Below are 72,089 nucleotides of genomic sequence, written 5' to 3'. Positions count from 1 at the left end.
TTCCCCCCGTCGCGCTCTCTCTCTTCCCCTGTCGCGCTCTCTCTTCCCCCCCGTCGCGCTCTCTCTCTTCCCCCCGTCGCGCTCTCTTCCCCCCCGTCGCGCTCTCTCTCTTCCCCCCGTCGCGCTGTCTCTCTTCCCCCCGTCGCGCTCTCTCTCTTCCCCCCGTCGCGCTCTCTCTCTTCCCCCCGTCGCGCTCTCTCTCTTCCCCCCGTCGCGCTCTCTCTCTTCCCCCCGTCGCGCTCTCTCTCTTCCCCCCGTCGCGCTCTCTCTCTTCCCCCCGTCGCGCTCTCTTCCCCCCGTCGCGCTCTCTCTCTTCCCCCCGTCGCGCTCTCTCTTCCCCCCCGTCGCGCGCTCTCTTCCCCCCGTCGCGCTCTCTCTTCCCCCCGTCGCGCTCTCTCTTCCCCCCGTCGCGCTCTCTCTCTTCCCCCCCGTCGCGCTCTCCCTGTTCCTCCCGTCGCGCGCTCTCTCTTCCCCCCCCCGTCGCCCTCTCTCTTCCCCCTGTCGCGCTCTCTCTTCCCCCCGTCGCGCTCTCTCTCTTCCCCCTGTCGCGCTCTCTCTTCCCCCCGTCGCGCTCTCTCTCTTCCCCCCCGTCGCGCTCTCTCTTCCCCCCCGTCGCTCTCTCTCTTCCCCCCCGTCGCGCTCTCTCTTCCCCCCCGTCGCTCTCTCTTCCCCCCCCGTTGCTCTCTCTCTTCCCCCCCGTCGCTCTCTCTCTTCCCCCCCCGTCGCTCTCTCTCTTCCCACCCCCCCCGTCGCTCTCTCTCTCTTCCCCCCCCGTCGCTCTCTCTCTTCCCCGCCGTCGCGCTCTCTCTTCCCCCCCCGTCGCTCTCTCTCTTCCCCCCCCCCGGTCGCTCTCTCTCTTCCCCCCCGTCGCTCTCTCTCTTCCCCCCCGTCGCTCTCTCTCTTCCCCCCTGTCGCTCTCTCTCTTCCCCCCGTCGCTCTCTCTCTTCCCCCCCGTCACACTCTCTCTTCACTCTCTCTTCCCCCCCAGTCGCTCTCTCTCTTCCCCCCCTGTCGCGCTCTCTCTTCCCCCCCGTCGCTCTCTCTCTCTTCCCCCCCCCGTCGCTCTCTCTCTTCCCCCCCCGTCGCTCTCTCTCTTCCACCCCCGTCGCTCTCTCTCTTCCACCCCCGTCGCTCTCTCTCTTCCCCCCCCGTCGCTCTCTCTCTTCCCCCCCGTCGCTCTCTCTCTTCCCCCCCGTCGCTCTCTCTCTTCCCCCCCCCGTCGCTCTCTCTCTTCCCCCCCGTCGCTCTCTCTCTCTTCCCCCCCGTCGCTCTCTCTCTTCCCCCCCGTCGCGCTCTCTCTTCCCCCCGTCGCTCTCTCTCTTCCCCCCCCGTCGCTCTCTCTCTTCCCCCCCCGGTCGCTCTCTCTCTTCCCCCCCCCGGTCGCTCTCTTCCCCCCGTCGCTCTCTCTCTTCCCCCCCGTCGCTCTCTCTCTTCCCCCCGTCGCTCTCTCTCTTCCCCCCGTCGCTCTCTCTCTTCCCCCCCGTCGCTCTCTCTCTTCCCCCCCGTCGCTCTCTCTCTTCCCCCCGTCGCTCTCTCTCTTCCCCCCCGTCGCTCTCTCTCTTCCCCCCCGTCGCTCTCTCTCTTCCCCCCCGTCGCTCTCTCTCTTCCCCCCCAGTCGCTCTCTCTCTTCCCCCCCAGTCGCTCTCTCTCTTCCCCCCAGTCGCTCTCTCTCTTCCCCCCAGTCGCTCTCTCTCTCCCCCCAGTCGCTCTCTCGCTTCCCCCGCAGTCGTTCTTTCGCTTCCCCCCCCCAGTCGTTCTCTCTCTTCCCCCCCCAGTCGCTCCCTCTCTCTCTTCCAACAACAACATGCCCTCAAAAAAGCCTCTGCACCGCCCCCCCCACTCGCTCTCTCTCTCTCTCTCTTCCCCCCCCCACTCGCTCTCTCTCTTCCAACAACATGCCCTCGAAAAAGTCTCTCTCCCCGTCTCTCTCTCTCTCTTTCTCTCCCCCATCTCTCTCTCTCCCCCAGTCTCCCTCTCTCTCTCCCTCAGTCGCTCTGTCTCTCCCCCTCAGTCTCTCTCTCTCTCCCCCCTCAGTCTCTCTCTCTATCTCCCCAGTCTCTCCCTCTCTCTCTCTCCACATCTCTCTCTCACCCATCAGTCGCTCTCTCTCTCCCCCTCAGTCGCTCTCTCTCTCTATCTCCCCATTCTCTCTCTCCCCAGTCTCTCTCTCTCACACTCCCAATCTCTCTCTCTCACACTCCCAGTCTCTCTCTCTCACACTCCCAATCTCTCTCTCTCACACTCCCAATCTCTCCCTCTCACTCCCAATCTCTCTCTCTCTATCTCCCCATTCTCTCTCTCTCTCCCCAGTCTCTCTCACACTCCCAATCTCTCTATCTCCCATTCTCTCTCTCTCTCACTCCCAATCTCTCTCTCTCTCTCTCTATCTCCCCATTCTCTCTCTCTCCCCAGTCTCTCTCCCTCACACTCCCAATCTCTCTCTCTCTCACACTCCCAATCTCTCTCTCTCTCACTCCCAATCTCTCTCTCTCTCACACTCCCAATCTCTCTCTCACACACTCCCAATCTCTCTCTCTGACACTCCCAATCTCTCTCTCTCTCACATTCCCAATCTCTCTCTCTCTCACTCCCAGTCTCTCTCTCTCTCACTCCCAATCTCTCTCTCTCACACTCCCAGTCTCTCTCTCTCACACTCCCAATCTCTCTCTCTCACACTCCCAATCTCTCTCTCTCTCACACTCCCAATCTCTCTCTCTCACACTCCCAATCTCTCTCTCTCTCTCTCACACTCCCAATCTCTCTCTTTCTCACACTCCCAATCTCTCTCTCTCTCACACTCCCAATCTCTCTCTCTCTCACACTCCCAATCTCTCTCTCTCTCACACTCCTAATCTCTCTCTCTCTCACACTCCCAATCTCTCTCTCTCACACATTCCCAGTCTCTCTCTCTCTCACTCCCAATCTCTCCCTCTCACACTCCCAATCTCTCCCTCTCACTCCCAATCTCTCTCTCTCTATCTCCCCATTCTCTCTCTCTCTCCCCAGTCTCTCTCTCTCACACTCCCAATCTCTCTCTCTCTCTCTATCTCCCCATTCTCTCTCTCTCTCACTCCCAATCTCTCTCTCTCTCTCTCCCCATTCTCTCTCTCTCCCCAGTCTCTCTCTCTCACACTCCCAATCTCTCTCTCTCTCACACTCCCAATCTCTCTCTCCCTCACTCCCAATCTCTCTCTCTCTCACACTCCCAATCTCTCTCTCACACACTCCCAATCTCTCTCTCTGACACTCCCAATCTCTCTCTCTCTCACATTCCCAATCTCTCTCTCACTCCCAGTCTCTCTCTCTCTCACTCCCAATCTCTCTCTCTCACACTCCCAGTCTCTCTCTCTCACACTCCCAATCTCTCTCTCTCTCACACTCCCAATCTCTCTCTCTCACACTCCCAATCTCTCTCTCTCACACTCCCAATCTCTCTCTCTCTCACACTCCCAATCTCTCTCTCTCACACTCCCAATCTCTCTCTCTCTCTCACACTCCCAATCTCTCTCTCTCTCACACTCCCAATCTCTCTCTCTCTCACACTCCCAATCTCTCTCTCTCTCACACTCCCAATCTCTCTCTCTCACACTCCCAATCTCTCTCTCTCACACTCCCAATCTCTCTCTCTCTCACACTCCCAATCTCTCTCTCTCACACTCCCAATCTCTCTCTCTCACACTCCCAATCTCTCTCTCACACTCCCAATCTCTCTCTCTCACACATTCCCAGTCTCTCTCTCTCTCACTCCCAATCTCTCTCTCTCACACTCCCAGTCTCTCTCTCTCTCACTCCCAATCTCTCTCTCACTCCCAATCTCTCTCTCTCTCACTCCCAATCTCTCTCTCTCACACTCCCAATCTCTCTCTCTCACACTCCCAATCTCTCTCTCTCTCACACACCCAATCTCTCTCTCTCACACGCCCAGTCTCTCTCTCTCTCTCAGTCTCTCTCTCTCTCTCACACTCCCAATCTCTCTCTCTCTCTCACACTCCCAATCTCTCTCTCACTCCCAATCTCTCTCTCTCTCACTCCCAATCTCTCTCACACTCCCAATCTCTCTCTCTCTCACTCCCAATCTCTCTCACACTCCCAATCTCTCTCTCACCACTCCAATCTCTCTCTCCTTCCCTCTCTCTCTCTCTCTCTCCTTCCCTCTCTCTCTCTGTCTCTCTCTCTCTCCTTCCCTCTCTTTCTCCTTCCCTCTCTCTCCTCCGTCTCTCTCTCTCCTTCCATCTCTCTCTCTCTTTCCTTCCATCTCTCTCTCTCTCCTTCCCCCTCTCTCTCTCTCTCTCCTTCCCCCCTTCTCTCTCTCTCTCCTTCCCTCTCTCTCTCTCCTTCCCTCTCTCTCATTCCCTCTCTCTCTCCTTCCCTCTCTCTCTTCCCCCCAGTCACTCCCTCTCTCTCTTCCAACAACAACATGCCCTCGAGAAAGCCTCGGCACCGCGGGCTCCCCCAGCTAGTATAGATGTAGTTGTGTATAGCGGTACAAACACAACAACATGAATTTCAGTTAGAATCCACGTGGAATAAGTCTGAGCCAGAAACAGTTGCTGAGGAAAGAGATGTGACTGTGAAAGCAAGTTTTGGTAGATACATGATTAAAAACGAGAAGGGAAACCGAAAGCAATGAAGATGAACAAGGTGAAAGAGACAAACAGAAATCCTGCCTGAGAGAAGAGCAGAACTTCTTCAAGGTGGGCATTCCTGGAAGAGAAGTGGCCGTGAATTAAACACTAACACAAAAGCAAAATACTGTGGAGTGGCGGTACCACCGGTTGTCCCTTACATTGAGATACATAATTCCCTTTAACTTACCTTACTGTATGTCTGTTACTATACTCAGGCTTCTCTCCTGTACTCTGACATCATGACGTCAGGGCTCGGAACCTTCCAACAGTTGAGCTCGGAACCTGCTGGCAGTTGAGCTGGGAAACTTCTAGTCAGTCCTCGTGGCATCCCTGCACCACGGTGCTCCTGCAGTCAGCCATCTTACCTGCTACCTTACCTGTTGTATTTAACCTGTTCCTGTAAATAAACAACTTATTTATAGTTCGTCGAACTCGATTATTTAGTGGTGATGCACACGAATCGCTACAGTGGATGCTTTTAATGATTTGTGAATGTGTTCTCCGAGATCCCTTTGCGTTCTCTATCTCATTTAGACTTGTACATGACCTCATAATGCCCCCGACCAAAATGCACCACCTCACAAGTATGTATATTGAAATTAATTTGCTGTTTGCACACCCATTCTGCAAGTTTATTAACATCTTGTTGTATTAGAACATAAGAACATAAGAATTAGGAGCAGGAGAAGGCCAGACAGTCCCTCGCATCTTCTCCGCCATTCAATAAGATCATGGTTGATCTTCGACCTCAACTCCACCTTCCTGCCCAATCCCCCTGGAGTCCAAAAATCTATCGATCTCAGCCTTGAATATACTCCAAGACTCAGCATTCACAGCCCTCTGGGGCAGAGAATTCCAAAGATTCACAACCCTCTGAGTTACGAAATTCCTCCTCATCTCAGTCTTAAATGGCCAACCCCCCCTCGTTCTGGACTCTCCAGCCAGGGGAAACAACCTCTCAGCATCTACCCTGTCAACCCCCCTCAGAATTTTATGGGGGAAAAATTCGGTATCGCCCCATATGGGGTGCCATTACTGGCGGTGCGCAAAGTTTAGCGCATGGTGCTAATTATCGCCTCCGACAGCAAACATGGCTTTTATCACCCCTAAAGGTGATTGGAGCACTAAATCAAGTGCTACACACCTCTCCTAAGGCGCTAAGGCCGAGGAGCGAGGCGCTACCTCAGAGGGCGGGCGCAGCACAGGTGCTGTCAATTAGCGATTGAACACAGACACACTGGCGCCGGTCAGTTCTTAAAGGGGAGGGTCGATCTTGCTCTGCAGCCACACCCTGCTCACTGGAGCATTGAATCTCGGCCTGGGCAGACCTGTGGCTAAATCTAGCAGCCAAACACTATGGGGGGGGGGCCAGGGAGCGAGCACAGCGCTTCTGCGAGCGGGCTTTGGAGGCTCTGGTTCGCGGGGTGGAGCGCAGAGGATACATTCTGTACCCAGAGTGGCAGGAGGCCTTTGCCACGCGAGTACAGAAGAGTGTGGAGGGAGGTGGCTCAAAGCGTGTCCTCAAGCAGCACGGTGCCTAGGACCCATGTGCAATGTAGGAAAAAGTTCAACGACCTCACTCGGGTCGTCAGGGTGAGTGCCTTTTTTTCAAAACCTCTTCATCCCTCCATCTCAACCTCACTTTATGGCCAGAGGGTCTTGAAAGCCCCAATGCCCAACACTCATCCAACACCTATGGCCCTTTCATCAAACACACACGCACATTCCACACTTTGCATATAGTAAGGGCTATTCAACTATGGGAGGCACATCAGGCAAGACCATGGCTGTATATTTACTCAGACGCCGTCCTTTTTCTTGCAGGCCAAGCTGTCTCATAATAGGAGACAGCAGCAACGAACTGGTGGAGGGCGGCCTCAGCTTCAACCCCTCAGCGATCTTGAGCAGCGCGTCCACAGGATTGTGGCAAGCTGGGTGATTGGTCCCATCGCCACTGGAGACGCCGACCCCGTTCTGGACAGCAATGGTAAGGTCATCACCTTTTTGTCCTCTCTCCTTCCACTTGTTCCTCACAACAGCAGCCTTTGACACTTTCAATCCAAATCACTAAATCGCTGCACTCATGCCTCCCTTGCTGCCACCCTGTCCTCACGCTAAAGCCAATCTTGTACCTCCCTGCTTTCAGATGGTAATTCATCAGGTGAGGAGACGGGCCCTCAAGCTGCCAGGGAGAGTGAAGCTGAAGGCGAGGAGGAAGAAGAAGCCGGACCATCAGCGCCACCCTCTGCCGAGGCAGCCCATGGCCATACTGGGAACACGCCTTCCCTGGAGGGGAGCAGTGGGGAATAGTCTGATGAGGGTGAAGCTCCAGGACCCAGCGGACTGCAGCAACGCGATGGGGGTAGGGAAGCTCGGGGGCCTTCTCCCCGGAGGGAGAGTATGGCCTCGAGTCCTGCTACATTGGACGCAGACGAGGAGCGGGTCCTCGCTGAAATGAGCGCCCAGGCGGAGCAAAGGCACACTGAGATCATGGCTGCAGTGGCAAGGATGCTCGAATCCATTGAATCACTGGCAAGGAGTGTGGAGCACTTCGCTGTAGCACAGGCGGCTGCCACGCAAATGCTAAGTGCTGCAATGCAGTCAGTGGCTGGTCTCATGCAGACGCAGGTTGAGGCCACGCGAGCACTGACTGCTGCCACCCTCGCTGGATCGGGCACATTTCCCCGGGGCCCTCACCGCGCCACAGCAGGCCAGCAATCTGTGCTCCATCAGATTGCTCCGGATGCTGAAGTGCTGACCCGTGGGAGTGCCAGTGTGTCGGTCGAGCAGGGAGTTGCTGTCCTCTCTCAAGGTGACAGCATTCCTGCTGCCACCACTGGCACTTCTCCACTGCAGTTGCCACCACCTGTAGGACAGACTGCTGCCACCCATGCAGAGTTGGTGCAGTCAGCAGCCGGGCCCTCCAGGCCCAGAGCTGGTCCAGGCCGTCCCTCAAGGGCATCTGCAGTCTCAGTTTCTGACACTCAGCAGCCTTCCCCCAGCCTTGCTGCAGCCACTGGGGTCCCATTGCGGAGGAGCTGCAGGGTGGGAAGGGGGGAATTTCGCAAGGGAAGCAGATCACCCTCGAAGGGCAAAAAGTAGGAGGTGTGGCAAAATGTTTTTCATTGTTTTATTGAAGGCTGAGATTCGTGGTCAAATTTTTGTAACTGTTTTGGACATTGTCTCCAGGTTGTGAGAGCCAGTTATGTGAATGACTTTTTTTTTGTGTTTCTTTCTATTACTTTGTCATGTGGAAATGAGACACACAGAGTTTGTGAAATAAAGAAGTGTCTGTATTCAAAATGTACATGTTTGGTCTTTGCACTCATTGTTGCCTTGACCGGCTTAGGGGTTGCGGGATGGTTTCATTCAGGTTGTTTGAATGGCAGAAGCCATTCCCTCAGAGGGGGCCTAGAAGTGACTTGCTATGAGCCTTTGACGGACGGCCCTTCCACTTTGTGCCTCCCTCCCGCCTTGGTGCTGCTGATGCTCATCCTCCTCATCTTCCTCCTCCTCCTCCTCCTCCTCCTCATCTGCTGGTGCTCCAATGCCTGGTGGCTTTGGCTGGGTCCTGAGGATTGCAAGGTTATGCAGCATGCAGCACACAACAACGAAGTGGGAGACTCACTCAGGCGAGTACTGCAGGGCTTCTCCAGAATGGTCCAGACAGCGGAACCGTTGCTTGAGCACGCCGATTGTGTGCTCAACGATGTTCTCTCGTTGTATCGTAGCTCAGCAGGGGTGCTGGGCGAACGGAGCGGTGTCGTCAGCCAGGTGCACAGAGGATATCCCTTGTCCCCGAGAAGCCAACCTCCTGGGTGATGCGGTGCCTGGAAAAGGTCTGCCACAGAAATCTGGTGCAGGATGAAGGCATCGTGGCTGCTGCCTGGAAAGTGGGCATTGACAGCGAGTATCAGCTGTCTGTGGTCACAGACCAACTGGACGTTTAAGGAATGGAAGCCCTTTCGGTTGCAGAAATCCTCAGCATTCTCTTATGGCGCCCGCAAAGCCACATGCGTGCAGTCAATGGCGCCCTGCACAATGGGGAAGCCCACTATCATCGCAAAGCCCGTTGCGCGTTCTTGCTGCTTGTCTGGGGTCATGGGGAAAGAGATGTACTCTTGTCTCCTTTTAAAGAGGGCATTTGTTACCTGACGGATGCAACAATGCACCGCGAACTGGGAGATATTGGCGATGTCCCCAGTAGCTGATTGAAATGAGCTGGTGGCATAAAGGTTGAGAGCCACTGTTATCTTCACTGCCACTGACAGAGACGTCCTGCTCCTCAGTTGAGGCTGCAGATCTGGCTGAAGCAGGTGGCAGAGCTCAGTGACCACCTCCTTGCTGAATCTCAGCCTTCGCAAACACTGCTCCTCAGACATATTAATGCAGGAGAACTGTTGGCGAAAAACTCTGGGAGGGTAAGGTCTCCTGTACTGAGGCCTGTTGGCCCTCCTCCGTCTGGCCATGATTGCCACTCTCTCTCTGCGTCTCTGTTCCCTCCGAATGTGATGGAGAAGGACGATGTTCCCATCCATTGCAGCCCCCATAGTATCTGGGCAATCAAAGTTATGAAGGTCAAAAAGCAAAGTACCTGGAAAGTTGTGGTCAGAAGCCAAAACTACCTCAGACAGCGTTGACTCAATGCAGAAGTCTCTCTTTCTCTCTTTGTCTCTCTCCAAATCTCTCTCTCTCTCTCAGAACGAGTGGTGCAAAAATGGCTACCACACAAAAGCCAGGAAGAGGCCCCCTTTAAATAGCACCCCCCCTCCAGCCCCACAGCGACTGGGATGCGTTCCAGTCAACCTGTCATTGGTAGCGCCAGGCGGAAAGGAGGGGGGCGCCACTCAATTTCTGGTCCGGGGCGCCCCAAGGGCGTTGTACTCTCGAATGACGTCAAGATCTGTGTGCGCAGGAGATCATGCGGTATTGTTTAGCGCCGCTGCAAAATGTGCGGTCAATTTCGCGAGAGGCGCAGATATCGCCACACCCGGGCGCTAGTTGGTTTGTGCCTCACTTAGCGCCCTCTTAAGGCGCTAACGTGTGGCGCTACCAACTGAATTTTCCCCCCTATATGTTTCAATGAGATCACCTCTCATCCTTCTAAATTCCAGATAGTATAGGCCCAATCTACTCAATCTCTCCTGAGAGGACAACCCACTCATTCCAGGAATCAATCTGGTGAACCTTCATTGCACCGCCTCTAAGGCAAGTATATCATTCCTCAGATAAGGAGACCAAAATGGTGTGGTCTCATCAAAGCCCTGTACAACTGAAGCAAGAGTTCCTTACTTTTTACTCCAATCCCCTTGCAATAAAGGTCAACATGCCATTTGCCTTCCTAATTGCTTGCAGTACCCGAATGCTAGCTTTTTGTGTTTCCTGTACGAGGACACCCAAATCTCTCTCAACACCAACATTTAATACTTTCTTATCATTTAAAAATATTCTGGTTTTCCTACCAAAGTGAATAACCTCACATTTCCCCACATTAAACTCCAACTGCCACCTTACTGCCCACTCACTTAGCCTGTCTATAGAAAGTCGTGGCAGCCACAAAAGCTGCTGGTGCCAACGTGGCCGGGGGTTAACGGCTGCTGAAAATGGTGGCACTAGCAGGACTGAAAAATTGGCACTGGGGACTAATTATTGTTAGCCCAGCGCTAAACTCATAGTGCAATGCCGTCCTGGTGATATTGGTCCCGGCAGCAGACCGCAATGTGGCATGCCCAAGCAGCATTGCTATTTCAACAGCCTCTGAAAGCGAGGCTGTGATTTCACAACGCATTGTGGCATCTTAAAAGGGCAATACCTTCTGAAATGATAAAAATAAAAATGATGTAAAAATATGCAGTTTTTAGCCCTTACAGCTCAACTGCCTTCTGAAAAAAATGAACATTAGCAAAAGAATTCTCAAATGGGAGTCTTCAGCTTTTAAAGCTGCCTTCCGCACCTAAAAAGATGGGAAAAGTGCTTCAGCACTAACACAAATAGCTCAACAGGCCAGAGAGGGGGCACCCAGGGTCTTGCATGCAGCACTCCAGCTTTGTCATAGAGTCATAGAGTTATACAGCACAGAAAGAGGCCCTTCGGCCCATCGTGTCTGTGCCGTCCATCAAGCCCTGTCCAATCTAATCCCATTTTCCAACATTTGGTCCATAGCCTTGTATGCAATGGTATTTCAAGTGCTCATCCAAATGCTTCTTGAATGTTGTGAGGGTTCCTGCCTCTACCACCCTTTCAGGCAGTGAGTTCCAGACTCCAACCACCCTCTGGGTGAAAAAGTTCCTCCTCAAATCCCCTCTAAACCTCCTGCCCCTTACCTTGAATCGATGCCCCCTTGTTATTGACCCCCCTACTAAGGGGAAAAGTTCCTCTTTATCTACCCTCTCTATGCCCCTCATCATTTTGTACACCTCAATCAGGTCCCCCCTCAGCCTTCTTTGCTCCAAGGTAAACAACCCCAGCCTGTTTAGTCTTTCTTCATAGCTGAGGCGCTCCATCAGCCATGATCTCATCGAATGGCGGAGCAGGCACGAAGGGCCGAATGGCCTACTCCTGCTCCTATCTTCTATGTATCTATGTATCCCAGGTAACACCCTGGTGAATCTTCTCTGCACCCTCTCCAAAGCAATCACATCCTTCCTATAGACCAGAACTGCACACAGTACTCCAGCTGTGGCCTTACCAGCGTTTTGTACAGCTCCATCATAACCTCCCTGCTCTTATATTCTATGCCTCGGCTAATGAAGGCAAGTATCCCATATGCCTTTTTAACCACCTTATCTACCTGTTCCGCTGCCTTCAGAGATCTATGTACATGTACACCAAGGTCCCTCTGACCCTCTGTACTTCCTAGGGTCCTACCACTCATTGTATATTCCCTTGCCTTATTTGTCCATCCAAAATGCATCACCTCGCACTTTTCAGGGTTAAGCTCCATTTGCCACTTTTCCGCCCATCTGACCAACCCGTTTATATCGTCCTGTAGCCTGAGGCTTTCCTCCTTGCAATTTACCACCCCACCAATTTTCGTGTCATCTGCGAACTTCCTGATCATACCTTTTACATTCTCATCCAAATCATTTATGTAGATCACAAACAGCAAGGGACCCAGCACCGATCCCTGAGGTACCCCACTGGACACAGGCTTCCAGTCACAAAAGCAACCTTCAACCATCACCCTCTGCCTCCTGCCACTCAGCCAGTTTAGGATCCAACGTGCCAAGGCACCCTGGATCCCATGGGCTCTTACCTTCTTGACCAGTCTCCTATGCGGGACTTTGTCAAAAGCCTTACTGAAGTCCATGTATACCACATCCACAGCATTTCCCTCATCCACACACCTAGTCACCCCCTCGAAAAATTCAATCAGATTGGTCAGACATGATTTACCCTTGACAAAGCCATGCTGACTATCCCCGATTAATCCTTGCCTCTCCAAGTGGAGACTAATTTTGTCCCTCAGAATTTATTCCAATAATTTCCGTACCACAGATGTTAGGCTCACTGGCCTTCAATTCCCTGGTTTATCCCTGCTACCCTTCTTGAATAATGGTACTACGTTAGCTGTTCTCCAGTCCTCTGGTACATCCCCTGTGGCCAGGGAGGTTCTGAAAATTTGTGTCAGAGCCCCTGCAATCTCCTCCTTTGCCTCACACAGCAGCCTGGGATACATCTCGTCCGGGCCTGGGGATTTATCCACTTTTTCACCTGCTAAAACCGCTAGCACCTCCTCCCTCTCGATGCTAATATGTTCAAGTATATCACAGTCCCCTTGCCCGATTTCTATGTCTACATCGTCTTTCTCCATAGTGAACACAGATGCAAAAAATTCATTTAAAACCCCGCCTACATCATCTGGCTCTACACACAGATTGCCACTTTGGTCCCTAATGGGCCCTACCCTTTCCCTGGTTATCCTCTTGCCCTTAATATACTTATAAAGCATCTTAGGATTTTCCTTTATTTTGCTCGCCAGTGTTATTTCATGGCCCCTCCTCGCCCTCCTAATTTCTTTTTTAAGTATGCCCCTGCACTTTTTATACTCCTCTAGGGCTTCCTCCGTCTTTAGTCTTTTGTAACTGCCAAAAGCCCCCCTTTTTTCCCTAATGCATTTTTGTATATCCCTTGTCATCCAAGGTTCCCTTTGCTTGTTGGTCCCACCCTTGACCTTTACGGGAACATGTTGGCGTTGTACTCTCTCTATTTCCCTTCTGAAAGTCTCCCACTGCTTTGATGTGGATTTTCCTATAAGTAGCTGCTCCCAGTCCACTTTGGCCAGATCCTGCCTTATCATATTAAAATCGGCCTTCCCCCAATTTAGAACCCTTATTTCCGGGCCGTCTTTGTCTTTTTCCATGACCACCTTAAATCTCACCGAATTATGGTCACTGTCGCCAAAATGCTCTCCTATTGACACTTCCACCACTTGCCCGGCTACATTCCCTAGAATTAGGTCCAGTACCACCCCCTCTCTTGTAGGACTTTCTACATGTTGGCTCAAAAAGCTCTCCTGGATGCACTTTAAGAATTCTGCACCCTCTAAGCCTTTCACACTCTGACTATCCCAATTAATATTGGGGAAGTTGAAATCCCCCACTATTATTACCCTATTATTTTCGCACTTCTCTGAGATTTGCCTACATATCTGTTCCTCTATCTCCCCCTGACTGTTTGGGGGCCTATAGTACACTCCCAGCAAAGTGCTTGCCCCCTTTTTGTTTTTAAGTTCTACCCATATGGCCTCATTAGAGGAACCCACTAATATATCATCCCTCCTTACAGCAGTAATTGACTCCTTAATTAATATTGCAACACCCCCTCCCCTTTTACACCCCCCTCTGTCTCGCCTGAAGATTCTATACCCCGGAATATTGAGCAGGGGGTCAACACTGCAAGAGAGGCCCTCTCCCCACAGGAGCCAGGAGGACCTCCAGAAAGAACGATGTGGGACCAGGTCACCGAGGCCGTCACTGCCAGCAGTGTCACCCCCACCCCCTGGCTCCAGTTCCCAAAGAAGCTTCATGACCTCAGACTAGTGGTCAAGGTCAGTGAATGCATCTTCAAAAGCCGTCTCCTACCAACAGCGCCACTAGCCTCACACACTGCTCAATGCACGACTCCCCCCTCCCCAATCACTCACCTACCAACAATCTACCAATCACAAGACACATTTCCCATTCCTAGTTTCACCTCACCCCCTTGGAGGAGATGGTGCTGGGCATTCTTGGCAGGGGCATGGCTGAGCCCTTGGCCTGTGGCAGAGCTGAAAGGATACAAGATTGGGTATCCACATACGTTATCCTCCTTCTCGCATGCACCTCTTGCTTTCCCGCCATCCCCTCACCACAATTCCACCCTGTGCCTTCCTCATTTTACACACCCAAGAAATGCAGCCTGCCCCGCCAGTGGTTGGCCAAGCAAAGGGAGAGAAGAGTGAAGAAGAAACAGAAACACCATCACTCAATTCGACACTCCCAGCCACAGCTCCTCAAGGTCGACCAGCAAGGCCACCTGCAGCATTCCTCACTAAAAGTCAGCAGCCTTCCACCAGCCATGCTGCAGCCACTGGGGTAGCACTGTGTGACATCAGTAGGATAGGCAAAGGCACGCACAAGACAGTCACGAAAGGAATGCACAAGGGTGATGAGTTGATTTCTTGATGTCATATTGGATGGACAGATGTATAAAGTTGGATTGGAAAGTTTGCTTTGGGGTGGCTTTTATTTCAGCACTGTGGCCAAGAGGACGCTGTGATGGTCAGTAGCAGAGGGAAGGTAAGGTGTGGGACTAATGTTGAAAGGGGAATTGGGGTTGTGGTCACTGGTACCGCAGGCAGATGATTCCATCCTGGATATCCTGGCCAGACAGGGGCTGTCTGGGTTGCATCCTTCCTTCTGCTTCCTCCTCTTCTGCTTCTTCCACTTCTGCGTCTTCCTCTTCCCTCTGCAAGCAGATGCTGTAAATCTGAAATAAAAGCATAAGATGCTGGAAATACTCAGCAGATCAGGCAGTATCTCGACCTGAGACATGAATGTTGCCTGACCTGCTCAATATTTCCAGCATTTTCTGTCTTCTCAGAGGCCTTCCTTTACCATCCGAGGCCTTGAATGCATCCAGCAGCACTCCCTGCACACTTAAAAAAGCTTTTAACATCTATTGCACTAAGCCACTGCTACAATAAAAATTTTAAAAATCCAGTCCAAAAGCTTAAATGCAAACTTTCCTGAAAGATGTGTGCATCCCTTTACGAGGTACTGATAGCGTCTCTGTCAGTCTGTTGAATGCTGGGTTTTCATGGCACGCTTAGGACCCAGTGCTGAACTCAGCACAAAGGTTGAAGTTTGCCGAAGTGATGTTAAGTCGATGTGCATGTCACCCTCTCTTAACTTAAATATCAGCAGCATGAAGGTCCTTACCAAAATGGCGACTGCCAAGTCCCATGCCAGAGAAGGGCTCTGGAGTGCCGGCTGCTATTTTTAGAACAGATCGCGGTGAAAAAGCATGGTCATAACTGGGCCAATTTCTAGGCTTTTGTGTCCTCCTCACAGCTTACTTTCCCACGTAGCTTTGTATCATCAATATACATTACACTCGGTCCCTTCATCTAAGTCTTCATATAGATTGTAAATAGCTGAGGCCCAAGCACTGCTCCTTGCGGCACCCCATGAGTTACAGCCTGAAAATGACTCATTTATCCCTACTGTCTGTTTTCTGTTCATTAACCAATCCCCTATCCATGTTAATATATTACCCCCAATCCCATGAGCCCTTATCTTGTGTAATAACCTTTTAGAGGGCACCTTATCAAATGCCTTTTGGAAATCCAAATATACTACATCCACTGGTTCCCCTTTATCTACCCTGCTAGTTACATCCTCAAAAAACTCTAATAAATTTGTCAAACACAATTTCCCTTTCACAAAACCATTTTGATTCTGCCTAATCATGTTATGATTTTTTAAGTGCCCTGTTACGACTTCCTTAACAATGGATTCCAGCACCTTCCCAATGACTGATGCTCGGCTAACTGGCCTGTACTCTCTCCCTCCTTTCTTGACTAGCAGGGTTACAATTGCTACCTTCCAATCAGCTAGGACTGTTCCAGAATCTAGGGAATTTTGGATTATCACAACCACTGTATCCACTATCTCATCAGTCATCTCTTTTAGAATCCCTAGGCCGTCAGGTCCAGGGATTTGTCGGCTTTTAGACCCATTAGTTTCTCAAGTACTTTTTCTCTACTGATCTTAATTACTTTAAGTTCTTCTATCTCATTAGCCCCTTGGTTCCCCACTATTTTTGGTATGCTTTTTGTGTCTTCTACTGTGAAGACAGATACAAAATATTTGTTTTAAGTCTCTGCCATTTCCTTATTCCTCAGTATAATTGTTGCTGTCTCAGCCTCTAAGGGACCGAGGCTTATTTTTGTGATTCTCTTCCTTTTTACATACTTGTCGAAGCTCTTACAATATGTTTTTATATTTCTTGCTAGTTTACTCTCATTCTATTTTCTCCCTTTTAAATCAATTTTTGGTCATCCTTTGCTAGTTTCTAAAGCTCTCCCAATCCTCAGGCTTACTGCTATTCTTCGCAACATTATATGTCTCTTCTTTTAATTTTATACCATCCTAAGCTTCTTTAGTTAGCCACGGATGTATCACTTTTCCCATGGAGTTTTTATTTCTCTGTGGAATGTATATTCATCATACATTTTAATCTAATTTCCCAATCTACCTTAGCCAACTCGCCCCTCATACCAAAGTAATTGGCTTTGTTTAAGTTTAAGACTCTTGTGCTGCCTTCCTTTAGGAACTTATGTTGGTTTTCAAGTTAATTCGGGGGTTTAATTAATTTGGGTCGATTCCCATTGTGTGCTGCCACCTAGTGGATATTTGGTACCTAGCAAGTGCAGGAAAGCGCAGTAAAGTGCAGTAAAGTAAGTGCTGTAAAGTAAATTGCTGTACATCACAAGACCTGCAGCTCGACACATGGTCTTGGAAGTTATTTTCTTGTTATGCTTTGGCCTTGGACACTATTTGTCTGTAAGTACTTGAGAATGTTACAGATGATTAGTGTACACTATATTTTGCAGAAAATGTTTACATAGATACATAGATACATAGAAGATAGGAGCAGGAGTAGGCCATTCGGCCCTTCGTGCCTGCTCCGCCATTTAATGAGATCATGGCTGATCCTTTAATTCAGTATCCCGTCCCCGCCTTCTCTCCGTAACCCTTAACCCCTTTTGCCCGTAGAAATATATCTAATTCCCTCTTAAATATATTTAATGAGCTGGCGTACACTGCCCTCTGTGGCAATGAGTTCCACAGGTTCACCACTCTCTGAGTGAAGAAATTCCCCCTCATCTCTGTCCTAAATGGTTTAGCCCTTATCCTTAAATTATGTCCTCTAGTTCTGTTCTCACCCGCCAAGGGAAACATTCCTTCTGCATCCAGTCTGTCTAGACCTGTCAGAATTTTATACACTTCTATGAGGTCCCCTCTCAATCTTCTAAACTCCAGTGTGTACATCCCTAAACTACATAGTCTCTCCTCATAGGTCATTCCCGCCATTCCTGGTATCAGCCTGGTGAATCGCCGCTGCACCCCCTCCATGGCAAGAACATCCTTCCTCAGATGAGGCGACCAAAACTGTACACAGTACTCGAGGTGTGGTCTCACCAGTGCCCTGTACAGCTGCAGCAAGGTATCCCTGTTCCTGTATTCTAACCCTTTTGCTATGAAGGCCAGCATACCGTTTGCCTTCTTGACCGCCTGTTGCACCTGCATGCTCGCCTTCAGTGACTGGTGTACAAGAACACCCAGGTCTCTCTGTACTTCCCCCTCTCCCAATCTATTGCCATTTAAATAATAATTTGCCCTCCCGTTCCTGCACCCAAGGTGGATAACTTCGCACTTGTCCACATTATAGTGCATCTGCCATTTATCCGCCCAATCGCCCAGTCTGTCCAAATCGCTCTGGAGCTTCCTGGTCTCTTCCTCTGAGCCCACCCCACCTCCTAGTTTAGTGTCGTCTGCAAATTTGGAAATGCTGCATCCGACTCCCTGATCCAGGTCATTAATGTAAATTGTGAACAGCTGGGGGCCCAGGACAGATCCCTGTGGTACCCCACTTGTTACTGCCTGCCATTCAGAAAATGAGCCGTTTATTCCAACTCTCTGTTTTCTATCTGACAGCCAGTTCCCTATCCACGCCAAAACTTTCCCCTTTATCCCATGAGCCTCAATTTTCCATGCTAATCTTTTATGTGGGACCTTATCGAAGGCCTTTTGGAAGTCCAGGTACACCACATCTACTGGCTCTCCCCCATCTATTCTACCAGTTACTCCCTCAAAAAATTCCAATAGATTAGTCAAGCACGATTTACCCTTTGTAAATCCATGTTGACTCTGTCCTATCCTGTCCCCATTTGCTAAGTGCTCCGCTATTTCATCCTTAATGATGGACTCCAGCATTTTGCCCACAACTGATGTAAGGCTTACAGGTCTGTAATTACCTGCTTTTTCCCTACCCCCCTTTTTGAATAGTGGGGTAACGTTAGCTACCCTCCAATCCATCGGCACTGTTCCCGAGTCTAATGAATTCTGAAAAATCATCCTTAGTGCATCCGCTATCTCTAGGGCCACCTCCTTCAGTACCCTAGGATGCATGTTATCAGGCCCTGGGGATTTGTCCACCTTCAATCCCTTTAGCTTCCTTAACACCATATCCTTAGAGATATTGATTTGCGTCAGTTCCTCCTTTGCCAATGTCCCTATTTTTCCCGATATCCCAGGGAGGTTTTTTGTGTCTTCCTTCGTAAAGACTGACCCAAAGTATGCATTTAGTTGATCTGCCATTTCCTTATTTCCCATTATATATTCCCCCGTATCTGACTGCAATGGACCAACTTTGGTTTTCACCAGTCTTTTCCTTTTGATATATTTATAAAAGTTTAGTTTGTAACCTTTCTCTGTAAGCAAACTTGCACAGCTAGTCGTGAATTGCTCGCTCTCTGCATCTAGCTGGTTAACTTGTAGCTGTATTTTGATGCACTATGTACAGGACTAATTTAAAGTGAATGTAAGAGAATGCCTTTCAGTTTGCTAAATGTATATTCACAGTAAGCTGTGTTTTCACATGTTTTGGTAAGTTACATGCCAAGTGTACTGTGTTGCTCACGCTTACCTAAGTTTGTGTATGCATATCAGTTATGTGCTTGTATACTAATGTATGCTTCCATTTCTGTATTGTATACTAATGTATGCTTCCACTTCTGTATTGTATTTCAGTTTCACAATAAGAATCAGTAAAGTTTACAAGAAAAGTCAAGCCTTGTGATTTTTATGGGAAGATATCAAGTTGTTAGTTACCTGTCTAGCTCTGCATAGGAACGCGCTGCAAGGGCAGAACAAAGCTTGAATAAAGGAGACTATGAAGGTATGAGAGCGGAATTGAGTAGAGTGGATTGGGAAAATAGATTAAAGGGTAAGACGATACATGATCAGTGGTGTACATTTAAGGAGTTATTTTACAACTTCCAAAAAAATATATTCCACTGAGAAGAAAAGGGTGTAAAAGAAAAGACAGCCATCCGTGGCTAAGTAAAGAAATTAAGGATAGTATTCGACTAAAAACAAGGGCATATTAGGTAGCCAAATCTAGTGGGAGGATAGAGGATTGGGAAAACTTTAAAAGACAGCAAAAAATAACAAAAAGATTGATTAAGAAAGGGAAGATAGATTATGAAAGTAAATTAGCAAAAAATATAAAAACAGATAGTAAGAGTTTTTATAGTTATATAAAAAGAAAAAGGGTGGCTAAAGTAAATGTTGGTCCCTTAGAGGATGAGACTGGGAAATTAATGGTGGGAAATATGGAGGTGGCAAAAACACTGAATGAATATTTTGTATCAGCCTTTACAGTAGAGGACACTAAGAATATCCCAACACTGGACAAACAGGGGCTATAGGGGGGGGAGGAGCTAAACACGATCAAAATCACTAAGGAAGTGGTACTCGGTAAAATAATGGGACTCAAGGCGGATAAATCACCTGGACCTGATGGCTTACATCCTAGGGTCTTGAGGGAAGTGGCGGTAGGGATTGTGGATGCATTGGTAATAATCTTCCAAAACTCCCTGGACTCAGCAAAGGTCCCGGCAGACTGGAAAACTGCTAATGTCACACCCTTATTTAAAAAGGGCAGTAGACAGAAGGCTGGAAACTATAGACCGGTTAGCCTAACATCTGTGGTAGGTAAAATTTTGGAGTCCATTATTAAGGAGACAGTAACAGGACATTTGGATAATCATAATTTAATAGGACAAAGTCAGCATGGTTTTATGAAGGGGAAGTCATGTTTGACAAATTTGCTGGAGTTCTTTGAGGAAGTAACATATAGGGTGGATAAAGGGGAACCAGTGGACGTAGTGTATTTAGACTTCCAAAAGGCATTTGACAAGGTGCCACACAAAAGATTATTGCTTAAGATAAAAAATCACGGGATTGGGGGTAATATTCTGGCATGGATAGAGGATTGGCTATCTAACAGAAGGCAGAGAGTTGGGATAAACGGTTCATTCTCAGACTGGCAATCAGTAACTAGTGGTGTTCCGCAGGGGTCAGTGCTGGTTCCCCAACTCTTTACAATCTATATTAATGATTTGGAGGAGGGGACCGAGTGTAACATATCAAAGTTTGCAGATGATACTAAGATGGGAGGGAAAGTAGTGAGTGAGGAGGACATAAAAAACCTGCAAGGGGACATAGACAGGCTAATAAGTGGGCAGAGATTTGGCAGATGGAATACAATACTGGAAAGTGTGAGGTTATGCACTTTGGCAGGAAAAATCGTAGAGCAAGTTATTATCTTAATGGCAAGAAACTGGAAAGTACTGAAGTACAAAGGGATCTGGGGGTCCTGGTGCACGAAACTCAAAAGGTTAGTATGCAGGTGCAGCAAGTGATTAAGAACGCCAATGGAATGTTGGCTTTCATTGCTAGGGGGATAGAATATAAAAATAGGCAGGTTTTGCTTCAGTTGTACAAGGTATTGGTGAGACCGCACCTGGAATACTGCGTACAGCTTTGGTGTCCATACTTAAGAAAGGACATACTTGCTCTCGAGTCAGTACAAAGAAGGTTCACTCGGTTAATCCCGGGGATGAGGGGATGGACATATGAGGAGAGGTTGAGTAGATTGGGACTCTACTCATTGGAGTTCAGAAGAATGAGAGGCGATCTTATTGAAACATATAAGATTGTGAAGGGGTTGGATCGGGTGGATGCGGGGAGGATGTTCCCGATGATGGGTGAAACTAGAATTAGGGGGCATAGTCTTAGAATAAGGGGCTGCTCTTTCAAAACTGAGATGAGGAGGAACTACTTCACTTAGAGGGTGGTAGGTCCATGGAATATGCTGCCCCAAAAAGCTGTAGAAGCTACATCATTACATAAATTTTAAACAGAAATAGACAGTTTCCTAGAAGTAAAGGGAATTAAGGGTTACGGGCAGCGGGCAGGAATTTGGACATGAGTCTAGGTTCGGATCGGTCATGGCCCTGTGGGTAGCGGAGCGGGCCCAGGGGCCGTGTAGCCTGATCCTGCTCCTATTTCATGTGTCTAATTCTGTTAGATTCAGGAGATGGTTCTGTGATAGTAGATTGGCAGTTAGGATCAGACCAGCCATGATCTTATTCAATGGCGGAGCAGGCTCGAGGGGCCGATTGGCCTACTCCTGCTCCTATTTCTTATGTTGTTATGTTCTTAACAGTGAAAAGACAACAGCACAGCGGGCTCAAGCACAAGAAGATACCACCCAGCTACCATGGGTCTACGCTCAGGAAGACAATATACCATAGAGGACGTCGACCAGCCAACCGAGAAGCATGAGCCTCTTCGAGCAAATGATGCCAAGTCACAGTCCTCTAAAGCATCCTCTAGATCATCTCGGCGGTCCAGCAGACCGTCGTCATCGGCAGCTTCTGCAGCCGCCAAAGCACATGCCAAAGCAAAAGCTGCCCAGGCTCAATTGTCCTTCGCTGAAAACGAAGCTAGTGTGATGAAGCAGAGAGCTGACGTTGACACTAGTGTGATGAAGCAGAGAGCTGACCTCGACGCTAGTGCGATGAAGCAGAGAGCTGACCTCGACGCCAGTCTCCACATTCTCCAAAGCCAGAGAGCTGCCGCTGCCGCTGAAGCTGAAGCTGCAGCTTATGAAGAAGGTGAGGAGAGCAAAGGCGGGGAGCACAGCCATGAACCATATGTTCCAGAAGAGCCCCTCAGTCCAGTGCAATGTACAAGTGAGTATGTCCAACAACACTCCAAATTGTTCTTCAAGGAAACATCCAGGTATCTCGACGCAGAACCAGCTACTCACCACAGTAACAAACAGCCTGTTTTCGGAGACACTGAGCTTAAAAGAGAAGAAGCAAGTAAGACTTACCTGCAGAGACCTCCACAGCACTCAGCCAATCCAGCCAAGCAGTCCTTACCCGAGCCACAAGGTGCACAAGACCTCGCTAGGTACCTCATCCGCCGAGAATTGTTAAGTTCAGGTCTTCTAGAATTTGATGACCGTCCTGAAAATTATAGGTCATGGAAAGCGTCCTTCCTGAGTACCACCAAGGACTTGAATCTGTCAGCCAGAGAAGAACTAGATTTGATGACAAAGTGGCTCGGAGCTGAGTCGTCAGAACAGGCGAGGAGAATTCGCTCAGTACACGTCCGCAATCCCACAGCAGGCCTCAACCTGGTTTGGCAACATCTCGAAGACTGTTATGGGACACCAGAAGTCATTGAACACGCACTGCTTAAGAAGATTGAGGACTTTCCGAAGCTAACCAACAAAGATAATGTCGAGCTTCGAGAACTGGGTGACATTCTCCTCGAACTGGAGTGTGCTAAGGGAGAAGGTTACCTGACAGGCCTCTCGTATTTGGATACAGCTCGTGGGGTAAACCCAATAGTGGAAAAGCTCCCCTACAACCTTCAAGAGAAATGGATAGCTAAGGGATCCAAGTACAAGGAGGACTACAGAGTGGCATTTCCTCCCTTCTCTCTCTTCTCCAGGTTCGTCCAACAACAGGCAAAGGTGAGGAATGATCCAAGTTTCACTTTCTCCACCTCCAGCAGTTACGCTCCTTCGAGAACAGAGAAACCCACAAAGTACAGCAACAAAGCCTCTGTGAGCGTGCACAAAACAAATGTTCCAGCCGAACCCTCAGTCAACCAATCCAGTTCTGCTGGGAATAAAGTGGATGACCCAGATCGTCAGTGTCCAATACACAAGAAGCCCCACCCACTCGATAGGTGTCGAAGCTTTAGAGGCAAGCCTATTGATGAGCGCAAATCATACCTGAAAGAGAATCGCATCTGCTTCAGGTGTTGTGGGTCGACTCTGCACATGGCAAAAGGCTGCAAGGCGACAATCAAGTGCTTCGAGTGCAACAGTGAAAAACACATCGCAGCCCTGCATCCAGGTCCTCCTCCTTCGATCACTGAGAGTGCTGCGGTTGACAAAGAGGATAGCGGGGAGCAAAGCGAAAGCACATCTTCTTCAGTCACCTCCAAGTGTACAAAGGTTTGTGGAAATGCAAGCAGCCCACGCTCATGCTCCAAAATCTGCTTGGTTAAAGCATATCCTGCAGGGAGAAAGGAGAAGGCAATCAAGATGTATGCAGTGCTTGATGAGCAAAGTAACAAGTCTCTAGTGAAGACTGAATTCTTCAATCTCTTTGAAGTCAAGGCCAGCGCAGCTCCATACACGCTAAAAACCTGTTCAGGGACAACAGAGACTACGGGTAGGAGAGTTGGGAACTTCATGATCGAGTCCATGGATGGGAAACTACAGCTTCCCCTCCCCACCTTAATTGAGTGTGACATGATGCCAGATGATAGGACGGAAATTCCCTCCCCAGAGGTCGCACGCCATCAGCCCCACTTACGGCCAGTTGCCAACAAGATTGCAGCTGTGGACCCGGATGCTCCAATCCTCCTGCTCTTGGGAAGAGACATCTTAAGGGTGCACAAGGTGCATGAGCAAATCAACGGGCCCCACAATGCTCCTTATGCTTGACCTGGGATGGGTCCTTGTGGGTGGAGTTTGCCTGGGAACAGTCCACAAACCAGCGGATGTCAACGTCTATAAAGCAAACGTGCTGCACAACGGTCGCACATCCTTTCTCAGCCCATGCCCAAACAGGATCCAGGTAAAGGAAGAGTACAATGGCATGATGCAGCATCACAGGTCAACCTCCTCTGCCTGTGAGGAAGAGGCAGGCCTCACTGTGAGCATAGACAGCCTAGGATGCTCAGTGTTTGAAAGGTCTAAGGAGGATGACAAACCAGCACTATCCATGGATGACAAAGCTTTCCTAACCATCATGGATGAGGGGGTTTACCAGGACGATGGACACAGCTGGGTGGCACCCTTACCATTTTGCTCTCCTAGATGCTGTCTTCCGAGCAATAGGGAACAAGCTATGAAGCGCCTCTGCTCACTCAGGAGAACACTGGAGCAACGGAGCCTGGGGCTCTCCTGGAAACTGAAAACAGACAGCTTCACATTCCTGGTGTCCCGTGAAGAAAGGCCATTCACACGGAGAGGTGTCCTGTCCACAGTCAACAGTTTGTACGACCCTCTGGGGTTCGTAGCTCCCATAACAATGCAAGGAAAAGCATTAGTACAGGAGCTCTCATCTGATCAGAGTGAGTGGGATGCTCCACTCCTCCCAGAAAAAGAAGCAAAATGGAACCTATGGAAGGAGTCCTTGAAGGCTCTCAATGATCTGCAAAAGAAATGATGCACGTGGGTATTTAACCCCCCGCATTCATCCCACATAGGTGGTTCATGGGAGAGGCTCATCGGTGTTGCCAGGCGTATTCTGGACGCTATGCTGCTTCGGACGGGACCCAATCATCTCACACACGACGTCTTGAGCACTCTCATGGCTGAAGTCATGGCGATCATGAATGGAAGACCCCTGGTGCCGGTGTCCACCGATCCAGACATGCCTGCAGTCCTCACCCCAGCGATGTTCCTGACTCAAAAGATGAGTGCTATTTCAGCCCCCTCTGGAAACTTCGACATGGCTGAGCTGCACGGGAAGCAATGGAAGCAAGTCCAGTGTCTTGCAGACACTTTTTGGAAGAGATGGAGAGGAGAGTATTTGTCCACCCTACAGAGCCATAGGAAATGGACAGAAGACAAGCCAAATGTCAAAGTGGGAGATGTTGTCTTGCTGAAAGACAGCCAAGCACACAGAAATGAATGGCCAGTGGGACTGGTTGTCAAAACTCTGCCGAGCAGGGACAAGAGGGTCCGCAAGGTGGAGGTGAAGATTGGCAAGGAGGGGACTGTCAAAGTGTTTCTGAGGCCAGTCTGAGAGATCATAGTCCTCCTTTCTGAAGAAACCTAGAGAAAGGATTCTGAGTATGTTTGCAGCCAAAGGACATTTTCTTTAGGTTTTATTTTGTATCTGTAGTGGTACAATGGAATTGTACCAAGCGGGGAGTGTGCTGTCTTCCTTTAGGAACTTATGTTGGTTTTCAAGTTAATTCAGGGGTTTAATTAATTTGGGTTGATTCCCATTGTGTGCCACCACCTAGTGAATATTTGGTACCTAGCAAGTGCAGTAAAGCGCAGTAAAGTGCAGTAAAGTAAGTGCTGTAAAGTAAATTGCTGTACATCACAAGACCTGCAGCTCGACACATGGTCTTGGAGGTTATTTTCTTGTTACGCTTCGGCCTTGGACACTATTTGTCTGTAAGTACTTGAGAATGTTATAGATGATTAGTGTACACTATATTTTGCAGAAAATGTTTAGTTTGTAACCTTTCTCTGTAAGCAAACTTACACAGCTAGCCGTGAATTGCTCGCTCTCTGCATCTAGCTGGTTAACTTGTAGCTGTATTTTGATGCACTATGTACAGGGCTAATTTAAAGTGAATGTAAGAGAATGCCTTTCAGTTTGCTAAATGTATATTCACAGTAAGCTGTGTTTTCACGTGTTTTGGTAAGTTACATGCCAAATGTACTGTGTTGCTCACGTTTACCTAAGTTTGTGTATGCATATCAGTTATGTGCTTGTGTACTAATCACAGAATCACAGAATCACAGAAACCCCACAGTGCAGATAGAGGCCATTTCGGCCCATCGAGCCTGCACTGACACATATCCCACCCGATCCCCGTAACCCCTACACCAACACATATCCCACCCTATCCCCGTAACCCCACGTATTTAATCCCCCTAACACTAAGGGTCAATTTATCATAGCCAATCAACCTAACCCACACATCATTGGACTGTGGGAGGAAACCGGAGCACCCGGAGGAAACCCACGCAAACACGGGGAGAATGTGCAAACTCCACACAGACAGTCACCTGAGGCCGGATTCGAACCCGGGTCCCTGGCGCTGTGAGGCAACAGTGCTTCCACTTCTGTATTGTATTTCAGTTTCACAATAAGAATCTTTCAGTAAAGTTTACAAGAAAAGTCAAGCCTTGTGATTTTTATGGGAAGATATCAAGTTGTTAGCTACCTGTCGAGCTCTGCATAGGAATGCGCTGCAAGGGCAGAACAACTCTAGTTTCATACTTAAGTATGTCACTCTCAAATTCAATGTGAAATTCTATCATATTATGATCACTCTTCCCCAGAGCATCCTTTACTAAGAGATTACTAATTAAACCTGTCTTGTTACACAATACAAGATCTAAAATAGCCTGTGCCCTTGTTGGTTCCACAATGTATTGTTATAGGAAACTGACTCAAATGCATTGCATGAACTCATCCTCCATGCTACCTTTGTTAATTTGATTTGTCCAGTCTATATGAAGATTAAAGTCTGCCACGATTATTGCATTACCATTGTTACAAGCTCCTATTATTTGTTGATTAATACTCTGTCCAACAGTATAGCTACTGTTATGGGGCCTATCGACTACTCCCACCAGTGTTTTGTGCCCCTTGTTATTTCCTATCTTCACCCATACTGATTCTATTTCCTGATCTTTTGAGCCAAGATCCTTTCTCACTACTGTCCTTATGTCATCCTTTATTATCAGGGCTACATCCCATTCTGCCTGTCTTTTTGAAACATCAAGTACCCCGGAATATTTAGTTCCCAACCTTGGTCACCTTGCAACCACCTGTCTGTAATGTCTGTTAGATCAAACCCATTTATCTCAATTTGTGCCATTAATTCATCTATCTTGTTATGAATGCTTCATGCATTCAGATAAAAAGCCTTTAATTTTAACTTTTTACCATTGTTCCCTGCTTTCACATTATTTGCTGATGTACTATTACTGTGAAACTCTCAGGGCTGGATTTTCATTGAGGAGTTGGGACTACAACCTTTGGGGTTGTAGTCCCGTCTCCGTCGAGTTCTAGCCAACCCATGCAATTTTGACTTGATTGACCTTGTTGAGCCTGCCCAGCGGGCTCAGCAGGCTAATTAAGGGCCACCCGACAACAGGTGACATCACCATCTGTCAAGACCTTTTGACAGATGAAATATCAGTGTTTCACAGCTGTTTGAAGCTGTCAAACACTGACAATCTGTACTCCAAGTTAATTCCTTCCTCTCAGGATGATTTAGAGATCTCCCCGGAACAGAAAGCTGAATGCTGGAACTTTTGACAGATCGCGGCCATTCTGCTTTCTGTGCCGGTGAGATGAGGGACTCCCAAGACCTGAGGGAAGGAAGGCTGTAAAGGTATGTAAATGTAAGTGAAACTTCTTTAAAAACTTTAAACACACCAAAGACATTTACCTCTGCACTCATGCACCCATGACTCACCTGAATACCGGACATCTCAACCCCTCCAAGCCCTTCATCCCGACGGCCCGCCTCACTAACTTGGCGTGGTTTGGAGCCGTTGGGAATCCCACATTTCAACAATGAAAATAGGGATTAGGCTAAAAACTGCCTGTTAACTACCTGTTAACAGGCAGTTAATTGGCACTAATTCCCTTCCCACCTCGGGGAGGCGGGTCCCAGTGCGGGGCGGGTACCCGCCTCCTTTGAAATTGGCATGGAGGCGGGTTGGGGGCGGGATGGGTTCGTGCCCCCCGATTTCGGGATTTTAACCCCCACACGCCTCCAATCCCGCCTCCACGGCCCAATGAAAATCCTGCCCTCTGTCTCTTCCTGTCACACTCCGTTCATCTTTACCCAAGTCGCTACACTGCTACATTGCCTTGACTTTTCTGTTTAGATTTCTAGATTTCCTCTTACTTGACCCCTCCCTTGCTGCCTCCAATCCAACAATCCAGAGATTATTACTTTCAAGGTTCTGCATTTTAATTTGGACCGTATCTTCAAACTTTCTCATCAGAACCTCATGTCTAGTTCTACCTATGTCGGTGGTTCCTATGTGGACCACAACAACTGGATCCTCCCCCTCGCACTCCAAATTCTTCTCCAGCCGCGAGGAGATATCCTTAACCCTGGCACCGGGCAGGCAACACAGGCTTCGGAACTCCCGATCGGGGCTACAAAGAACAGTATCTATACTATTCTGTCCCCTACCACTACAACATTCCTTTTCACTCCCCCCACTTGAATGTCCTCCTGTACCACGGTGCCGTGCTCAGTTTGCTTATCCACCCTGCAGACTTTGCCCTCATTCACACAGGCCGCAAGAACCTTGTATCTGTTGGATAAAGGCAAAGGCCGAGGCTCCTGCACCACTCCACCTCGGGTCCCCTTACCTGCCTGAATCACAGTCACACCCTCCTGTCCATGACCACGAACCAGACCTGTACCACTACCTAAACTAAGGGGTGTGACTGCCTTCTAGATCGAAGTGTCCAGGTAACTTTCCCCCTCCCTGATACCCCGCAATATCTGCACCTTGGACTCCAGATCAGCAACACTGAGCTGAAGTTCCTCGAGATGCAGACATTTAACTGCATATGTGGTCGTCTGGGATTGCGATGCCATCCACAAACTCCCACATGCTGCAGTTGTGGCACATCACCTGCACTGTCATCCCTTTATAACCTTGTTTTATTTATTTAATTAATTAAAGTTTATGTTAACCTAGCTTATAGTTTAGCATTTTAACTAATTACAAATCTAGTTTAAATTATAGGTAGATTAAATTAATTATTTATCTGTAACACAAACCGCTACAAGTATTGAAGGCAAAAACTATTTTGTCAATCTTCCTCAGTATCAACTATACCCCCCAATTTGGTGTCATCTGTCAATTTTGAAATTGTACTCCAATTCCTGAGTCCAAATCGTTTATGTAAATGCTGAATACCAGTGGTCCCAGCACCGATCCCTGTGGAACACCACTTCCCACCTTCCGCCAGTCTGAATAATGACCTTTAACCCCTAACCTCTGTTTTCTGTTTTGTAGCCAGTTAGTTATCCATTCTTCTGTTTGCCCCCTGACTCCACATGCTCTGACTTTAATCATGCATCTACTATGTGCTACCTTATCGAAGGCCTTTTGAAATTCCCAGGGGGAAAAATTCGGTTGCTTTGCGCCTCCCTAAGATGGCGCTAAGTGGGCGCAAAGCAACTAGCGCCCGGGTGCGGCTTTGTTTGTGCCGCTCGTGAAATTGACCAGACATTTTGCGGCGGCGCTAAACACTATCGCCATGATCTCCTGCACTCACAGATTGTGACGTCAGTTGAGTATGCAATGCCCCAGTAGCGCCCCGGACCAGATATTGTGTGGCGCCCCTTGCCTTACCGCCTGCCGCTAGCAATGACAGGTTGAGAGGAGAGCTTTGCAGTCGGGAAGGGACTGGGGGAGCACTATTTAAAGGCGACCGCTTCCTGCCTTTTTTTGTCTGCGACATTTTTGCACCACGCATTCTGAGAGAGAGAGAGAGAGAGACTTCTGGAGAGATTCAACGCTGTGTGAAGGTGTTTTTGGTACTGAGCAACACTTTGCGGGTTCATAGAAACATAGAAACATAGAAGATAGGAGCAGGAGTAGGCCATTCGGCCCCTCGAGCCTGCTCCGCCATTCAATGCGATCATGGCTGATCATCCAAATTCAGTACCCTGTCCCTGCTTTCTTCCCATATCCCTTGATCCCCTTAGCCTTAAGAAATATATCTAACTCTTTCTTGAATATATTTAATGAATTGCACCTGCATGCTTACCTTCAGCGACTGGTGCACAAGGACACCCAAGTCTCATTGCACTTCCCTTTTCCCAATCTATTGCTGTTCAGATAATAATCAGCCTTCCTGTTTTTGCCATCAAAGTGGATAACCTCACATTTATCCACATTATACTGCATCTGCCATGCATCTGCCCAATCGCCCAAACTGTCCAAATCGTACTGGAGTTTCTCTGCATCCTCCTCACAGCACACACACCCACCCAGCTTTGTGTCATCTGCAAACTTGGAGATATTACATCTAGTTCCCTTGTCTAGATCATTAATATATACTGTGAATAACTGGGGTCCAAGCACCGATCCCTGCGGTACCCCACTAGTCATAGAAACATCGAAACCATCAGCTCCTAACTCCTCTGTAGAGTGCATGTCTATTAGAGACATTGCTGCATGCTAGCTAGAAGGACACTGGGCTAGAAATTCAGTTAGGGGCGCCCAGCTCGCCTGGGCGCCGGAATTACCGCTGCGCGCGGAGCCACTTGCGCCAGCGGGAAATTCAGTTTCAGCGCCCCAAGTGGAAGCCGGCCGCTAAACAAGGGTTTCGGCGCCCCGCTTGGGGCGCTGAAACTGAATATCGGCGTGTAAAGTGCCGCAGCGCCACCCGCTGCGGCACGGCAGCCTGCGGTACTGCAAGCCTTCCTCTCATTCTTAAGGGGGAGGTGCCTGCAACAGCGCGATCCCCGCTCGCGAGTGCCGGCAAATGAGCCCGGCACCAAGGAGAAGTGCCGGGCTCTCTGGAAACAGCCGGCAATGCCGCGGGGGGGGGGGGGGTGTAGGAGGCCGGGGAAGGAGGTGCGGGCAGGCGGCCGCCGAAAAAGCGGCCGGCCGCACCTCCACCTTAACTCGCCCCAGTACCAGCACAGGTAGGCCCCGTGTACCGGTCGCTGTTTGCGGCCGGCGCGGGGGAGGCGGCAGCAACCAAATATGGCCAGCGGGGCGATAGCGGGGCGCTGCGCACACCGATGACATCATCGGTGGCGGCGCAGCGCTAATGGCTAACGCCGCCATTAGCGCCCCGCTAAATATCGCGGTAGGTTTGCACAGTGGCGCAAAAGCCCTCTTTGGGCGCAAACTGGTGGCGCAGGCCACTGAATTTCTAGGCCACTGTCTCCTGGTTGGAGGGTGCAGTCTGTTACAGGCGCATGCATGAGCCTTTTGGAGCTGTTCTGATTGAGTTAATTGCATGAATATGGGATAGTCAAGTCCCAGTGGTGACCCTCCTTCCTGCTACCATGCTAAGCAGTATATGAGTAAGGTAAGTGCTACAACACTTGCCTTACTTGAAAATCCCACTGGGAGAAACTGCTGATTTGCCAGCAGGGAATAAAACAAACTATGACTCATTGGCTCTTGGAAGTCTGCCATATTCCACTTGTAGCTTGACACCAACACTGCTTTTGAAAGGAGCTGTGCACATCATTAAAATCATTACTACTTTGCCCTGCGGACACTTCCAGCTCTGAAGCATGCATTGAGTGATCACTATTAATGAAAAGCGCGGTACAATGTGCTCATGGCGCAAACATAGAAACATAGAAGATAGGAGCAGGAGAAGGCCATTCGGCCCCTCGAGCCTGTTCCGCCATTTAATGAGATCATGGCTGATCATCCAAATTCAGTACCCGGTCCCTGCTTTCTCCCCATATCCCTTGATCCCTTTAGCCTTAAGAAATATATCCAACTCCTTCTTAAATGTATTTAATGAATTGGCCTCAACTGCCTTCTGTGGTAGAGAATTCTATAGGTTCACCACTCTCTGGGTGAAGAAATTCCTCCTCATTTCTGTCCTAAATGGCATACCCCTTATCTTTAGACTGTGACCCCTGGTTCTGGACTCCCCGATTATCGGGAACATCCTTCCTGCATCTAGTCTGTCCAGTCCTGTCAGAATTTTATAAGTTTCAATGAGATCACCTCTCATTCTTCTAAACTCCAGCGAGTACAAGCCCAATCGACCCAATCTCCCCTCATACGTCATTCCTGCCATCCCAGGTATCAGCCTGGTGAATCTTCGCTGAACTCCGTCCATGGTAAGAACATCCTTCCTCAGATAAGGCGACCAAAACTGCACACAATAATCAAGATGTGGTCTCACCAAGGCCCTGTACAACTGCAGCAAGACATCCTTGTTCCTGTACTCAAACCCTCTCGCTACGAAGGCCAACATACAATTTGCCTTCTTAATCGCCTGCCGCACCTGTATGCTTACCTTCAGCGACTGGTGCACAAGGACACCCAGGTCTCGTTGCACTTCCCCTTCTCCCAATCTATTGCCATTCAGATAATAATCTGCCTTCCTGTTTTTGCCACCAAAGTGGATAACCTCACATATATCCACGTTATATTGCATCTGCCATGCTTCTGCCCAATCACCCAACCTGTCCAAATCAACCTGGAGTTTCTCGGCATCCTCCTCACAGCACACCCGCCCACCCAGCTTTGTGTCGTCTGCAAATTTGGAGATATTACATCTAGTTCCCTTGTCTAGATCATCATTAATATATATTGTGAATAGCTGGGGTCATAGAGTCATAGAGTCACAGAGTTTTACAGCACAGAAAGAGGCCCTTCGGCCCATCGTGTCCGCGCCGCCCATCCACCCCTGTCCTGTCTAATCCCATTTTCCAGCATTTGGTCCATAGCCTTGTATGCAATGGCATTTCAAGTGCTCATCCAAATGCTTCTTGAATGTTGTGAGGGTTCCTGCCTCTACCACCCTTTCAGGCAGTGAGTTCCAGATTCCAACCACCCTCTGGGTGAAAAAGTTCCTCCTCAAATCCCCTCTAAATCTCCTGCCCCTTACCCTGAATCTATGCCCACTTGTTATTGACCCCCCTACTAAGGGGAAAAGTTCCTCTTTATCTACCCTATCTATGCCCCTCATCATTTTGTACACCTCAATCAGGTCCCCCCTCAGCCTTCTTTGCTCCAAGGAAAACAACCCCAGCCTGTTTAGTCTTTCTTCATAGCTGAGGCGCTCCATCCCAGGTAACATCCTGGTGAATCTTCTCTGCACCCTCTCCAAAGCAATCACATCCTTCCTATAGTGAGGCGACCAGAACTGCACACAGTACTCCAGCTGTGGCCTCACCAGCGTTTTGTACAGCTCCATCATAACCTCCCTGCTCTTATATTCTATGCCTCGGCTAATGAAGGCAAGTATCCCATATGCCTTTTTAACCACCTTATCTACCTGTTCCGCTGCCTTCAGGGATCTATGTACATGTACACCAAGGTCCCTCTGACCCTCTGTACTTCCTAGGGTCCTACCACTCATTGTGTATTCCCTTGCCTTATTTGTCCGTCCAAAATGCATCACCTCGCACTTTTCAGGGTTAAATTCCATTTGCCACTTTTCCGCCCATCTGACCAACCCGTTTATATCGTCCTGTAGCCTGAGGCTTTCCTCCTCGCAATTTACCACCCCACCAATTTTCGTGTCATCTGCGAACTTACTGATCATACCTTTTACATTCTCATCCAAATCATTTATGTAGATCACAAACAACAAAGGACCCAGCACCGATCCCTGAGGTACCCCACTGGACACTGGCTTCCAGTCACAAAAGCATCCTTCGACCATCACCCTCTGCCTCCTGCCACTCAGCCAGTTTAGGATCCAACGCGCCAAGGCACCCTGGATCCCATGGGCTCTTACCTTCTTGACCAGTCTCCTATGCGGGACTTTGTCAAAAGCTTTACTGAAGTCCATGTAAACCACATCCACAGCATTTCCCTCATCCACCCCCCTAGTCACCCCCTCGAAAAATTCAATCAGATTTGTCAGACATGATTTACCCTTGACAAAGCCATGCTGACTATCCCCGATTAATCCTTGCCTCTCCAAGTGGAGACTAATTTTGTCCCTCAGAATTTTTTCCAATAATTTCCCTACCACAGATGTTAGGCTGACTGGCCTGTAATTCCCTGGTTTATCCCTGCTACCCTTCTTGTATAATGGTACTACATTAGCTGTTCTCCAGTCCTCTGGTACATCCCCTGTGGCCAGAGAGGTTCTGAAAATTTGTGTCAGAGCCCCTGCAATCTCCTCCTTTGCCTCCCACAGCAGCCTGGGATACATCTCGTCCGGGCCTGGGGATTTATCCACTTTTTGGCCTGCTAAAACCGCTAGCACCTCCTCCCTCTCGATGCTAATATGTTCAAGTATGTCACAGTCCCCTTGCCCGATTTCTATGTCTGCATCGTCTCTCTCCATAGTGAACACAGATGCAAAAAATTCAGTTAAAACCCCGCCTACATCATCTGGCTCTACACACAGATTGCCACTTTGGTCCCTAATGGGCCCTACCCTTTCCCTGGTTATCCTCTTGCCCTTAATATACTTATAAAACATCTTAGGATTTTCCTTTATTTTGCTCGCCAGTGTTATTTCATGGCCCCTCCTCGCCCTCCTAATTTCTTTTTTAAGTATGCCCCTGCACTTTTTATACTCCTCTAGGGCTCCTTCCGTCTTTAGTCTTTTGTAACTGCCAAAAGCCCCCCTTTTATTTCTAATGCATTTTTGTATATCCCTTGTCATCCAAGGTTCCCTTTGCTTGTTGGTCCCACCCTTGACCTTTACAGGAACATGTTGGCGTTGTACTCTCTCTATTTCCCTTCTGAAAGTCTCCCACTGTCTTGATGTGGATTTTCCTATAAGTAGCTGGTCCCAGTCCACTTTGGCCAGATCCTGCCTTATCATATTAAAATCGACCTTCCCCCAATTTAGAACCCTTATTTCCGGGCCGTCTTTGTCTTTTTCCATGACCACCTTAAATCTCACCGAATTATGGTCACTGTCGCCAAAATGCTCTCCTACTGACACTTCCACCACTTGCCCGGCTACATTCCCCAGAATTAGGTCCAGTATCGCCCCCTCTCTTGTAGAACTTTCTACATGTTGGCTCAAAAAGCTCTCCTGGATGCACTTTAAGAATTCTGCACCCTCTAAGCCTTTCACACTCTGACTATCCCAATTTATATTGGGGAAGTTGAAATCCCCCACTATTATTACCCTATTATTTTCGCACTTTTCTGAGATTTGCCTACATATCTGTTCCTCTATCTCCCCCTGACTGTTTGGGGGCCAAGGACTGATCCCTGCGGTATCCCACTGGTCACTGCCTGCCACTCGGAAAAAGACCCGTTTATTCCAACTCTTTGATTTCTGTCTGCCAACCAGTTTTCTATCTAAGTCAATACCTTGCCCCCGATCCCATGTGTCTTAACTTTACACGCTAATCTCTTATCGCTTATCTCTCATTGCCTTCCACTCGGAAAAAGACCCGCTTATTCCAACTCTTCACTTCCTGTCTGCCAACTAGTTTTCTGTCTAAGTCAGTACCTTACCCCAATCCCATCTGCTTTAACTTTGCACACTAGTCTCTTATGCGGGACCTTATCGAAAGCCTTCTAAAAGTCCAAATACACCGCATCCACTGGTTCTCCTTATCTATTCTACCAGTTACATCCTCAAAAAATTCCAGTAGATTAGTCAAGTATGATTTACCTTTTGTAAAGCCATGTTGACTTTGTCCGATCCTGTTACTGTTTTCTAAGTGCTCTGCTATTGCATCTTTTAGAATGGACTCTAGCATGGCTGATCATCCAAATTCAGTACCCTGTCCCTGCTTTCTCCCCATATCCCTTGATCCCTTTAGCCTTAAGAAATATATCTAACTCCTTCTTGAATATATTTAATGAATTGGCCTCAACTGCCTTTTGTGGTAGAGAATTCCACAGGTTCACCACTCTCTGGGTGAAGAAATTTCTCCTCATCTCTGTCCTAAATGGCTTACCCCTTATCCTTAGACTGTGACCCCTGGTTCTGGACTCCCCGACCATCGGGAACAGCCTTCCTGCATCTAGTCTGTCTAGTCCTGTTAGAATTTTATAAGTTTCAATGAGATCCCCTCTCATTCTTCCAAACTCCAGCGAATATAAGCCCAATCGACCCAATCTCCCCTCATACGTCATTCCTGCCATCCCAGGTATCAGTCTGGTGAATCTTCGCTGCACTCCCTCCATGGCAAGAACATCCTTCCTCAGATAAGGCAACCAAAACTGCACACAATACTCAAGGTGTGGTCTCACCAAGGCCCTGTACAACTGCAGCAAGACATTCTTGTTCCTGTACTCGAATCCTCTCACTATGAAGGCCAACATATCATTTGCCTTCTTAACTGCCTGCTGCACCTGCATGCTTACTTTCAGCGACTGGTGCACAAGGACACCCAGGTCTCGTTGCACTTCCCCTTCTCCCAATCTAGTGCCTTTCAGATAATAATCTGCCTTCTTGTTTTTGCCACCAAAGTGGATAACCTCACATTTATCCACATTATACTGCATCTGCCATGCATCTGCCCAATCACCCAACATGTCCAAATTATACTGGGGTTTCTCGGCATCCTCCTCACAGCACACACGCCTACCCAGCTTTGTGTCATCTGCAAACTTGGAGATATTACATCTAGTTCCCTCGTCTAGATCATTAATATATATATTGTGAATAACTGGGGTCCGAGCACCAATCCCTGTGTTACCCCACTAGTCACTGCCTGCCACTCGGAGAAAGACCCTTTTATTCCAACTCTTTGCTTCCTGTCTGCCAACCAGTTCTCTATCCAAGTCAGTACCTTACCCCCAATCCCATGTGCTTTAACTTTACACACTAATCTCTTATGCGGGACCTTATCGAAAGTCTTCTGAAAGTCCAAATGCACCACATCCACTGGTTCTCCCTTATCTATTCTACCAGTTACATCCTCAAAAAATTCCAGTAGATTAGTCAAGCATGATTTACCTTTTGCAAATCCATGTTGACTTTGTCTGATCCCGTCACTGTTTTCCAAGTGCTCTGCTATTACATCTTTTATAATGGACTCTAGCATTTTCCCCACTGCCGATGTCAGGCTTGCGGCCGCAGAAACGCCTATCTTTTCCCCTTACAATAGAATCCCCTATCACTATAGCTCTCCCGCTCTTTTTCCTCCCGTGCTGTGCAGCAGAACCACACCTGGTGCCAGGAAGTTGGCTGTTGCTGCCTTCCCCTGATAAGCCATCTCCCTCAACAGTATCCAAATTGTTATGTCTGTTTGAGAGGGAGATGGCCACAGGGGACCCCCTGCACTACCTGCCTGCACCTACTACTCTGTCTGGTGGTCACCCATTCCCTTCCTGCCTGTGCACCCTTTACCTGCGGTGTGACCAACTCCCTAAATGTGCTATCCGTGATGTCCTCAGCATCGCGAATGCTCCAGCATGTATTCATTCACAGCTTCAGCACCGCAATGCGGTCTGTCAGTAGCTGCAGCTGGATACACTTCCCGCACACATGATCGTCGGGGACACAGGCAGTGTCCCTGATTTCCCACATAGCACAGGAGGAGCATGCCATGGGGCCGAGCTTTCCTGCCATGACTTATCCTTTAATTAATTTAAATTAATTTAAATCAAATCAATACCACTAATTACCCTACAATTAAATGATATTCTCAAGGGCCCTTGGTTACTAGCACTCCCCAATAGAACATAGAAGATAGGAGCAGGAGTAGGCCATGCAGCCCCTCGAACCTGCTCCGCCATTCAATGAGATCATGGCTGATCATTCAAACTCAGTACCCTGTCCCTGCCTTCTCTCCATATCCCTTGATCCCTTTGGCCTTAAGAACTATATCTAACTCCTTCTTGAATATAGTTAAGAAGTTGGTCTTAACTGCCTTCTGTGGTAGAGAATTCCACAGGTTCACCACTCTCTGGGTGAAGAAATTCCTCCTCATCTCTGTCCTAAATGGCTTACTCCTTATCATTAGACTGTGACCCCTGGTTCTGGACTCCCCGACCATCGGGAACATCCTTCCTGCATCTAGTCTGTCTAGTCCAGTTAGAATTTTATAAGTTTCAATGAGATCCCCTCTCATTCTTCTGAACTCCAGCGAGTATAAGCCCAATCGACCCAATCTCTCTTCATACATCATTCCTGCCATCCCAGGTATCAGCCTGGTGAATCTTCGCTGCACTCCCTCCATGGCAAGAACATCCTTCCTCTGATAAGGTGACCAAAACTGCACACAATACTCAAGGTGTGGTCTCACCAAGGCCCTGTACAACTGCAGCAAAACATTCTTGTTCCTGTATGATGTAATAAAACTCACTACGCACTTGGTTTGATCATAAAGCAAGGCTTTAATCAACTTGTTTCAGAACACGGAGATCTAGTTGTACTTCACTAGTTCCTGTCTTACAAAATGTACCTGGGAAAGCTGGGCCACGCCTGAGTATTTATACTCCTTGGACGGCGCCACCAGCTGGCCGTCCAGCGTTATTTCATGAGTGGTTTCTTTATAATGATGAGATTTATAACACTGTACTCGACCCCTCTCGCTACAAAGGCCAACATACCATTTGCCTTCTTAACCGCCTGCTGCACCTGCATGCTTACCTTCAGCGACTGGTGCACAAGGATACTCAGGTCGCGTTGCACTTCCCCTTCTCCCAATCTATTGCCATTCAGATAATATTCTGCCTTCCTGTATTTGCCACCAAAGTGGATAATCTCACATTTATCCACATTGTACTGCATCTGCCCAATCACCCAACCTGTCCAAATCATACTGGAGTTTCTCTGCATTCTCCTCACAGCACACACGCCCACCCAGCTTTGTGTTGTCTGCAAACTTGGAGATATTACATCTAGTTCCCTTGTCTAGATCATTAATATATATTGTGAATAGCTGGGGTCCTAGGACTGTTCCCTGCAGTACCCCACTAGTCACTGCCTGCCACTCGGAAAAAGACCCGTTTATTCCAATTCTTTGCTTCCTGTCTGCCAACCAGTTCTCTATCCAAGTCAGTACCTTGCCTCCAATCCCATGTGCCTTAACTTTACACGCTAATCTCTTATGCGGGACCTTATCGAAAGCCTTCTGAAAGTCCAAATACACCACATCCACTGGTTCTCCCTCATCTATTCTACCAGTTACATCCTCAAAAAATTCCAGTAGATTAGGGTCTGGGTAAGAAAAAATGGTAAGACAAATAGGGCCACAGCACAAGAAAATGTTAAGATGTCTAAAAATGTTAATAAGACAAATCTAAAGTCACTGTATCTGAATGTACGAAGTATTCGTAATAAGGTAGATGAATTAACAGCACAAATAGATGTCAACGGATACGATATATTTGCGATTACGGAGACATGGCTGCAGGGTGAGCAAGGCTGGGAGCTGAATATCCAAGGATATTCGATATTTAGGAAGGACAGGCAAAAAGGAAAAGGAGGTGGGGTGGCGTTGTTAGTAAAAGGATGAAATCAGAGCAATAGTGAGAAAGGATATTGGCTCAGAAAATCAAGATGTAGAATCAGTCTGGGTGGGGCTAAGAAGCACCAAGGGGCAGAAAACATTGGTGGGAGCTGTCTATAGGCCTCCAAACAGTGGTGGTAATGTAGGGGATGGCATCAAACAGGAAATTAGAGATTCATGTTACAAGGGTACGACAGTAATCATGGGTGACTTTAATCTACATATAGACTGGCCAAACCAAATTAGCAATAATACTGTGGAGGATGAATTCCTGGAGTGTGTATGAGATGGTTTTTTAGACCAGTACGTTGAGGAGCCAACTAGGGAACAGGCTATCCTCGATTGGGTATTGTGCAATGAGAAGGGGTTAATTAATAATCTTGTTGTGCAGGGTCCTTTAGGGAAGAGTGCCCATAACATAGAATTATAGAATCATAGAAAGTTACAGCACGGAAGGAGGCCATTTCTGCCCATCGTGTCCGCGCCGACCAACAAAGAGCTATCCAGCCTAATCCCACTTCCCAGCTCTTGGTCCGTAGCCCTGCAGGTTACAGCATCCCAAGTGCACATCCAAGTACTTTTTAAATGTGATTAGGGTTTCTGCCTCCACCACCCTTTCAGGCAGTGAGTTCCAGACCCCCACAACCCTCAAGTCCCCTCTAAACCTTCCACCAATTACTTTAAATCTGTGCCCCCTGCTTTTTGACCCCTCTGCTAAGGGAAATAGGTCCTTTCTATCCACTTTATCTAGGCCTCTCATAATTTTATACACCTCAATAAGGTCTCCCCTCAGCCTCCTTTGTTCCAAGGAAAACAGACCCAGCCTGTCCAGTCTTTCCTCATTGCAAAGATTCTCTACTCCCGGCAACATCCTTGTAAATCTCCTCTGTACCCTCTCTAGTGCAATCACATCTTTCCTGTAATGTGGTGACCAGAACTGCACGCAGTACTCTAGCTGAGGCCTAACTAGTGTTTTATACAGTTGAAGCATAACCCCCCTGCTCTTGTATTCTATGCCACGGCTAATAAAGGCAAGCATTCCGTATGCCTTCTTAATCACCTTATCTACCTGGCCTGCTACCTTCAGGGATCTGTGGACATGCACTCCAAGGTCCCTTTGTTCCTCTACACTACTCAGTGTCCTACCATTTAATGTGTATTCCCTTTCCTTGTTAGCCCTCCCTTTCCTTGTTAGCCCTCCCCAAATGCATTACCTCACATTTCTCCGGATTGAATTCCATTTGCCACTGTTCTGCCCACCTGACCAATTTATTGATATCTTCCTGCAGTCTACAGCTTCCTTCTTCAGTATCAACCACACAGCCGATTTTAGTATCATCTGCAAACTTCTTAATCATACCCCCTATATTCAAGTGTAGATCATTGATATATACCACAAAAAGCAAGGGACCTAGTACTGAGCCCTGCGGAACCCCACTGGAAACAGCCTTCCAGTCACAAAAACACCCATCAACCCTCTGCTTCCTGCCTCCGAGCCAGTTTTGAATCCAACTTGATACTTTGCCCTGGATCCCATGGGCTTTTAACTTCGTGACCAGTCTGCCATGTGGAACCTTATCAAAAGCCTTGCTAAAGTCCATATACATCAAATGCACTACCCTCATTTACCCTCCTTGTTACCTCCTCAAAAAATTCAATCAAATTTGTCAGACACAACCTTCCCTTAACAAATCTGTGCTGACTATCCTTGATTAATCCGTGTCTTCCTAAATGAAGATTTATCCTGTCCTTCAGAATTCTTTCCAATAATTTTTCCACCACCGAGATTAGGCTGACTGGCCTGTAATTACTCGATCTATCCTTTTCGCCCTTTTTAAACAAAGGTACCACATTAGCAGTCCTCCAGTCCTCCGGCACCACACCTGAAGCCTCTTTAGCTTCGCTTAACAGCCTGGGAAACATTTCACCCGGGCCTGGGGATTTATCCACTTTTAAAGCTGCTAAACCCCTTAATAGTTCCTCTCTCACTAGGTTTATTTCATCTAATATTTCCCACCCCTCCTCCCTGATGGCAATGTTGTTGTGTCCGTCAGTCGTAAGACACAGACTGCAGGAGAACGGTACAACAGGTGTTTACTCAATGTGGCTCACTCTGGAACTGAATGTACAGATTACTACACAGTGCTATATACAGGTGTGGTCACTGCCGGTACTACAGTATACATGAGCTGTAAAAAGTAGTTCCACCCTTAAAGGTATATACATTACAATTCCTCCCCTTTTAGATTAACAGTACCATAAGAACATAAGAACATAAGAAATAGGAGCAGGAGTAGGCCAATCGGCCCCTCGAGCCTGATCTGATCCTAACCGCCAATCTACTATCACAGAACCATCTCCTGAATCTAACAGAATTAGACACACGAACTAGGAGCAGGATCAGGCTACACGGCCCCTGGGCCCGCTCCGCTACCCACAGGGCCATGACCGTTCCGAACCTAGACTTATGTCCAAATTCCTGCCCGCTCCCCGTAACCCTTAATTCCCTTTACTTCTAGGAAACTGTCTATTTCTGTTTTAAATTTATGTAATGATGTAGCTTCTACAGCTTTTTGGGGCAACATATTCCATGGACCTACCACCCTCTGAGTGAAGTAGTTCCTCCTCATCTCAGTTTTGAAAGAGCAGCCCCTTATTCTAAGACTATGCCCCCTAGTTCTAGTTTCACCCATCATCGGGAACATCCTCCCCGCATCCACCCGATCCAACCCCTTCACAATCTTATATGTTTCAATAAGATCGCCTCTCATTCTTCTGAACTCCAATGAGTAGAGTCCCAATCTACTCAACCTCTCCTCATATGTCCATCCCCTCATCCCCGGGATTATCCGAGTGAACCTTCTTTGTACTGACTCAAGAGCAAGTATGTCTTTTCTTAAGTATGGACACCAAAACTGTATGCAGTATTCCAGGTGCGGTCTCACCAATACCTTGTACAACTGAAGCAATACCTCCCTATTTTTATATTCTATCCCCCTAGCAATGAAAGCCAACATTCCATTGGCGTTCTTAATCACTTGCTGCACCTGCATACTAACCTTTTGAGTTTCGTTCACCAGGACCCCCAGATCCCTTTGTACTTCAGAACTTTCCAGTTTCTTGCCATTAAGATAATAACTTGCTCTACAATTTTTCCTGCCAAAGTGCATAACCTCACACTTTCCAGTATTGTATTCCATCTGCCAAATCTCTGCCCACTTACTTAGCCTGTCTATGTCCCCTTGCAGGTTTTTTATGTCCTCCTCACTCACTACTTTCCCTCCCATCTCAGCATCATCTGCAAACTTTGATATGTTACACTCGGTCCCTGTTGTGTCCGTGTGTTAATAGAAACACTGAAGACAGGAGTTGGTTTCACAGGTGTTTACTGAACAAAGTCTGAAGGGGAACTAACTGATACAACACAATATACAGGCTTATATAGCCCGAGTGGCCATTACTGGCATTACAGTACACAGGGGGCTCTTAAAGGCACATACACTACAATTCCTCCCCTTTTAGCCAACCAGTACATAATATTTTAAGTAATCATTAATTACATGTTACAAGAAAAATAATCTACACATTGCTGCAGTTAATCAATTATAAGTCAGTCTCTCTGGAAGCTTCCTGACTCGGTCCGGATAACGCCTCGGTCCGGATAATGCCTCGGTGGTGTAGTAGTTTCTGGTGGTGTAGTAGGTTCTTTTGGCAAGGCTGATTCGGCTTGAATGCCAGTGTCGGGTTCATCGGGTTCCAGCATCACCGGATCGGAGGTAGACACTATGGGTATCTCTACTTCATCATTAGGCGTATAGAGTTGTGGTGTAGGTTGTCCCTTTTCGGATGACTCTATGATTTGGTCAGCATGGCACCTTATTATGCTTTCTCCAATGTCCACGGTATACATCAGCGGTCCTAGTCGTGTGCAGATAGTTCCAGGCTGCCATTACTCGGTACGGTAGTCCCGGGCCAAAACTTGTTGACCTATCTGGAAGGTTCTAGTTGGCCTTTCATTCATGCCTTGAAATTGCCGGTTCTCCACGTCCCTTCTGATGTTTGGCTTGATCAAATCCAGCCGGCATCTTAGGCTTCTATTGAAGAACATCATGGCGGGAGTTTGGTTTGTAACCACATGTGTTGCATTCCTGTATGCAAACAAGAAGTTATCCACCTTATGCTGAAGTTTTATGTCTTCATTACCCATGGCCTTTATGGCCTTCTTGAAGGTCTGGACAAACCTTTCAGCCAATCCATTGGTGGCGGGATGGTATGGGGCGGACGTGTAGTGCTTAACCACATTGTTTTTTAAGAACTTCTTGAATTCTTTGGACACAAATTGCGGTCCATTATCAGAACAGATCTGTTCAGGCAGCCCATTCCTGGCAAATATGGTCCTTAATACTTTGATGGTTTTTTCCGTGGTGGTGGAGGACATCTTTATTACCTCCGGCCACTTGGAGTGTGCATCAACCGCGATTAAGAACATTGAGTCCATAAATGGACCAGCAAAGTCGATGTGCACCCTTTGCCATGGAGATGAGGGCCACTCCCATGGATGTAGAGGGGCTTGTGGTGGAGCGTTTTGGACCTTCTGGCATCCTAGGCAGCTCTTGGTCATTTCTTCGATGTCTCCATCGATACCTGGCCACCATACAAACGCCCTGGCTAGGTTCTTCATTTTCACTCCACCCAGATGCCCCTCGTGAAGCTCCTTTAGAACTTTATCCTGGAGTTTGGGTGGAATCACCACTCTGGATCCACACATCAAGGTTCCTCAGCACACTGACAGTTGTTCTCTTCTTTGCGAGAATGCTGGCAACAGTGGTTCGCCATGTGCTGGCCATCCCTTCACTGTTAAATCGTAGACTCGTGAAAGAGTCGGGTCATTTCTAGTTTCCCTTTCAATGGCAGAATTTGTTACTGGTAGACATTCGACTATGGTAGAGTGGAAAATCTCCACTGGGTCTACGGTAGGTGCCTCTTCTACTGTTGGCAACGGTAGGCGCGATAAACCATCAGCATTCCCATGCTGTTTTGATCCTTTGTATTCTATGTTATATTGGTGTGCCCCTAGAAAAAGGGACCACCTCTGTAGCCTTTGCGCTGTCATAATGGGAACACCCTTTTTAGGGTTGAATATGGAGATGAGGGGTTGATGGTCAGTCAACAAGGTAAATTTTTGTCCGTGTAGGTAATGGTTGAATTTCTTCACTCCCCATACCAGGCTGAGTGCTTCCCTGTCGATTTGGGCATAGTTACGCTCAGCTGAGTTCAATGAGCGTGACGCAAAAGCTATCGGCCGTTCCGAGCCATCAGGGAATCTATGCGATAATACCGCTCCTACGCCGTAAGGGGATGCATCGCACGCCAGTCTGATTGGCAGTGATGGGTTGTAATGAGCCAAAACCTCTTCGGACGTGATTAAGTCTTTGCATTTATGGAAGGCACGTTTACAGTCTTCGCTCCATTTCCAAATTACTCCTGTTTGTAGCAGTTCATTAAGAGGGTGCAGAAGAGTTGATAAGTTCGGTAAAAATTTATGATGGTAATTTATTAATCCCAGGAACGACCTTAATTGTGAAACATTTTCAGGTGCTGGGGCTTTTATGACCACTTCAATTTTTTCAGGTGACTTATGCAACCCTTCCTTATTAATAATGTGGCCACAATATGATATTTGATTCTGGAAAAATTCGCACTTGGGGCGATTTGCTCGTAGGCCCCGTTCTCTCAGCCTAGTGAGCACCTGCTCCAAATTGGCAAGGTGCTCGTTGTCATTTTCTCCTGTTACAAGGATGTCGTCTAGGTAGCATTGAGTCCCCGGAATCCCTTGGAGGACTTGCTCCATAGCTCTTTGCCAGATAGTTGGAGCGGATGCTACTCCAAAAACCAGTCGATTGTACTGGTACAGACCTTTGTGTGTATTTATCGTGAGATACTTTTTAGAGGCCTCTTCAACCTCCATCTGTAGATATGCCTGTGCCAAGTCAATTTTGGTGAAACGTTTCCCTCCGGATAGTGAGGCGAAAATATCTTCTATCCTCGGAAGAGGATACTGTACCGTGTGAAGGACCGGGTTTACAGTCACCTTGAAGTCTCCACAGATGCAAATTTTTCTCTGTTCTTCAGATTTATCATTATTCAACGTTTTCTTCATGACCGGGACGATGGGTGTTGCCCACTCGCTCCAATCTATTTTGGATAATACGCCTGCCTTTTCCAAATTCTCCAGCTCTGCCTCGACTGCTGGACGAATTGCGTATGGCACCGGTCTTGCCTTAAAAAACTTGGGAATTGCCGCATATTCCACTTTTATTGAGGCGGTGATGCCTTTCAAGGTTCCTAGTTTCTCTTGAAACACTTCTTTGGCGTTGGCCAAGATGTCTTTTAATTGTTCAAGTATGACGTCATCGTCATTTTTTTCCTTACTGGTCACCGTCAGTGCCTGAATGGAGTGCCAGTCTAAAGGTATTTTCCTGATCCATTCACGTCCCAACAGCGGTGGACCACCATCTTGTAGAACGTATAAATACAACTTTTGTATTTCCTTGCCGTTGTATACAACAGGCACCCTTATTTTTCCTTTGGGGTATACTTTCTGCCCCGTATATGTTTTCAAGATAATGGATGTGTCTTTTAAAGGTATATGCGGAAATAGCCGCTCGTAATCCCATCGATTTATGACGGTCAGAGCTGATCCTGTATCTAGCTCCATTTTGACTGGGGACCCTGCTATCGTGAGGGTAACCCAAATGGTCTGGTAATCTTCTTTGGCAATTACATTATGTAATTTGAGACAGCTTAGTCTCTTGTTTTCAGAGTCGCTATCGCTCTTCTGGTCTTCGGAGCTACTGTCCGTCATCATTTGTACCTTTCTGTACTTTTCTTTATTGATTTTTTTTTTCTTGTCCGTGGATTTTTTTTGTCCAGATCGGCATACCCGTGCAATGTGTCCAATCTTTCCGCATTGCCTGCATGCTTTGTCCTTGAACCAGCAGTCCCTCTGGTCATGGGTGGATCTGCCGCAGTGATAACATCTCTCGAAACCCTGTGTCATTTCATGGGTGCCGAAGTCCTGTGTCTTTTGTTGTATCTCTGCAGCTCCTCTTGCGGCTGCTTCGTATGATACAGCCATACTGGAAGCCTTGTCCAGTGTTAAATCTTTCTCAGAAAGCAGCCTTTTCTGTGTTCCTTCACTTAGGAGACCGCAGACGAATTTGTCTCGAAGATAATCTGCTAGTCCTGCCCCGAATTGGCAGTGCTTTGATAACTTTTTTAATTTGGTGAGGTAATCAGCATTACTTTCATTCTTGTGTTGATTCCTCTTGAAGAATTTGAATCGTTCCGCTATCAGCAGCGGTGTTGGGTTTAAGTGCTCCTGTAAGGTATCAACAATTTCTTTAAAATTCTTGTCCTTTGGTTTGGCCGGAGTGATTAAGTTTCGTAACAGCCCGTATGTCTTTGCGCCCATTAGATTTAGAAGTACTGACGCTTTTTTATCATTTTCTATTCCATTTGCGGTGCAATATACCTCCACTCTTTCCACACATGTGGTCCAATCCTCTATATCGTTATCAAAAGCATCAATATTGCCAGCTTTAGGCATCCTGGAAAAAAAATGGCGCTTCCCGCGCTTTTCTTTCTTTTCTGCAGAAAAGATATGGCGCTTCCCCGTCGCTGCTGCCGATGACAACGCTGTTTTCCGCGTTTTTTTAAATTTTTATTTATTTACAGGTGGAGACTCGTTCCCGCCGGACTCTCTCTGCTAGGTCTGAACGCCGACCTGCTTGCAGCGCCGGCTGTCTCCTGAGTGCTCTCTCCCCGTCTGTTACTGCTTGCCTCCGCCTTCGCTGCTTGGCCTCGCTGCAGAGCCAGCCGCTGGAGCCCCAGCCCGACGCCCAGGAAGGATTATTGCAGTACCTGCCACCAGCTCGGCTAGCTGGTGAAACCACAGTTTTTTCTTTTTCTTGCTTCGACTTTGGACGTCAGAGGAATCGATGTCCTTGAGGTGCTGCCGAATTGCAGGTAAGTTCGTTTCCAATTCGTCGCCACTGTTGTGTCCGTGTGTTAATAGAGACACTGAAGACAGGTGTTGGTTTCACAGGTGTTTACTGAACAAAGTCTGGAGGGGAACTAACTGATACAACACAATATACAGGCTTATATAGCCCGAGTGGCCATTACCGGCATTACAGTACACAGGGGGCTCTTAAAGGCACATACACTACAGTCCCCTCCTCCAAATCGTTAATATAGATTGTAAAGAGTTGGGGAACCAGCACTGACCCCTGCGGAACACCACTAGTTACTGATTGCCAGTCTGAGAATGAACCATTTATCCCAACTCTCTGCCTTCTGTTAGATAGCCAATCCTCTATCCATGCCAGAATATTACCCCCAATCCCGTGATTTTTTATCTTAAGCAATAATCTTTTGTGTGGCACCTTGTCAAATGCCTTTTGGAAGTCTAAATACACTACGTCCACTGGTTCCCCTTTATCCACCCTATATGTTACTTCCTCAAAGAACTCCAGCAAATTTGTCAAACATGACTTCCCCTTCATAAAACCATGCTGACTTTGTCCTATTAAATTATGATTATCCAAATGTCCTGTTACTGTCTCCTTAATAATGGACTCCAATATTTTACCTACCACAGATGTTAGGCTAACCGGTCTATAGTTTCCAGCCTTCTGTCTACTGCCCTTTTTAAATAAGGGCGTTACATTAGCAGTTTTCCAGTCTGCCGGGACCTTTGCTGAGTCCAGGGAGTTTTGGAAAATTATTACCAATACATCCACAATCCCTACTGCCACTTCCCTCAAGACCCTAGGATGTAAGCCATCAGGTCCAGGTGATTTATCCGCCTTGAGTCCCATTATTTTACCGAGTACCACTTCCTTAGTGATTTTGATCGTGTTTAGCTCCTCCCCCCCTATAGCCCCTTGTTTGTCCAGTGTTGGGATATTCTTAGTGTCTTCTACTGTAAAGACTGATACAAAATATTCATTCAGTGTTTTTGCCATCTCCATATTTCCCACCATTAATTTCCCGGTCTCATCCTCTAAGGGACCAACATTTACTTTAGCCACCCTTTTTCTTTTTATATAACTATAAAAACTCTTACTATCTGTTTTTATATTTTTTGCTAATTTACTTTCATCATCTATCTTCCCTTTCTTAATCAATCTTTTTGTTATTTTTTGCTGTCTTTTAAAGTTTTCCCAATCCTCTATCCTCCCACTAGATTTGGCGACCTTATATGCCCTTGTTTTTAGTCGAATACTATCCTTAATTTCTTTACTTAGCCACGGATGGCTGTCTTTTCTTTTACACCCTTTTCTTCTCAGTGGAATATATATTTTTGGAAGTTGTAAAATAACTCCTTAAATGTACACCACTGATCATGAATCGTCTTACCCTTTAATCTATTTTCCCAATCCACTCTACTCAATTCCGCTCTCACAGTCTTCATAGTCTCCTTTATTCAAGCTTAGCACGCTTGTTTGAGATCCAACCTCCTCACCCTCTAATTGAATATGGAATTCAACCATGTTATGGTCACTCATTCCAAGGGGATCCTTTACTAGGACATTTTTAATTAATCCTGTCTCATTACACAGGACCAGATCTAAGGTTGCTTGCCCCCTGGGCGGTTCAGTTACATACTGCTCAAGAAACCCATCCCTAATACACTCAATGAACTCATCCTCAAGGCAGCCCTGCCCAATTTGATTTGTCCAATCAATATGATAGTTAAAATCCCCCATAACTATAGATGCTCCCTTATTACAAGCCTCAACTATTTCCTGATTGCTACTCCGTCCAACAGAGTTGCAACTGTTCGGAGGCCTATAGACTACACCCACTAGTGTTTTTTTCCCCTTATTATTCCTTACCTCCACCCAAACTGTTTCATTATCCTGATCTTTTGACCCAATATCATTTCTCTGTATTACATTTCTCTGTACCCCACCTCCCCTTCCTTCCTGCCTGTCCTTCCTGATCGTTAAATAACCTGGTATGTTTAATTCCCAGGCATTGTCACCCTGCAGCCATGTTTCTGTAATGGCCACAAGATCATACCCATATGTAGTTATTTGTGCCATTAACTCGTCTATTTTGTTACGAATGCTACGTGCATTCAGATAGAGAACTTTCAAATATGTTTTGTGACACTTAGTTCCTGCTTTTGCCCTTTTTATTACTTTACCTTTTACTCCATACCTTCTGCCCCTTCCTGACACGCTCTGGTTTTTAATTTCCCCACTGCTACCTAAGTCTATGACCTTCTCTGTTGTCATTTTTATTATTTGCTCTCTAGGAACCTCCCCCGACTAGTTAGTTTAAAGCCCTCTCTACAGCCCTAGTTATATGATCCGCCAGGACTCTAGTCCCAGCACTGGCCAAGCGAAGCCCGTCCCAACGGAACAGCTCCCTCCCGCCCCAGTACTGGTGCCAGTGTCCCAGGAAGCAAAACCCATTTCTCCCACACCAGTCTTTGAGCCACGCATTTAACTCTCTAATTTTATTTGTCCTAGCCAAATTCGCTTGTGGCTCAGGTGAGGTTCTGTTTTTTAATTTGACCCCTAGCTGCTCATACTCCTTTAACAGAACCGGCTTCCTAGTCCTATCTACGTTGTTTGTACCAACATGGACCACGACAACTGGATCCACCCCCTCCCACTGCAAGTTTCTTTCCAGCCCAGAGGAGATGTCCTTAACCCTGGCACCGGGTAGGCAACACAGCCTTCGGGACTCTCGCTCTCGGCTGCAGAGAACTCTATCTATCCCCCTAATAATACTATCCCCTACCACTACAACATTTCTATTTACTCCCCCCTCTTGAATGGCCCCCCGTTCCACGGTGCTGTGGCCAGGTTGCTCATCCTCCCTGCAGTCCCTGCTCCTGTCCCCACAGGGAGTAAGAACCTCGAACCTGTTGGTCAAGAGCAAGGGCTGCAGCTCCTCCAGCTCTACCTCCTGGATCCCCGTACCTGCCTCACTCGTAGTCACACCGTCCTGTCCCTGACCATGGGCTACATCTGAATTACTTAACTTCATAGGTGTGACCACCTCCTGATACACAGAGTCCAGGTACTTCTCCCCCTCCCTGATGTGTCGCAGTGTCTGAAGCTCAGACTCCAGCTCATCAACACGGAGCTGGAGTTCCTGTAGCAGCAAACACTTGTCACAGACGTAATCACCGTGCGCCTCAATGGGGTTCACCGGCTCCCACATCTCGCAACAGTAACACATCACCTGTTCCATTCTATGTAATTAATTAAATTTTTTATTGTTAGTTATGGACACCCTCTGCCCGATTTTAGATGCTAGTATCCCCTTTAATTAATTGGATTTAAATTAAATCAATCCCTCTAGTTACACCAGTTAAATGGTTTACCAACAGTCACTCTGCACCAGAAAGGCCTTATTAACTACAACACAGAGTTAAAGTTTGAAAAGAGCACCTAACACCCCACTTACCCTAACTCACAGCACTCTTTGATGACTCTCACTCAGTGCTTGCTCGCACTAGGACTGGTCTTTTTATACTGTTTGTTTGTTTACAGCCAAATGAGTCACCCCTGCTGATCGGTTAGAAAACTGGTTTCCACTGCCTGCTGTGCCAATTTACTCCTAATGCAGTGTAACCTTGTTTTACTCTTCTTAAACCAACAGAACATAAGAACATAAGAAATAGGAGCAGGAGTAGGCCAATTGGCCCCTCGAGCCTGCTCCGCCATTCAATAAGATCATGGCTGATCTGATCCTAACCGCCAATCCATTATGACAGGACTATCTCCTGAATCTAACAGAATTAGACACACGAAACAGGAGCAGGATCAGGCTACACGGCCCCTGGGCCCGCTCCGCTACCCACAGGGCCATGACCGATCCGAACCTAGGCTCATGTCCAAATATTTAACTTTTCCCCTTTACTTAAACTGCTTAAAGTAATCTTATCAAGAATGATTTAAAGAGAAATAACAATTAAAGAACTCTCACTCTTACCCAAACTCACAGCACTCTTTGATGACTCGCACTTAGCCTTCAACTAATTAATTAAAATTAAATGAACCCGACCAATTTCACTACAGTTAAATGATATATTTAAGGGCCCTGGTTTACAACCTGTCCCTGGTACACCACAGCAACCTTAAAAACTATAAACCACAGACTTAAAGTTTAAAAAGGAGAGAAATACTCCAACCAATCACCTACCTGTTTTGTGGTGACGTCACACCTTGAATACTTTTTACCTCTCTCCTTGCCTGAGATTGGAGATTGGTACGCCTACCTGAGCCTCTGGGGCCTCTTGTAATCGCTCTGCCGCGCTGCTCCGCCTCCACCCGCTGCCGATGCCGCACTGAGGCCTACCTGAGCCTCTGGGGCCTCTTGTAGTCTCTCTGCCGTGCTGCACTGAGGCCTACCTGAGCCTCTGGGGCCTTTTGTAGTCGCTCTGCCGCACTGCTCTGCCTCCCGCCGCTGCCGATGTCGCACTGAGGCCTACCTGAGCCTCTGGGGCCTCTTGTAGTCGCTCTGCCGCGCTGCTCCGCCTCCACCCACTGCCGATGCCGCACTGAGGCCTACCTGAGCCTCTGGGGCCTTTTGTAGTCGCTCTGCCGCGCTGCTCCGCCTCCACCCGCTGCCGATGCCGCACTGAGGCCTACCTGAGCCTCTGGGGCCTTTTGTAGTCGCTCTGCTGCGCTGCTCCGCCTCCCGCCGCTGCCGATGTCGCACTGAGGCCTACCTGAGCCTCTGGGGCCTCTTGTAGTCGCTCTGCCGTGCTGCTCCGCCTCCACCCGCTGCCGATGCTGCACTGAGGCCTACCTGAGCCTTTGGCACCTCTTGTAGTCGCTCTGCCGCGCTGCTCCGCCTCCACCCGCTGCCGATGCCGCACTGAGGCCTACCTGAGCCTCTGGGGCCTCTTGTAGTCGCTCTGCCGCGCTGCTCCGCCTCCACCCGCTGCCGATGCCGCACTGAGGCCTACCTGAGCCTCTGGGGCCTCTTGTAGTCGCTCTGCCGCGCTGCACCGCCTCCCGCCGCTGCTGATGCCGCACTCATTTAACAATTAAATATCAAACTAATTACAATTAACACTTTTAACATACAACATTAGCTGAAAATAGTCCATTTATACATTCAGTCTTTGGGGAGGCTTCCTGATCCTTTCTGGATAGCGCCTTTCCCGAGTGTCTCGCTCTTGGTACGGAGGTGATTCTGGCACCCTGTCGTCGGTTGGGTCATCAGCTTCCGATGCTACTGTTTCTGGGGTAGATACGACCTGTACGTCGGGTTCCTCACCAGGTACGTATGGGCGAGGCATGGGGTTGACTTGTTCCTGTGACTCTAGGATCTGGTCAGCATGGCGTCTCACGATGTTCTCCCCAACGTCCACTGTGTGCATTAGTGGGCCCTGCCATGTGCATATCGTTCCTGGCTGCCATTTTTCTGTTCGGTAGTCGCGGGCCAAGACTGGTTGCCCTACATTGAAGCTCCTTGTTGGCTTCTCATGGATGCGCTGGAATTGCTTACTCTCAACATCTCTTCGTACGTTTGGTCTGAGCAAATCCAGGCGAGATCTTAACCTTCGGTTAAAGAACATCATGGCCGGGGCCTGGTTGTTGACTGCATGTGTCGCATTCCGGTAGGCGAACAGGAAATTGTCCACCTTATGCTGCAGCGGAATGTTGTCGTTGTACATAGCCTTTATTGCCTTCTTAAAGGTTTGTACGAACTTCTCAGCCAATCCATTTGTGGCTGGATGATACGGGGCAGATGTGTAATGCCTTACCCCATTCTTCTGCATAAACCTCCGGAACTCTTCGGACACAAACTGTGGTCCGTTATCAGAGCAAATCTGTTCTGGCAAGCCGTTCCTGGCAAAAATGGTCCGTAGGACTGCAATAGTTTTCTCCGTGGTGGTGGAGGACATTTTGATGACCTCAGGCCATTTCGAGTGCGCATCCATGGCTATTAAAAACATTGAGTCCATGAATGGACCAGCTAAATCAATATGCACCCGTTGCCATGGAGATGAGGGCCACTCCCATGGGTGTAGAGGGGCATGTGGTGGTGCATTTTGGACTTTCTGGCATCCTGAGCAGCTCTTGGTCAGGTCCTCGATTTGTTTATCGATTCCCGGCCACCACACATAAGCCCTGGCAAGGCTTTTCATTTTCACCCCTCCCAGATGACCCTCATGAAGCTCATTGAGCACTCTATCCCTTAACTTGGGTGGAATTACCACTCGGGATCCACACATCAAGGTCCCCCGGCACACTGACAGCTGTTCTCTTCTTGTCGAGAATGCTGGCAACAGTGAGTCGCCATGTGCTGGCCATCCCTTCACCATCAAATCATATACCCGAAACAGTGTCGGGTCATTTCGGGTCTCCTTTTCTATACGAGCGTTAGTTACCGGTAGGTATTCAACTATAGTCGAATGAAATATTTCGACAGGATCCACTGCTGGTGCTTCCTCCGCAGTAGGCAGTGGCAGGCGTGATAGCCCATCAGCATTTCCATGCTGTTTCGTTCCCTTATATTCAATCTCATAGTGGTGCGCCCCTAGAAAGAGTGACCATCTTTGTAGTCGTTGTGCAGTCATCACCGGAACGCCCTTCTTCGGATTAAAAATGGAGACAAGAGGCTGGTGGTCAGTCAGCAAGGTGAATTTCTGCCCGTGCAGATAGTGTTGGTGTAGGGGTTACGGGGATCGGGTGGGATATGTGTCGGTGCAGGCTCGATGAGCCGAAATGGCCTCTATCTGCACTGTGGGGTTTCTGTGGTTCTGTGATTGAACTTTTTCACTCCCCACACTAGGCTGAGGGCCTCCCTGTCAATCTGGGCATAGTTACGCTCGGTTGAGGTTAGTGATCGTGACGCAAAGGCTATTGGCCTCTCTGAGCCGTCCGAGAATTTGTGCGACAGCACCGCTCCAATGCCGTAGGGTGACGCATCACACGCCAACCGAATTGGTAGTGCTGGGTTGAAATGGGCCAATACCTCTTTCGATATGATTAGTGTTTTGCTCTTCTGGAAAGCTCGTTTACATTCGTCACTCCACTTCCATGGCACTCCAGTTTGCAGTAGGGTGTTCAGTGGGTGTAGTATTGTAGACAAATTTGGCAAGAACTTATGGTAGTAGTTTACCAGCCCGAGGAACGACCTCAGTTGTGACACGTTTCCCGGTGCTGGAGCTTTGACTACTGCCTCAATCTTTTCTGGGGACTTATGTAACCCCTCTTTATCGATAACGTGGCCACAATACGAGATCTGTTTTTTAAAAAACTCGCATTTGGGGCGGTTAGCTCGGAGCCCATATTCCTTCAATCTAGTGAGCACCTGCTCCAGGTTGGCGAGGTGATCACTGTCATTTTCACCCGTGACCAGGATGTCGTCCAAATAACACTGGATCCCTGGGATCCCTTGCAGGACTTGTTCCATTGCCCTCTGCCAAATAGCCGGAGCTGATGCTACCCCGAATACCAGCCGGTTGTATTGGTAGAGACCTTTATGGGTGTTGATTGTGAGGTATTTTTTTGATGCTTCTTCTACCTCCATTTGCAGATACGCCTGGGCCAGATCAATCTTAGTGAAGCGTTTCCCTCCAGATAGCGAGGCGAAAATATCTTCAATCCGCGGAAGTGGATATTGCACGGTGTGAAGGACCGGGTTCACTGTTACCTTAAAGTCCCCACAGATGCGAACCTTCCTTGGTTCCCCAGGCGTGCTGCTCAACGACTTTTTCATCACAGGGACGATGGGTGTAGCTCACTCGCTCCAGTCTACCTTGGACAGTACTCCTGAATGTTCCAAACTCTGCTTCGACAGCTGGGCGGATCGCATAAGGTACCGGTCTGGCCTTAAAAAATTTTGGGCTTGCGTTTTCTTCGATTGTAATTGTTGCTGTCATGCCTTTTAGTGTTCCGAGTCCTTGCTGGAACACTTCTTGCGCATCGGTTAGGATCTTTGACAGTCGCCCAGGTGTGCGTCGTCATCCTTTTTGGCAGCCACAGTCAGTGCTTGTATGGAATGCCAATCCAGCTGTATTTTCCGTATCCATTCATGTCCTAGTAATGGTGGTCCTCCATCTTGCAATACATACAGGTCTAGTTTTGGTGTTTCCTTACCGTTATATATAACGGTCACCCTTATTTTTCCTTTGGGGTAGACTTTTTGCCCCGTGTACGTCTTCAAAATAATTTTTGTGTCTCTCAAGGGTATGTGTGAGAATAGCCGCTCGTAGTCCCGTCGGTTTATGACTGTCAGGGCTGATCCTCTGTCCAATTCCATTTTTACCTGGACTCCTGCTATCTTGAGAGTGACCCAAATGGTTCGGTGATCCTCTGTTTTGATCACATTATGTAGTTTCAGACAACTCAGCTCCCTGTTTTCGGAGTCGGTATGACTCTTTTGTTCATCTGAACTGTTCTCCGTCACCTTATGTACCTTCTTGTACTTTTCTTTTGGAGATTTCTTATTGCTGGTTTTCTTTCCCGACCTGCAGACTCGTGCTATGTGTCCTACTTTTCCACACTGTCTGCACACTTTGTCTTTGAACCAGCAATCATTGTGGTCGTGTGTTGTTCTGCTGCAGCGATAGCACTTCTCTGTTCTGTATGACATTTCGTTTGTGCCATATTCTTGCGGTCTCTGTTGTATCTCTGCAGCGCCCCGTGCTGCTGCTTCATATGATACCGCAATGCTGAAAGCCTTGTCCAGCGTAAGGTCCTTTTCAGATAAAAGCCATTTCTGGGTTCCTTCACTTTGAAGCCCACACACAAACTTGTCCCTTAAGGTATCTGCCAGTCCCGTTCCAAACTGGCAGTGTTTTGATAGTTTGCGCAGTTCTGTTAAATATTCAGCATTGCTTTCATCCTTATGCTGGTTCCGTTTGTGAAACTTGAATCTTTCTGCTATCAGCAGCGGTGTGGGGTTTAAATGTTCCTGTAGTATCGTCACTATGTCTCCAAAACTCTTTTCCACTGGCTTCGCTGGGGTTACTAGATTTTGTAATAAGCCATATGTCTTTGCACCCATTAAATTTAACAATACCGGCGCTTTCTTGTCATCTGACACCTCATTTGCCTTGCAGTATACCTCTATTCGTTCGACATATGTAGTCCAATCTTCGACTTCATTGTCAAATGCGGTGATACTGCCACTCTTTGGCATTTTGGGTGTGGTTTACAATAGCTTAAAATGGCGTCTCCCGCGCTTTCCTTCCTCCCCCGCTGCTGCCAATGCCGCTCCCGGCGGTCCTCGTGGCAATGGCGGCGCCCTGTAGGTTTCGCGCGCTTCTCCTGTGCTGCTGCCAACGCCGCTCTCGGCGGTCCTCGTGGCAATGGTGGCGCCTCGCGGGTTTCTGCGCATCTCTCTCCCTCTCCTCGACTCTGCTCGGCCCCTGAACACCGGCTGCGCCCTGTGCGCTCTGCCCTCTCTCTCTCTCTCGTCGACGCTGCTCGGCCCTTTGCTGTGCCGCTCAGTCGGGCTCTAGCCCGCCGCTGTCCGGGAAGGGTCTGCACACTACCTGTTGCCAGCCCGATTTGCTGGACCACCGCGACTGGAAAGCCAAGCCTGGCTCTCAACAGCCTCCCCCGCAATTCTCGAGTCTCTGCTGGATGACTGGGCAGTTGCCCGTGTTCGACGCCCGTGTCTCTGGCCTTGACCTCTAATCTACTGGTCTCCAGGAACGAATCCCTGGGAGGTGATGCAGAGTTGCAGGTAGGATCGAATTTGCCTCGTCGCCAATGTTGTGTCCGTCAGTAGTAAGACACAGACTGCAGGAGAATGGTACAACAGGTGTTTACTCAACGTGGCTCACTCTGGAACTGACTGTACAGATTACTACTCAGTGCTATATACAGGTGTGGCCACTGCCGGTACTACAGTATTCATGAGCTGTAAAAAGTAGTTCCCCCCTTAAATGTATATACATTACAAATGTCTGCTTCGCCCCTCTCCTTTGTGAAAACAGACACAAAGGGCTCGATTTTCATTGAGCCGTGGAGTCGAGCTTGGAGGCGTGCGGGGGGTTAAAATCGCAAAAACTGGTGGGCGGGACCCCCCCGCCTGGTTCCTGACTCCGAGCAATTTTAACTCAGGCATGTCTGATGGTCCCGACTCCGTCCCGCATCCAACAGGCGGGACTGGTCTTTAAGGCCCTTAATTACCACTAACTGGCCTCTATAATCCTATTTTAACAGGCCCTTGCAAATTTAACCCTTTTCCCACGTAAAACACGCCTGGTGGGAAACACGAATGTGAAACCTGGCGGGAGCACTATTGGATTGCTGACTATCAACTGCAGGTCAACCACTAAAGAGGAGATTTGATCAGCCATCATTTGCAGGTGGCAGGACTTAGTGGTCTCAGGTTTGGGGGAACTTTTAGAAGGCTTAACCACACCTGTGGAAGGTTGGAGCCTTACACCCATCTCCAGTCTGGCCTCCTGAGAAACCCCTCTCGCCACCTTCACTCAGCGCTTCCTCAACGGAGGCATATACCAGAAGCATGGGAGCCTTTTATTTCCTTCCCATAAGGGCATTAGAGGAGCTTGAGCACCAGCCGCGGCAGCAGCAGAACCAGGAACAACAGCAGCACCAGCAACAGCAGCAGCAGCAGGAGCGCCAGGCTGCTGCTCACCCACCTGAGGCTGCACAGGCCAGAAGGGGCCAGCGCCTGGAAGTCCGTCGGCGCAGGAGATACCCCCCCAAACAGGGTCTACAGATGCAGGGTTACCTATCTCAACATGTCTGAGCAGCAGTGCCAAAGCCGGTTCCGACTTTCGCGAGAGGTAGTGACTGACATCTGCGCAATGCTACAGCAAGACCTGCTGCCCAGAGGACCAGGTGGACAAGCATTACCAGTGGCCGTCAAAGTCACCACCGCACTCAACTTTTTTGCCTCAGGCTCATTCCAGCAGCATCTCCCAGTCGGCCGCACACACTTGCATCACGCAGGTAACCGATGCCCTCTTTGCCCTCGCGCACAATCACATCCATTTCACCAAGGATCGAGCAAGTGTCACGGTGCGAGTGGTTGGATTAGCTCATCTGGCAGGCTTTCCAAGGGTGCAGGACGTTGTTGACTGCACACATGTGGCCCTTAAGGCACCCTATCGCAATCCAGATATTTTTGTCAACTGCAAGGGCTTCCACTCCCTTAATGTTCAGCTGGTGTGTGACCACAAGAAGGAAATTTTGCATGTTTGTGCCATATACCCTGGCAGTTGCCACGACTCCTTCATACTGCGCCAGTCTAGTGTGCCTCCGCTATTCAGTCCGCCAGACCAACTTAACAGATGGCTACTTGGAGACAAGGGCTATCCCCTGAGGACTTCTTTTCAATACAAGCTTGAATTCTGTGGTGTTAAATTTCTAGGGTCTCTGAGGTGTAGTGGGGACAGTTGGTCAATAAAGCACCCTAGAGTATACCTGTAACTGGGGTATTGAATAAATTTTTAAATTAATTAAAGGAGTAAGTCATGGCAGGAGAGTTCAGACCCATGTTCTGCTCCTCTTGCTCCATGTGGGAAGTCAGGGACGCTGCCAGTGTCCCTGACGACCATGTGTGTGGGAAATGCATCCAGCTGCAGCTACTTGTAGACCGCATTGCGGCGCTTGAGCTGCGGGTGGATGAATTTTGGAGCATGCACGATGCTGAGAGGGTCGTGGATAGCACGTTTAGCGAGTTGTTCACGCCTCAGGGTAGGGCTGCACAGGCAGAAAGAAAGTGGGTGACCATCAGGCGGAGCAACAGAGGCAGGCAGGAAGTGCAGGGAACCCCTGCGGACATCCCCCTTTCAAACAGGTATACCAAGTTGGATACTGTTGAGGGGGATGACTCACCAGGGGAAGGCAGCAGCAGCCAGCTTCCTGGCACCAGGGATGCTTCTGCTGCTCAGGAAGGGAGGAAAAAGAGTGGGAGAGCAATAGTGGTAGGGGATTCTATTGTAAGGGGAACAGATAGGCGTTTCTGTGGCCGCAAACGTGACTCCAGGATGGTTTGTTGCCTCCCTGGGGCCAGGGTCATGGATGTCACTGAGCGGCTACAGGGCATTCTTAAGGGGGAGGGTGAGCAGGCAGAGGTCGTGGTCCACATTGGGACCAACGACATAGGTAGGAAGGGGGATGAGGTCCTGCATCAAGAATTTAGGGAGCTAGGTAACAGGTTAAAGAGCAGGACCTCTAAGGTTGTAATCTCTGGATTACTCCCAGTGCCACGTGCTAGTGAGTATAGGAATAGGAGGATAGTGCAGATGAATGCGTGGCTAAAGAGTTGGTGTAGGAGGGAGGGTTTTAGTTTCCTGGATCACTGGGCCTGCTTCTGGGAAAGGTGGGACTTGTACAAGTCGGACGGGTTGCACCTGAACCAGAACGGGACAAATATCCTTGCGGGGAGGTTTGCTAGCACTGTTGGGGGGGGTTTAAACTAACTTGGCAGGGGGATGGGATACAGAGGGGAGCTGAAATAGAGGGTGATGTGCTGCCAATTATAGAGAAAAAAACAAGTCAGCTTGGTAGACAGGGCAAATATATAAGGGCAAGGCTGGATGGCATCTATTTAATGCAAGGAGTCTTGCAAATAAGGTGGATGAACTGAAGGTGTTGATAAACACATGGGCGTATGATATTGTTGCTATCACGGAGACATGGTTGAGGGAGGGGCAAGACTGGCAGCTCAATATTCCGGGGTACAGAATCTTCAGGCGAGACAGAGGGGGAGGTAAAAGAGGAGGGGGTGTCGCAATATTAATTAAGGAGTCAATTACTGCTGTAAGGAGGGATGATATATTAGCAGGTTCCTCTAATGAGGCCATATGGGTGGAGCTTAAAAACAAAAAGGGGGCAAGCACTTTGCTGGGAGTGTACTATAGGCCTCCAAACAGTCAGGGGGAGATAGAGGAACAGATATGTAGGCAAATCACAGAATCACAGAAACCCCACAGTGCAGATAGAGGCCATTTCGGCCCATCGAGCCTGCACCGACACATATCCCACCCGATCCCCGTAAGCCCTACACCAACACATATCCCACCCAATCCCCGTAACCCCACGTATTTAATCCCCCTAACACTAAGGGTCAATTTATCATAGCCAATCATCCTAACCCGCACATCTTTGGACTGTGGGAGGAAACCGGAGCACCCGGAGGAAACCCACGCAAACACGGGGAGAATGTGCAAACTCCACACAGACAGTCACCCGAGGCTGGATTCGAACCCGGGTCCCTGGCGCTGTGAGGCAACAGTGCTAACCACTATGCCACCGTGCTCAGAGAAATGTGCAAATAATAGGGTAATAATAATGGGGGATTTCAACTTCCCCAATATTAATTGGGATAGTCAAAGTGTGAAAGGCTCAGAGGGTGTAGAATTCTTAAAGTGCATCCAGGAGAGCTTTTTGAGCCAGCATGTAGAAAGTCCTACAAGAGAGGGGGCGGTACTAGACCTAATTCTAGGGAGTGTGGCCGGCCAAGTGGAAAAAGTGCTAGTAGGTGAGCACTTTGGTGACAGTGACCATAATATGGTGAGATTTAAGGTGGTCATGGAAAAGGACAGGGATGGGCTGGAAATAAAGGTTCTAAATTGGGGGAAGGCCGATTTTAATAGGATAAGGCAGGATCTGGCCAAAATGGACTGGGATCAACTACTTGTAGGAAAATCCGCATCGGAGCAATGGGAGGCTTTCAGAAGGGAGATTGAGATCATACAATGGCAACATGTTCCCGTAAAGGTCAAGGGTGGTTCCAAAAACCACAGGCAACCTTGGATGTCAGGGAATATACGAGAATGGATTAGGAAAAAAAGGAGGGCTTTTGGCAGATACAAAAGGCTAAAGACGGAGGAAGCCCTAGAGGAGTACAAAAAGTGCAGGGGGATACTTAAAAAAGAAATTAGGAGATCAAGGAGGGGCCATGAAATAACACTGGCGAGCAAAATAAAGGAAAATCCTAAGATGTTTTATAAGTATATTAAGGGTAAGAGGATAACTAGGGAAAAAATAGGGCCCATTAGGGACAAAAGTGGCAATCTGTGTGTGGAGCCGAAAGATGTAGGAGGGGTTTTAAATGAATTTTTTGCATCTGTTTTCACTATGGAGGAGGACGATGTAGACATAGAAATAGGGCGGGGGGACTGTGATATGCTCGAACATATTAACATCGAGAGGGAGGAGGTATTGGCGGTTTTAGCAGGCCTAAAAATGGATAAATCCCCAGGCCCGGACGAAATGTATCCCAGGCTGCTGTGTGAGGCAAAGGAAGAGATTGCGGGGGCTCTAACACATATATTCAGGACCTCTCTGGCCACAGGGGATGTGCCAGAGGACTGGAGAACCTCTAATGTAGTACCATTATTCAAGAAGGGAAGTAGGGAAAAACCAGGGAACTACAGGCCAGTGAGCCTAACATCAGTGGTAGGAAAATTATTGGAAAAAATTCTGAGGGACAAAATTAGTCTCCACTTGGAGAGACAAGGATTAATCAGGGATAGTCAACATGGCTTTGTCATGTCTGATTAATTTGATTGAATTTTTTGAGGGGGTGACTAGGTGTGTGGATGAGGGTAACGCAGTGGATGTGGTATACATGGATTTCAGTAAGGCCTTCGATAAAGTCCCGCACAGGAGACTGGTCAAGAAGGTAAGAGCCCATGGAATCCAGGGTGCCTTGGCACATTGGATACAAAACTGGCTTAGTGGCAGAAGGCAGAGGGTGATGGTTGAAGGTTGTTTTTGTGACTGGAAGCCTGTGGCCAGTGGGGTATCACAGGGATCGGTGCTGGGTCCCTTGCTGTTTGTGGTCTACATTAATGACTTGGATATGAATGTAAAAGGTATGATCAGTAAGTTCGCGGATGATACAAAAATTGGTAGGGTGGTAAATAGCGAGGAGGGTAGCCTCAGTCTGCAGGACGATATAGATGGGTTGGTCAGATGGGCGGAACAGTGGCAAATGGAATTTAACCTGGAAAAGTGCGAGGTGATGCACTTTGGGGGGACTAACAAGGCAAGGGAATACACAATGAATGGTAAGACCCTAGGCAAGACGGAGGGGCAGAGGGATCTGGGTGTGCAAGTACACAGATCCCTGAAGGCGGCGGAACAGGTGGATAATGTGGTAAAAAAGGCATATGGGATACTTGCCTTCATTAGCCGAGGCATAGAATATAAGAGCAAGGAGGTTATGATGGAGCTGTATAAAACACTGGTTAGGCCACAGCTGGAATACTGTGTGCAGTTCTGGTCGCCACACTACAGGAAGGATGTGATCGCTTTGGAGAGGGTGCAGAGGAGATTCACCAGGATGTTGCCAGGGCTGGAGCGCTTCAGCTATGAAGAAAGACTGGGCAGATTGGGTTTGTTTTCCTTGGAGCAGAGGAGGCTGAGGGGGGACATGATTGAGGTGTACAAAATTATGAGGGGCATAGATAGGATGGATACTGAGGAGCTTTTTCCCTTAGTAGAAGGGTCAATAACTAGGGGGCATAGATTCAAGGTAAAGGGCGGGAGGTTTAGAGGGTATTTGAGAAAGAACTTTTTCACCCAGAGGGTGGTTGGAGTCTGGAACTCACTGCCTGAAAGGGTTGTGGAGGCAGGAACCCTCACAACATTTAAGAAGCATTTGGATGAGCACTTGAAATGCCATAACATACAAGGCTACGGACCAAATGCTGGAATATGGGATTAGATTAGACAGGGCTTGATGGCCGGCACGGACACGATGGGCCGAAGGGCCTCTATCCGTGTTGTATAACTCTATGACTCTATGACTCTATGGCTGATGACGCCGTTGAGGAGACCATCCAACGAAGCTGAGGAGAGCTACAACTCCAGCCACATGTCCACCAGAGCCATAATCGAGCAAACCATCGGTTTGCTGATGATGCGCTTCAGATGCCTGGATAGATCAGGTGGAGCCCTGCAGTACTCAGCAGCCAGGGACTCCAGAATCATCGTGGTTTGCTGTGCACTTCACAACATGGCACAGCGTCGTGGCTTGCAGATTCCTGAGGACCAAGTGGCTCCTCACATATCCTCCTCAGATGAGGAGGAGGAGGAGGAGGAGGAGGGTGAAACCTAACATCCTGCAGAGGCCCATCAACCAGCGGCAGCATTACACGAGAACATTGCTGCCTGGGATGCAAGGAATGCACTCATCTTGGCCAGATTTGCTTAGCCTAGTTAATCAAACACTTTTGCTTCGCAGCTTCTTACCAGAGCATTGACAATGGCCAAGAACCAGAGGATTCCTAGCACTCTGACCACCATACTGACAGTTGTAAGTATTCCTAAGGCCTCAATGTGGAAGTCCCAATAGCGACGCCACAACTGCAACATTTGCCATCAGAATTTTTATGTACAATTACGATGTGATGGCATTTTTACACTAAACACAAAATTCCACCCAAGTGACTACCCTTGTGACTACTTGTGCTTTATTTTCCTCTTACGCGTCCTCCTACATGGTGCTTCCCCTGTGGCTTCAGCAGATGTGAAGGCCCCTTGCTCACTTTCCCCCTTTGGCGGGCGTCCTCTGGGGTAACGAGTCTGTGAGAGCTCATCAACAGTCTGCTGCTCCTGCGGCTATGCAGGGGTTGAGACATCTATCTCACTTGGGTGTTGATGTAAGAGAAAGGAGTCTCACACATCAAGTAACTTTAAAGTAAGCTTTAAGCAACTTATAATCACACTATATACAAGAGAGGTCTTCACCATGCCTCTGGTAGAAGCCCTTTACAATACTGAGCAGTTCAGTATTTATACCAGTCCAACAGGAAGTGACGTATGACAGGAAGTGATGTATGTACAAAGTTCACAGTTCACAGGAAGTGACATGCACACATAACTTCCCGGAAGTTATTATTATTATCACATTCTTCCCTCCTGCAGGATTAGAAGGCTGTGGTCTTCCTTTTGTTCCGCAGCCGCCGAACGAGGAAGAGTCGCACCCGTTTGGGTTCCCATCGTAGAGGGTCGCTGGTCCACTTACATGCGGTTGGCCATTGGTCAGAGTCTGTGTGGCCTGGATTACCCTGTGAAGGGTCAGGGAGATCATGGCTTCGTGTACGAGTCCCAATAGGTGCAGAGTCGGCCTGTCTCTGTTCAGAGGGAGGTGCAGAGCTGGTCTGTGGCGGATCAGTACTTTGGTGCGCGGTGCTGGGAGGGTCGCAACCTTGAGAACGGGGTTCTACCGGCACCAGGCTAGTTGGTGTCAGATCAGGATCCTGGAGAGGGGTACCCGATAGGTTCCAAGAGTTTCCTGGTAAAATACCATCACCCGATGTCCCACTAGGTCCTGGTGGGCAGGGAGCCAGATCCCGTAATGATACGGTAGATTCTCGGCCGTCGGGATATCATATGTTTGCATAGGTGGGGTTGGCATCGGTTAGTTCGACCTCGTCTACGAGAGGGTCATTTTTAGACGTCCGAACGTATCTTCGGAGTAGTACAGGTCCAGGAGTAGTTAGCCATGACGGGAGTGATGTCCCATGAGATGAGCGACGCTGGAATCTAAAGAACCACTCATGAGGTGTAGTATTTGTGGCTGTAGAAAGTAGGGACCATATAGAGTGCAATGCATCTGGAAGCACTGTTTCCCATTGCTGGTCTGGTAGGCCCCGAGATCTTAAAGCAAGACGTACGGAATTCCAGATGATACCGTTATACCTCTCTACCTGCCCATTTCCGATGGGATGATATGGCATTGTTTTGCTTGCAGCAATTCCCCGTTCTGAGAGGTAGTCCTTGAGTTCCCTTGACATAAAGGATGGACCCCGATCTGAGTGAATATAAGCCGGCATGCCACAGAGAAAATACCTGCTCAAGGCAGCAGATTACTGTGGACGCCAGCATATTGGAGCAGGGGAAGGCAAACGGAAAACGTGAATATTCATCAATCATGGTGAGCAAATATGTGTTCTGAGTTGAAGAGGGCACTGGGCCCTTAAAATCGATGCTAAGTCGTTGCATCGGTTGGGTTGCATGTATGAGCATACCATCTGAGGGGCGGAAGAACTGAGGTTTTAATTCCGCACAAAGCCGGCATTCTGAGCATATTTTCTTTACATCTCCAGTAGAAAAAGGGAGATTCCGTGATCGTACGAAATGTAGCATACGCGTAACGCCAGGATGACACAATCCATTATGGACATCTATGAGAATGCCCGTGTGAGGGTGTCCGGGGCCACATTTTCCCTGCCAGGCCGATAGAGAATGGTATAACCAAAAGAGGCCAGTTCCATCCTCCAAAGTTGTATTTTATTATTCTTAATTTTGGTTCGTTTTCGATTATCGAGCATGAAGGCGACTGATCACTGGTCCGTGATTAATGTAAAGTGCTGGCGAGCTAGAAAATGGTTCCACTTCCATACTGCCTCTATGATGGCTGTGGCTTCCTTCTCAACCGGAGGATAATGTAGCTCGGCACCTTGTAAGGTCCTGGACATAAATGCTACAGGACGACCTTCCTGATTTAGAGTAGCCGAGATCGCCACCTCCGAGGCATCACATTCGACTATGAAAGGGAGATTCTCATCGATGGAGTGAAGAGCCGCTTTCTCCAACTGTTTTTTGAGAAGGTTAAAGGCTACAACAGCCGCTGTTTCCAATGGAAATGATCTAGCATGCAGCAAGGGTTGGATTTTGTCTGAAAAATGAGGAATCCATTTAGCGTAGTATGCAAACAGACCGAGAGCCCGACGTAAAGAAGCCGGATTCTTAGGTGACGGGAGCTCTTGGAGCGGGCGAAGTCTTTCTGGGTCTGGCTTAATGATACCATTGCCTACGCAGTAGCCAAGGATGTTGATGGTCGGTTGCGACTCAACAGATTTAGATTCATTCAAGGTTAAGTTACGGCGATGGAGGGCATCCCGAAATTTTTGGAGGTTGGCGTCGTGTTCCTGTTGATCGTGACCTGCAATAGTAATGTTATCAAGATAGGGAAAAGTGTCCCTTAGGTTTTCCTGTTTAACCAGGCCATCCATTGCCCGTTGGAAGACAGCCACTCCATTAGTAACCCCGAATGGGAGGCGACGAAATTGGTACAGCCGTCCATTAGCCTCAAAGGCCGTGTACTGCTTATCTGAGACCTTCAAGGGTACCTGATGATAGGCACTTTTTAAATCGTAAGTTGAGAACACTTTGTATTCGGCCAGTTTATTAACCATATCATCAATGCGTGGCAATGGGTAGGCGTCCAAGTCGGTATATTGATTGATGGTTTGCGAATAATCAATGCATAGTCGTTGTTTGTGAGGTTTTAGAGGGTTCTTGACAATGATGACTTGAGCCCGCCAGGGTGACGAACATGGTTCGATGATATCCTCTGCTAGAAGTCGAGAGATTTCAGCCTCAATAAAAGATTGGTCTTCCTGATTAAAGCGCCGCGATTTCGTTATTATTGGTTTGCATCGAGGTGGAATACTGGCAAATAATGAGGGTTCATCAAGTGAAGCTGCTGATAATGCACAAAACGGTAATTTAGACGGTATATTAGAAATAGTAAGTCCAGGTTTGGATCCGCCGAACTCAATGGTGAGTTTCTTATGCTGTTTTTGGAAATCCAGCCCTAAGAGGAGATCACTACATAAGTCCTTGAGCACCGAAAGTCGGGTGGAGGGATACCTGCGACCATTAAGTGTCATATCAACAACACAAAAGCTGGAGATTCTGGTACTAAGTGATGACTGAGCCATCGCAATTGCCTGGTCCGATGGGAAGACATGTAGTTTCAATTTCGCAACAATCTGTTCTCTAATGAAACTATCAGTACTTCCTGAGTCAATTAAGGCATCTAAGGTATGCCCATTAATTGAAACTTTTGTAGCTGCATGAAACAGGTTCTGTGGGCAAGCAGCTGTAATTGGTGTCGTTGCACAGAGAGTGGCTGAAACTCTCGGTGTGCTTCTTCGGGAGAGAGCTCGAGAGGAAGCTTGATAGGTCCTAGCTGGAGCATCTTGATAGGCCCTAATTGGGGCAGTTCGGTAGGCCTTAGCTGGATAGGCCCTCGTAGAGGCTCTTGATTGGCAAACTTTAGCAAAGTGTCCTTTTTTTTCGCAATGACTGCAGATCGCATTGCGAGCAGGGCAGAATTTCCTAGGGTGAAAAGGATCTCCACAAAAGAAGCATTCCTTCCTAGATTGCCAAGAGGCTGCTAAAGTGGGGTCATCCTCCTCTTCTTCATCAGAATTATCAGGATTAGATTCCTCCATGATAGGGTTCACCTGAGACCACTTGAATTGTCTGGTTGCAGTTACAGCAGCAGATCGAGATCTGGGCAGCTGATAGAGGTCTGCATTTTTCTTTGCCAAATCCAGAGAACAAGCTAGGTCAAAAGCCTTTTGTAGCTCAAGTGTTTTACTTTCTAGTAGACGCTGGCGTATAAATGGAGAGGCAATCCCGCAGATGAAAGCATCACGAATCATTTCTTCGCGGTACAGCTCAGCTGAGGCTGCCTGAAAGTTACAATCTATGCTGAGCCTGCGAAGTTCTTGAAGGAATTCGTTAATCGATTCCCCTGGCCCTTGTTGGGCTGTGGCCAGTAGATGTCTAGCATAGACCTCATTTGGAGTCTTGGCATACAGTTTTTTAAGTGCCCGAATCACCTCGTCGTAATTATCCCATTCATCAACATATTCAAACACTGTTGGGGTCACATAGTTGATAAGTATCCTCAGTTTAGTAGGAGCATTCGCTTTACATTCATCAAGAAAATTCTCAAAAGTACGGTACCAATGCTTCCATACCCTGCCAGCTGCTGGTGTGTTTGGGTCCAAGTCCAGACGAGTAGGTTTAAGGATGTTTTCCATGATGGGTGGTTCCCTGGATCCTTAACTCCAAGTTTGTCCGAAGGTCTAGTATTTGTGAGTGTAAATACTAAGTTGCTTAAATTGATGTAAGAAAAAGGAGTCTCACACATCAAGTAACTTTAAAGTAAGCTTTAAGCAACTTATAATCACACTATATACAAGAGAGCTCTTCACCATGCCTCTGGTAGAAGCCCTTTACAATTCTGAGCAGTTCAGTATTTATACCAGTCCAACAGGAAGTGACGTATGACAGGAAGTGATGTATGTACAAAGTTCACAGTTCACAGTTCACAGGAAGTGACATGCACACATAACTTCCCGGAAGTTATTATTATTATCACAGGTGTGGACTCCAGTGGGGCTCTGACCGAGGGCTCTGCAGTGGCATGGAAGTGTGAGCGCTTGGAGAGGAGCCCCCACTTCCTTGAGGTATGCCACCAACCTCCCTCTCATGGGTCAGTGCCTGCAAGTGGCTGGAGAGCACCTTGCTGCACATTAGGGGGGCCATGGGGACCCGTATCTGCAATGGCAGTCCTACTCAGAAGGACTTCCATGAAGGTCTGGTTTCTCTGTTCAATAGATGCCCATCACTCCTCAAGAGATGTCATTCTATTCTGAACAATGACCATGTTTTCCATACCCTGGCGACTAAGCTCCTCCATGGCCATAGCCCTCCTCTCTTGTACGGTAGCCAGCCTTACCACGGAGGTAGCAATCCTTTCCGTGGTGATGCGTTCATGGCGCCAATGACTCCACAAAGGCTCTGCTCATGTTCACTATGAACTCCTCCATTCCTTCCACACTCACATCGACCCTGGAGCCAAAACCTGCCAGAGACTCCTGCATCTGTGCCTGGAGTTCCAGCACCTCTGATCTTATGGATGGACCCAGAGGCAGAGGGTCGACATGCAGCTGAGCCAAGCTGGCAGAGTCCTGCACTCTCTGACTAGGACTCTCCACTGCTGTCCCTGTCTCCACAATCTGCTGATGCTCACTTGTGAGCTGTGATACACCAGGTGATAACACTACTCTATGTCCTGAAGGTCCCACCGAGGTTTGAGTGTCTGTGCTGGTGCTGGATGCACTGAATTCTGGTGACACTGTGCCCTCAGAGGTTGCAGCTTCCTCTGAGGAGTCTGGCTGCTCAACCTCTTCTTCCTGGCTAGGGGGGACGGATGCTTGTGATGGTCCTGTGGGGGAGTAAAGGAAAGAGTCAGAGATGTGATGCAAAGGCTACATGCATATAGCTTTTTGCAGATGCTCATAAGTCCATCTGTTACAGCTTCACAATCATTATCAGTGACTCATGCAATGTCAAAGAGAGAGATGGGAAAATTTTCTGTCACCAGCTTGCTGTGTTGCACCTGTCAGTCCGTCCCCCACGCGCGAATCATCCTCAATGCCCATGATTTGCAGAACGGCCTCCTCCCAGGGTGTCAGGTGGGCTAATGAGGCTGTCCCTCCTCCTGTCCTGGCTCGCTCTCTCTTGTTGAGAGCTCTCTTTTCCTGCAATGAGGGAGACAAGTGGAGGTTGAGTGAGAATGAAGGAGTGAGTGTAGAGATTGCATAGCATAGATACTTAGAAGGAGACAAAGATGTAGTGAGGTTGCAAGACCAAGGGCCCTCCCTGTGTGTTGTCAGTTGTGTTCAAAGCATCAGAGTGAGAGGGAGTGTGAGGGCTGCATGGTCAAATAGTTATGTGAATGTGAGCATAGAGAGAGAGAGGGAATGGGTAAGGGTGCATGGATGTCAGTGTCAAGTGGGCTGTGGAGGAAGAGATTGTTAAAGCTGAGTGCTGGTGAGGAAAGGCAATGGGGATCAGATTGAGGGTGATGGGAAATTCATACTCACTTTTCCAGTGCGCTGAAGGTCATGAAATCTTTTCCTGCACTGTATCCAGGTTCTGCGGGTGACTCCCAAGGAGTTGACCTCCTCAGCCACCTGCATCCACACTGCCTTGGTCTGAGTGGGAGGCCTCTTCCTCCCTGATGAAGGGAACAGAACCTTCCTGTTGGCCCTAGCCCCATCGACTAATGCCTGCAGTGCCGCCTCGTCAAAACGAGGAGCTGATCTTGCCCTCCTGCTTGTCATCTTTCCTGCAGGTCCCTCTGACACCAAATGGAGAAAGCTTGGAAGCCTGCAGAAGAAGCAAGGCTTGCTGTGGACCTTAAATGCAGCAGCAATGATGACGTCATCGGAGGGGACTTTCAGTCATGAAAAACCCATTTGCAAAGGCTTCCCACATGCTGGAAATCAATTGGCCAATTGAGTTAAAATTGCATCAATCTTCCACATCCATTTAGATTCGTGTGGGAAACACGAAATTCGGATAACACGACAACAGCCTGCACCTGAGTTAAAATCGAGCCTAAAGTATTCATTAAGAGCCCTACCGACGTCCCCCACCTCCACACACAGATTACCCTCATGATCTCTAATAGGCCCTACCCTTTCTTTAGTTATCCTCTTACTCTTAATATATTTATAAAACATCTTTGGGTTTTCTTTGATTTTACTTGCCAAGAATTTATTCATGCTCTCTCTTTGCTTTCCTAATATCCTTTTTAATTGCACCCCTGCACTTTCTGTACTCCTCTAAAGATTCTGCAGTACTTAGCCCTCGGTATCTGTCATACGCCTCGCTTTTTTTCTTTATCCTACCCTGTATGTCCCTAGACATCCAGGGGGCTCTAGATTTGTTAGTCCCACCTTTTTTCTTTAAGGGCACATATTTCATCTGAACCCTCCGGGTCTCCTCCTTGAATGCCTCCCACTGCTCTTGACACTGATTTACCTTCAAGTAGCTGTTTCCAGTCCACTATGGCTAAATCCCCTCTGAGCTTAGCAAAATTTGCTTTTCCCCAATTTAGAATTTTTATTCCTGGTCTATCCTTGTTCTTTTCCATAATTATCTTAAATCTAACTGAATTATGGTCACTAGCACCAAAATGCTCCCCCACAGATATGCCTTCTACCTGCCCAGCTTCATTCCCTAAAACTAAGTCCAGAACCGCCCCCTCCCTTGTTGGGCTTTCTACATACTGGCTAAAAAAGTTCTCCTGGATGCATTTTAGGAATTCCGCACCCTCTGTACCCTTCACACTAATTTTATCCCGCTTAATAGTGATAGAATTCTTCATTAAGATGGAAAGTGAAGAAGCCCTATCTGAAACTAAGGTCCTAAATCTAAACAAAGGATACTACGAAGGTATGAGGAGTGAGTTGGCTATGATTGATTGGGGAGCTTCATTAAAAGGCATGACGGTGGATAGGCAATGGCTAACATTTAAGGAAGGAATGCATGAATTGCAACAGTTATACATTCCTTTCTGGTGCAAAAATACAACAGGAAAAGCGGCCCAACCATGGCTAACAAAAGAAATTAAGGATAGTATTAGATCCAAAGAGGAGTCCTATAAAGTTGCCAGAAAAAGTAGCAAGCCTGAGGGTTGGGAGCAGTTTAGAGTTCAGCAAAAAAGGACCAAGAGATTCATTAAGAGGGGGAAAATAGAGTATGAGAGTAAACTTGCAAGGAACATAAAAGTGGATTGTAAAAGCTTCTACAAGTATGTAAAAAGAAAAGATTAGTGAAGACAAATGTAGGTCCCTTAAAGTCAGAAATGGGAGAATTTATAATGGGGAACAAGGAAATGACAGAGCAACTAAACAAATACTTTGGTTCTGTCTTCACGGAAGACACAAATAACTTCCCAGAAATGTTAGGGAACCAAGGGTCTAGTGAGAAGGAGGAATTAAAGGAAATTAGTATTTGTAAAAAAATAGTGCTGGGGAAATTAATGGGACTGAAAGCCAATAAATCCCCAGGGCCTGATAATCTGCATCCCAGAGTACTAAAAGAGGTAGCCATGGAAATAGTGGATGCATTGGTTGTCATCTTCCAAAATTCTGTAGACTATGGAACAGTTCCTGCAGATTGGAGGGTGGCAAATGTAACCCCACTATTTAAAAAAGGAGGGAAAATGCTAGATTCTATTATAAAAGATGTGATAACAGGAAACTTAGAAAATATCAACGGGATTAGACAAAGTCAACATGGATTTATGAAAGGGAAATCGTGTTTGACAAACCTACTGGAGTTTTTTGAGGATGTAACTGGTAGAATAGATACGGGAGAACCAGTGAATGTGGTGTATTTGGATTTTCAGAAGGCCTTTG

Source organism: Somniosus microcephalus, chromosome 16, assembly GCF_052327205.1.
Source record: "Somniosus microcephalus isolate GS21.2 chromosome 16, FLI_Smic_1.0, whole genome shotgun sequence".
NCBI classification, from domain to species: Eukaryota; Metazoa; Chordata; class Chondrichthyes; order Squaliformes; family Somniosidae; genus Somniosus; species Somniosus microcephalus.
The sequence above is the reverse complement of the archived record's forward strand: the minus strand, read 5'-3'. Positions refer to the sequence as shown.